Source organism: Heptranchias perlo, chromosome 28 (genome assembly GCF_035084215.1).
Source record: "Heptranchias perlo isolate sHepPer1 chromosome 28, sHepPer1.hap1, whole genome shotgun sequence".
NCBI classification, from domain to species: Eukaryota; Metazoa; Chordata; class Chondrichthyes; order Hexanchiformes; family Hexanchidae; genus Heptranchias; species Heptranchias perlo.
Window position 1 is genome coordinate 26,103,007 of NC_090352.1, and position 60,948 is coordinate 26,163,954.

Here is a 60,948-nt window from a genome sequence, read left to right on the forward strand (position 1 = left end):
GAGGCCCTGAGTGCAGTTGAGGCTTCTCCACAGATGCTCAGACTAAGCTGTGGAGATTAGAGTTGTCATATTGGAGCTAGATATCTCTTACGGCCTCCACAAGATTACTAATCAGTTAAAGAATTCTGAGAACGGGCTTCACTGACCGTATTGCAAATATTTGGTCTGCAGTCACGGATATCAGTATTTCACAGTCGATAGCCCTGAAACGCGGAGGAGCAGAATACACTGTTGACATAATGAAAGACCGAGTTTGCAGCTAATTTGTTTGAACGATAAAAAGTGCCTATAGAAGACAGACACGTGGATCTTAAAGTTTGCATTCTTCATGTTTTTATTAAGAGATTAAAAAATAAACACAATGAAATAAGTTACAAGGGTTACTGAGTGTATCTCCAGCAATTATAAAATGTTACTGAGGAAAGAATTTTAAAGCTGGAATACTAACGGAGCATTAAAATCCCTGAACAGCAAATAGGAGTACACAGAGTTCCAATCCAAAACTTTTCCCGTTACATTAAGAAAATTTTCTTCCCTCAGCAGCAGATACAAGGAAGACTTTTAAATTAAAAATCCCTATCTGACGGATCCAGGTCTTTGTCACAATAGAGCCCTTCTTCCTCTTTATTAAGATAAGTTCGAAGAATTCTTGAAACAACTCTGTTTTGTAGAAGTTAAATTATAAAAAGAATATTCTTTTTACTTTCAAAATAGTGTTTAAACAGGTCCCCAAATGGGAGAGGCACTGGGACTCTATTCTACTATTACGGGATTTAAAATAAATCTAACACGAAAGAAAGGAAAAATGCTAGAAATAGGAAATAAGAACAGAAAATGCTGGAAATATGCAGCAGGTCTGTCAACATCTGTAAAAACAAACACTCGAAATGTTAACCTTTCCCTATGCATGTACTGATAGTCCTGCTGCAAATTTCCAGCATTTTCTCTTTTTCTTCCCAACACTAAATAAATTTTGCATGTTTTTAAGTGATTTACCACTCTTATCTTCTAAAGAAACCCCCTTGGAGAAGGGGTGGATGGGGCAAAAAGAGCAGTGGGAAGCCACTGGAGAGCCTAATCGCTACACTGTTGATTCTGCGCAAATGCCTTCCCTCTCTTGCCAGCAGGATCTCATACTGAGACGAGTCAGTTGTTCACTTACTGTGGAAAATATGCCTCTGGCTCCGGAGTTTAAATCTGCAGGAAAAACTGTACAACTGTGAGGCATCACACTCAGTTACAAATGTTTTCTCTATGCTTTTTTAATATTTTAAGAACTTTGTAAATTGTTATTTTACTTTTGAAGAAATTACAATTATGTCTGTCGTTTAATCAATAACTATCATTTTACCAAGGTGACCTTTAGAAGGCACATGACTTTTACATTTAAATGAACATTTGCCAAAGTGAGAGGAAGATGGCTGCTCAAAGCTTGCACAACGACTTTGATTCAATAGTTATTGGAGCAGGGATCCAGGGATCTTATACAGCCTATCATCTCTCTAAAAATTACAAGACACTGTTAATAGATCAGGTATGTACATTCAAGTAAATCTATTTGCATAGGTATGAAATTTCATCCACATTAAACTCAGCAGTTTAAATGAGTGGCCTGTCAGCTGCAAGTCAATCTGACAGTGTTGTTGTTAAGTGGCAAGTAATTTAAGTATGGAGTGGAAAACAGTGCATTGTAACTTCAATATCATTTGCAAATCCAAATACACACATTTTTCAATAGCTGCTACAAAAAGAAAATTAAACTCTATTGCCCTCTCCTTCTTAGCATTGTCACACAGTAAAGCTGGTTATCTTAAAACAGATATGTAAGCTACATGCACTCAGTTAATTTGGGTAAATGTTAAGTAACGCAGCTGCAGTTTTGGCATCTCACTTACGAAAGATTTGCAATAAGTTGCACCATTGATTGAATAAGTTATATTATATTATTGGAATTCCAGTAAATTTATCAGTGCTTTGGGAATTATACTCTGTGATTCTTAGGGCTCGATGTTAGCAGGGCTGTGGGTTCGTGGCAGGGGGGCTATTGGGCGCGTGGGTAACGCGCCCGGTGAAATTAGTCAGCCACCCGCGCGATTGCAGTCTAATTGGATCCACTTACCTTCTCTTCCGGGTTCCCCGATGCTGATCTGCGCGTCGGGCTGACTGCGCATGCGCAGTAAGATCTGACAGCTGGAGGAGCTCTATTTAAAGGGGCAGTCCTCCACTGACAGATGCTGCAACAAATAGAAAAAATTACAGCATGGAGCAGCCCAGGGGGAAGGCTGCTCCCAGTTTAATGATCCCTCACTCCAGATATCAATATATAGGGTGAGGAGGAGGGGGAGGTCAGAGATCTTCCCCCCGGTGGGCGGGAGGAAGCGGCCTACCTCTGCCACCAGGAAGGCTTGGCTCGAGGTGGCAGAGGAGGTCACCTGCACCACCAACATATCACGCACCTGCATACAGTGCAGGAGGCACTCCAATGATCTCAGTAGGTCAACCAAAGTGAGTACACTTAATCATTCCCCTACACTCCATCTGCCACATCACCGCCCCCACCCCACATCTCCTTCTGCACTGCCAACACTACTCTGTCACATCACCCCTCATACCCACTCAAACCTCATCCTCATCTTACTTGCACTTACTCACCTCGCCAGTACTCATCCCGCCACTACCACTCAACCCAATCCTCATACAATCTCATGGCTCTATCTCATACTCACCCTCTCATGCATCTCTTTCACGGTCAGCCTCACTCAACCTGCCACTACCTGTGCTGCAGCCACAGGGCATGCATCACATATGTGCAGTAGGCAGCGTAAGACAAACGTGTCGTGAGTATGAAGGGGATGCACAAGGGTGTTTGAGGGTTTGTCATGGTTGTTACATATACTGAATTTCTGACCAACTCACATCACATATTATATTGGCACCACTACTGCCATGTCTTTGCGAATCTTGTCTAGTTTGTGCAATAATGCCCTTTCCTGAGGATCAGTATGAAGACCCACAACTGATGCCACCCATTGTGTCACTGCAGAGTGGGTGTAGGTGTATTTGCAGGGCGCTTTTGTGCAGACGGCTGAGAGACGTTGGCGATGTCCCCGGTGGCACCCTGGAAGGATGCGGAGGAGAAGTTGTTGAGGGCAGTGGTGACTTTGACACCGACAGGTAAGAAGATGGTGCTCGGGCCAGCCGAGAGCAGCTTGGCATGAAGGAGGCTGCAGATGTCCACGACTACATGTTGAGTGAATCTGAGCCTCCGTGTGCACTGCTGCTCAGAGAGGTCCAGGAAACTGAGCCTCGGTCTGTGGAACGTGTGGCGAGGGTAGTGTCCTCTGCGACGCATCTCTCTGTGCGGTAGCCCTCCCTCCTGCTGTACAGGTGGATGTGTCACAGCACTCTGTTGTGGAGCTCCACGTGTCAGAGGTGGACGGCGAGGCTGGTGAGGCTGGTGATGCTGTTCGCCCTCCGAGGAGGTCATGACTGCAGCTACGGCGGCCCCCATCCGCAAGATGTACATCTGAGGGAGTCCACAAGGTAGGTACATGTCTCTGGACCCCGGGGTAAGTGTGCAAGTTGGTGACTTTGATTGTCAGGAGGAGGGTGGTGGAGGTCAAACTTTGTCCCAAGTGACAGAGTGGCCTCCTGCAATGAGTGAGGGTCTCCCCCCCCCCCACCTGTCAAATGGACCTTTGCAGCTGCCACAGGCTGATGGCTGCAACACGTCCATTTGAACTGGGAGTGTTTCCCCCAGTATGGGAAACAGTCCCAGTTTTTTATAAAATCCCGCCCCTCCTCACATAATCCCTTAATCAGGTCAGTTAATGACCTGAACAAGCAAGATAAATATTGTCAAGTGGCATCCTGCTGGCTTTAATTGCCTGCGGGATTCCCACCAGCAGGGGCTGCACGTGTCAGTGGGGAACCCGGAAGTGGGCGGGTTGGAGCCGGGCTCCGGTCCCGTTCTGGGATTCTCCGATTTTCGGTGGCCCCCCGCCAGGAACGCACCCGATAGTGGGTGCTAAAATGATGCCCTTAGTGTTTATAATGGGGGCACTGGTTTACGATGATTGGGTCAAATTCAGTTTTTATTACACGGCAATCTAAGATTTTTACCACTGTTCTGCAGGTCGCATTCTGCAATTCCTACCACTTTTCTGTGAGAAATGTAAATCAGTTACTTCGGACCGTGACCCACTGGTCTTGTTTGTACTGTCGGTAATTTTTGTTCACTCATTTATGAAATCTCTTGGACAGAAGACTGTCAAGCTTTTATATGACTCCCTTGCCAGCTGTCTAAAAGAGCTATCTGCTTATCTCCATTCCCCATACCCCTTAAAATTTTTCTTTTTCAAATGTCAGCCTTGGCTCAGAAGTAGCACTCTCCCCTCTGTGTAAGAAGATTGCGGGTTTTAGGAGCAGGTCGAGCATGGAGTTCAGTGAGAGAGATGTGCCACAGTAAAGGGCTTTAAAGTCCCAGAAACTATGCTGCTCACAGCCACAAATACAACAAGAGTTCATGGGATAGATACCAGTGGCAGAGGACTGGAAAAAATGATATTTCAGATTTTCTGATTCTGTCCTAAGAGCAGAAAATGCTGGAAACACTCAGCAGGTCAGGCAGCATCTGTGGAAGGAGGAAGGTAGGGTTACCTTTTCAGGTCGATTTATCTTTCATTTGGTTCTGACGAAAGGTCCTCGCCCTGGAACATTAACTGTACCTTCCTCTGTCCACAGATGCTGCCCGATCTGATGAGTGTTTCCAACATTTTGTGTTTTAATATCAGATTTCCAGCACCTGCAGTATTTTGCTTTTTATTTCAGAACACTGAACACAATCTTCCAGCAGTGTTTTAGTCATCTCGGATCAGAGTACTTTCTAAATGGTGAAAAGCTCAAAACAGTGGAGGTCCAAAGAGACTTAGAGGGTCCATGTACATAGATCATTAAAATGTCATGGACAGGTACAGAAAATAATCAAAAAGACTGATGGGATGCTGGTCTTTATATCTAGAGGACTAGAATACAAGGGGGTAGAAGTTATGCTGCAGCTACACAAAGCCCTGGTTAGATCACACCTGGAGCACTGTGTTCAGCTCTGAGCACTGCACCTTAGGAAGGATTTATTGGCCTTGGAGAGAGTGCAGCATTGATTTACTGGAATGATACCTGGACTCCAAGGGTTAAATTACAAGGAGATATTACACAAACTAGGGTTGTATTCCCTGGAATTTAGAAGATTAAGGGGTGATATGATTGAAGTTTTCAAGATATTAAAGGGAACTAATAGGAGGGTCGATAGAGAGAAACTATTTCCGCTGGTTGGGGAGTCTAGGACGAGGGGATAGCCTAAAAATTAGAGCCAGGACTTTCAGAAGTGAAGTTAGGAAACACTTCTACATGCAAAGGCTGGTAGAAGTTTGGAACTCTTTTCCGCAAATGGCAGTTGATGCAATCTCAATTGTTAATTTTAAATCTGAGATTGATAGATTTTTGTTAACCAAAGGGTATATGGGGCTATGGTGGGTATATGGAGTTAGGTCACAGATCAGCCATGATCTCATTGAAGGGTGGAACAGGCTCGAGGGGCTAAATGGCCTCCTCCTATTCCTATAAAATGGTCTTATCCAAAACAGGTAAGAGCTTCATTTGAATGTTATACTGCATTTAAATTAAGCAGTATAATTTTCCATCCACATAGGCTGGGATTGCACTGGATGCTTCATTTGGTTTTCTGGAGGGGGCTTAAGGAAAACACATGTATGAATGAGCTGTGAATGGATGCAGAGGCTTCATATTCCTTCATTTTTATTTTCCACTTTTGCAGTACACTTTTAGTACTGGCTTTTGTTAGTTTTTTTGTCATTCCTCTGAAAACATTTAGCTATTGGAGGTTATTGTTTATATCAGTTTATGGAACCTAAAATAGACAAATTTGTCTGCTAATTCGCCAGAAATCTGACCGTCATTGAAACATTAAAAAGCTTTGGCAGAGCAGGAAAAGCTGAAAATAGAGGTGGGGGTGGGGGTGGGGGGGGGCATGATAAAGGAGCTTGCACAAAGAAACTTTCAAGGGAGCAACAAGGCATCTAAATGGAAGCTGAACAGTATTGCGGCTGTCAGCAACTCAAGTTAAAATTATTGATTGGTTGCTTTTATGCAGTATTTGCAATATTTCATGGTGTATGCAGTACAGCAGTCATCAGATCCAGATGGCCTGACAATGACTGAAGCCAAACCGCATTGTAGGCACTGGGTAAATAAGGACCCAGTTCCAAGGTAAGCAGTACCTGTGATACCTGCAGCCAGCCGGCACTATAGGGACGACATTGCTAGTGGTAGTCAAGGTCATTGTTTCAGTTTTTGCCACCTTCCAGCCTAGGAATCAACTGAAGTGTCAGCCTGTGTACTGCCCACACATTTATCAAGAGAGTTGTAGATTCCAGGTTTGCTGATGACTCTAAGGTAGAAGGCACAGTAAGTTCTCTACATGGGAAGTTACAAAGGGACATAGACAGACTAAGCGAGTGGGTACAACTATGGCAGATGGAGCTTAAGGTGGGAAGCGTGAGGTCTTTGGATCCGAAAGAGGTAAATCAGAATATTTTCTTAATGGTAAGAGACAGTGTGTAGCTGCGTTGGTACTTGCAAACCTTTTGTGAGAAGGATGTAGGGTGCTGTCTTCTTCTGCATTACTGGCAGTGTTGACAGACTTATCTTCCTGGCCTACAGTGACAAAAAAAAAACATATTTAGAATACTGGCTCCAAAATACACCTTCAAACAGAGTTTGCAATTGAAGGTGTTGTAGGGGTGATTTGTGTCACATTATTACCCTGTTTTTCAGGGGCGGTAGTGTGACGAAAATAGAGAACGCATGCTGATTTTCCATCTGATGCGATTTTCAAGCAGACCTCAATTTAGACGGCCATTGCTTTTACCAGAAACAGATGGCAGCCTAATGAATTTATTTAACTTAGGGTCCTAGGACACAATCAGGACCAGGATGCCATTTTGGTCTCCCACCCGCATTGCTATCTCCAGTTCCTCAACCCACCGACAAACCATGGATGGGACTCGGCGTGAAGCAATCATTTCCAGTGGCATTTAAAGGCATCCTCAAGCGCTCTCAGGTAAAATGCTGCAAGGTTTCAAGAGACATTTTGCTTCTATTACATTGTGGCTTTTAAATACCTAGACCATTTCAAAGTGCTTGTAGTGCCTGTTGAATGTTCTGAACTGGCTTCTGGCAACACACCTTTTGGCAATTCCACTCTGGCAAGAGGAAGAGGAGGAGGAGCCTCAGAAGGAAGGAGTATGCAGAGGGAAAGCAATAGAATGAAGCATGCTCACTGGAATCCTTACCCTCCGAACAGAACGTATAGGCCCAGGACAACATAACTGCAGTTCTCTCAGGAGCAGTGCATTAGGAGACCAGGCTCCTCTGGAGAGGCTGCCAGAATTGTGTCACCATCAGCAACAGGACCTACAATCAACTGCCACAGCTGTAACAGTTTGTTGCAGTCAAGGTCACTGCATCATTCAGCAGGCTCGAGGGGCCGATTGGCCTACTCCTGCTCCAATTTCTTATGTTCTTATGTTCTTATGTTCTTTGCCTTTGGCTCCTTCCAGCTGCCACAGGGAATATCAGTAACATCAGTCAGTCTGCAGTTCATATTAGCATTAAGCAGGTAACTGATGTCGTGTTTGCTAAAGCTTCTTTTACCATGGACACCCTGAAGCAGCAAGATAATGTACTGAGGTTGCATGGATTGCAGGGTTCCCCTAAGCCTGGGGCATCAATGACTGAACCCATGTCACCCTGCAGGCTCCTTCAGATGAGTAAGAAGTAAAGACAGGCATGGTGTGTGAAGGGAGGATGGATGCATAAGAGGCCAGGTTCCGAGGAATGGATTATTTGGAGGGAGGCTTGGAGGGCTAGAGGAGTTTAGAGAGATATAGGGAGGGGCGAGGCGATGAAGGGATTTAAACATGAGGAAGAGAATTTTAAATTTGGGGCATTAGGGGACTGTGAGTCAATGTAGGTCAGCGAGGACTGGGGTGATGGGTGAACAAGACTTGGTGTTCGATAGCTTCCAGGCATGGGAGTGTTCGATGTTCTCCGGTTTATGGATGGTGGTGGATGGGAGGCCAGCCAGGAGAGCATTGGTATTGTTGTTTTTTTGGAGATGACAGGCAAGGGTGCGGATTTCAGCAGGAGATAGGAGTGGAGGCAGAAATAGGCAGTCTTTGTGACGGAGAGGATACACAGTCAGAAACTCAGCTCAAGGTAGTTAATCGGATGTAAACAGTCTGGTTCAGCCTAAGACAGTGGCCAGGAAGGGAATGGAATCTGTAGCAAGGGCACTGAGTTTGTTGCAGGGGCTGAAGATGAAGGCTTCGGTCTTACCAATGTTTAAGTGGAGGAAATTATGGCTCATCCAAGACTGTCTTGGATGTTGGGCATGCAGTCTGACAACACAGACAGTGGAGGGGTCAAGATAGGTGTTGGAGACATAGATCTTGGGCATCGTCAGCGCAGAAGTGTAATCTGTCTTCTTGAATCGCAAGGACCACCACTCCATTATTCTGCAACTTGTGTGTGATGACCAGTAGCACATCATGCAGGCTTGTGGCCACTTTTCTGATAGTTGCCATGACACTTTTGTTTTGGGTCAATCCTGGATCCCTCTCTCTTTGCCCCTACATAGCAAGTGAGAGGCTGGCTGCTTAGGGACAAAGGTTATCCCCTGCACACTTGGCTCATAACACCCCTCAGAAATTAGCAGCTGAACTGCACTACAGTCAACTGGAACCCTCAATGAGCAATCCATTGGAGTCTTCAAGCAATGATTCCACTGTTTTGGCAGGTCTGGTAGCTTCCTGCAATACAGCTCACAGAGATTGTTCCATATGTTAATGGTCTGCTGTATGCTTTACAACTTTGCTGTGCAGCAAGGAGTGACCATTTGACAAGGACCTTCAGCACGATAAGGGAGACGACACTGATGGTAGAGGATGGTGAGGAAGCAAGAGGGCTCCAACAGTTGCCTGCAGACAATGTTCTTCAGCAGCAGCTCATTGAACCTCAACTGAACAATCCTGCTCCCCTACGTCAATAATCATGGCCAACATCTTTCCCAGTCCATTCACGTTCAAATAAACTGCATCTGCCCAAAGAACAGCATTACTATTCATGAGAACTAACATTGCAGAGCCATCAGCTACTCCAGTAACACTCTCTGCACACAAAGTTTCAAAAAGGATTATCATTTTACTGCCCGAGCCACGTGCTAATTGGCATAGGGATAGACAGATCAAGAAGGTGAATGCGTGGCTGAAAGACTCGTGTGGGAATGAGGGGTTCTATTTCACGTGACACTGGCACCAGTACTGGGACAGGAAGGAGCTGTACCGCAGGGACGGGCTCCACCTGAACCGGAATGGGACCAGTGTCCTAGCGGAAAGGAAAAAAAGGGCTGTGGATAGGGTTTTAAGTAAGATGGGGGAAGCAATCTAGTGAAAATAACATAAGTAGAAAATTCAGTCGATAAAAGAAATAGGAGACGAGAGTAAAGGTCAGACCAGGGTGAGGAATAAGGGTAACAAACAGTCAGGGAAAAATTACAGTTATAGAACATAAGTACAAAATGAGTTTAAAAATAAAGTGAGGGGAACAATTATTAAAAGCAAATTAAATTGCCTGCATGGCAATGGGCACAGCATCTGAAACAAAACGGGGAAACTGGAGTTAAATACTACATGATATAACGTATTTAGAAAGTTGTAAACAATTTTACAACACCAAGTTATAGTCCAACAAATTTATTTTAAATTCCACAAGCTTTCGGAGGCTTCCTCCTTCCTCAGGTGAACGGTGTGGAAACCTGAGGAAGGAGGAAGCCTCCGAAAGCTTGTGGAATTTAAAATAAATTTGTTGGACTATAACTTGGTGTTGTAAAATTGTTTACAATTGTAAACCCCAGTCCATCACCGGCATCTCCAAATCACGTATTTAGAAAGGATAAGGAAGGAAGAAGGGGGTGGGGTAGCTCTACTAATTAGAGTCAACATAATGGCAATAGAAAAAAAGTAATACAAGATAGAAACAGAATCCGTATGGATTGAGACAATGGATAAGAAGGGATCGATCAAGTTAATAGGTATATTCTACACACCACCTAATAGTGAAAGGGAAGTGGAGGCAAATCAATGAAATGAGTAAAAAAACATCGAATAATAATCATGGGAGATTTCATCTACCCGCAAAAAACCTGGCACGAGGAGGTAGGGAAAGGGGAATGGAGTTTTTAAAGTGTTCACAGGGACTCCATTCTTACCTGAACAAGACAGAAATCACTGCTGGATCCAGTAATGGGAAATGCACCAGAGCAGATAAGAGAAGTAAGCTTAGGGGAACATCTAGGCAATTGCGATCATAACGTTATAAGATTTAAAATAATGATTGAGAAAGACATATGTAAAACAAAGACCAAAGTTAAATGCTAATTTTGAGGGGATGAAAATGGAACTGGGGAAGGTAAACTTTAAAAAAAATTGACGAAGAGGTAGAACTGCAGTGGGTAATATTTAAAATGGTGATGAATAGAGTTCAGGAGAAATACATTCCTCCAAAAAACAAGAACAAACTAGCCAATAATGAAACACCATGGATGAATAAAGAGATAAGGGTAAAATTGAAACTAAAGAAAAAGGCATACACTAAGTACATGGACAATAAAGGAGAGGATGACAAAAGGGAATATGAAGATGTTACGAAAGAAGTCAAAAAACAATTAGGAAAGCAAAGAGGAAATACAAATTTAAATTATCAAGGAATATAAAAAGAAATAGCAAAGTACTCTACAGACACATAAATAACAAAAAAAGGATAGAGATTGGACCACTAACGGATGCACAAGATAAACTCACAGGTAATGACAGTGAAATGCCAGAAATATTGAATAGTTACTTTGGGCTCGATTTTACCACCCGCTATCGGGTGCGTTCTCGGCCGGGGGGCCCCGAAAATCGCAAAATCCAGGAGCGGGACTGGATCCCGCCTCAATCCCACCCACTTCCGGGTTCCCCGCTGACGCGCCGGCGTGCGCGCGCAGCCCCCGCTGGTGGGAACCCCGCAGGCAATTAAAGCCCGCGGGATGCCACTTGACAATATTTACTTTGGTATTTCAGGTCATTAACTGACCTGATTAAGGGACTGTGTGTGATTTTTGATCAACATGGGACTGTTTCCCACACTGGGGGAAACACTCCCAGCTCTAATGGACGTGTTGCAGCTGTCAGCCTGTGGCAGCTGCAAAGGTCCATTTGACAGGTGGGGGGGGGCGGGGCAGAGACCCTCACCCATTGCAGGAGGCCACTCTGTCACTTGGGACAAAGTTTGGCCTCCACCACCCTCCTCCTGACGGTCAAAGTCACCAACCTGCACACTTACCCCGGGGTCCGGAGACATGTACCTACCTTGCGGACCTCCTCAGATGTACATCTTGCGGATGGGGGCCGCCATAGCTGCAGTCATGACCTCCTCAGAGGGCGAACAGTATCACCAGCCTCACCAGCCTCGCCATCCACGCCGTCCGCCTCTGACACGTGGAGCTCCACAACAGAGTGCTGTGACACATCCACCTGTACAGCAGGAGGGAGGGCTACCGCAGAGAGAGATGCGTCGCAGAGGGCACTACCCTCGCCACAGGTTCCACAGTCCGAGGCTCAGCCTCCTGGACCTCTCTGAGCAGCAGTGCACACGGAGGCTCAGAGTCACTCGACATGTAGCCGTGGACATCTGCAGCCTCTTTCATGCTGAGCTGCTCCTGGCTGGCCCGAGCACCATCTTCTTACCTGTCGATGTCAAAGTCACCACTGCCCTCCCGCACTTCTCCTCCGCAGCCTTCCAGGGTGCAACCGGGGACATCGCCGATGTCTCTCAGTCGTCTGCGCAGAAGAGCCCTGCAAATACACCTACACCCACTCTGCAGTGACACAATGGATGGCATCAGTGGTGGGTCCTCATAGTGATACCCAGGAGCAGGCATTATTGCACAAACCGGACAGGATTTGCAAAGACATGGCAGTAGTGGTGACAATATAATGTGTGATGTGAGTTGTTCTGAAATTCAATATAAGTAACAACCATGACAAACCCTCAAACACCCTTGTGCATCCCCTTCATGCTCACGACACGTTTGCCTTACGCTGCCTACTGCACATATGTGATGCATGCCCTGTGGCTGCAGCACAGGTGGTGGCAGGTTGAGTGAGGCTGGCCGTGAGAGAGATGCACGAGAGGGTGAGTATGGGATAGAGCCTTGAGATTGTATGAGGATTGGGTTGCGTGGTAGTGGCGGGGTGAGTACTGGCGAGGTGAGTAAGTGCAGGTAAGATGAGGATGGGGTTTGAGTGGGTATGAGGGGTGATGTGACAGAGTAGTGTTGGCAGTGCCGAAGGAGATGTGGGGTGGGGGCAGTGATGTGGCAGACGGAGTGTAGGGGAAGGACTGCGTGTACTCACTGTGGCGGACCTACTGAGGTCATTGGACCGCCTCCTGCACTGTATGCAGGTGGGCGATATGTTGGTGGCGCTGGTGACCCCCTCTGCCACCTCGAGCCAGGCCTTCCTGGTGGCGGAGGCGGCCCGCTTCCTCCCGCCCGCCGGGTGGAAGATCTCTGTCCTCCCCCTCCTCCTCACCCCATGTATTGATACCTGGGGTGAGGCATCATTAAACTGGGAGCAGCCTTCCCCCTGGGTTGCTCCATGCAGTCATTTTTGCTATTTGTTGCAGCATCTGTCAGTGGAGGACTGCCCCTTTAAATAGAGCGCCTCCAGCTGACAGATCTTACTGCGCATGCGCAGCCCGCCCGACGCGCAGATCAGCAGCGGGGAACCCGGAGGAGCAGGTAAGTGGATCCAATTAGTGGATTGGATGCTACGATCGCGCGGGAAACCCACTAATTTCACCGGGCGCGTTACCCACGCGCCCGCTAGCCCATCCGCCGAGAACCCGCAGCCCTGCTAAAATCGTGCCCTTTGTCTCAATATTTACCAGGGAGATTAACAAGGTGGGCAATGCATTAGATGATCAAGAAAGATATAAAGACATTTAAGATAGAAAGCGGGGAGATAATTGATAAACTAATCAAGCTTACAGAGGATAAGACCCCTGGTCCAGATGGATTGCTTTAACGCATATTAAAAGAAGTTAGGAAAGAGATAGCAGAGGCACTATTACATATATAAATTAATTAGAAAAGGGAATAGTGCCAGAGGACTGGCGGACAGCTAATGTTATTCCTACATTTAAAAAAGGAGCTAGAACAAATTCAGCGAACTTTAGACCAGTGAACAACGCCGGGGTAGGAAAGATAATGGAATCTTTACTCAATGTAATAGAAAAACATCTAGGAAATGAAAATATAATAAAGAATAGTAAGCACGGATTTCAGAAGGGAAAATCATGCTTGACCGACCTTACTGAATTCTTTGAAGAAGTAACAGAAAGAGCAGACAAGGGTAATGCAATGGATATTTGAATTTTCAAAAGACCTTCAATAAGGTACCACATTATACACACATGACTAATATCAGAGCATGTTGAGTCAGGGGACAGGTAGCAGAATTGCTAGCAAGCTGGCTACAAAACAGAAAGTAGGGGTTAAGGGTAGCTACTCAGACTGTCAAAAGGTGGGAAGTAATGTTCCATAGAGATCGGTGCTGGGACCACTGTTGTTCACAATTTACATTAACGATTTGGACTTGGGAATCGGAAGTACAATTTCAAAATTTGCGGACGACACCAAATTGGGGGTATAGTTTCTACGAAGGAAGAATGCGTAACGCAAGAAGACATTAATAAACTTTCCGAATGGGCATGTAATTGGCAAATGAATTTCAGTGTAGGTAAGTTTGAGATGGTTCATTTTGGTAGGAAGCAAGGAGCCAACATACTGCTTGGATAATCATTCTAAATGGGATAGAGGAGCAAAGGGATCTCGGGGGTACAGATGCACAAATCATTAAAAGTAGGGTCAGGTTAATAAGGCCATAAAAAAGGCAAACCAAACTTGTTGGGGGAGTCCAAAACTTGAGGTCATAAATATAAGATAGTCACTAATAAATCCAATAGGGAATCCATTCTGCTACTTGCCCCTGACACCACATGCTCTGACCTTTGTCATGAGTTTACTCTGTGGTACCTCATCGAAGGCCTTTTGAAAATCCAAATATATTACACCTACTGTATTAGCCAATAGCAGCACTTTAAGATTTCACCCAATACCACTTTTAATGTTAAATTTGTTTGAATGAAGTGTCTGTAGGGTTTTTCTTTTTAATTATTTTTTTCTTACACCGTGAAACGTTACCAACCAAAATCTGTGCTAGCAGGTAGTTTACCTGTTTTCTCACATCTGCCAATGCCAATCTATCACCAGTTATCAGAGTCTGCCTCAAGGTGACTCATTATCCCTCTCAGCAGATGTCTCACAACAGCACGGCTAAAACGCGAACCCACGATTTGCAAAATCACTGGCACTAACCCATGTCCTCACACTGCACAGTAAACTCTGACTACATCAGCATGTAGGTTTTGTGACTTTATTATAACCATGTGATTAACTAAAAAAGCAGTCATCAAAAATATTTTTTAAAATTCCTTTCTTCTCACGTTATATATTCTTCCTGATTAAAATAATACTTAAATATTTGATTATATGAATAGATGTAACAATATAATGTCTCCCCATCACAATTGTTAATGTTTTCAATGCTAAGCATTCTAAATAGTGGTAATTAATTGGCTAATTTTACATGAAGACAGCAGCACCTGTAACAAGTCTAATCTGGTCTGCATTAGCACCCAATATTGTATTGTTATAATTTAAATTCATTTGCACAATGCGGTTAAATAGGCTGTGCTACAATTGCTGCTATAGAAATCGGAATCTAAACACTATTCCAGAACCCGAGTTCTGTATTTATCAGGATGATACTCTATAATTTTAGGATGTTGAATCACATAAAACAGTTGTTAAATCAACTTGATTTATGTCTTTAATTTTAGAACTATGACTTCACGGAACATTATTTCCAATGTTTCAATCAAATCATGTATCTAGAAATCTGTTTTATTTAAAAATAATTCTTAGCTGTATTTCAGTGAATTTTCATAAGCCATGATATCCTTCAGCGGGTCTCTATCAAAAAGCACAAGACAATATCAGTGTTTAATCTCTGCTATATATAAATCATGGGTGCTAAGCCTAAATCATTTAATGTCTCTGGATCATTTTGATCCAGTCATATGGGAACCAGCAGCTGTCTGAGTACGAACTACAAACAGATCCTCCACGTTTGAAGAATCTGAGAGAGAACAGCAGTCTGTAAGTTTGTCAATGCTGGCCACTCATTATTTTCAGTGCGAAGATTTGTGCAAAAGTGGGACTTTATTTTCTAAATGAAGTTGCACTTATCTTCAACCTGCTTAAGAGGAGTTATTAAGTGTTATGTTCTTGACTTGCCGCATTTAACAGCCCTAGTTTGCACAGGTTGAAGATGATGTAATGTAGCTTCTCTGAAAATTTAAAAACTGCATAGGCAAAATACACAAGATGAGAGAACACATATATTACTGATTGAAAAGCAGTTAACTTTTGCAAGATAACGTGCAGCAGATGTAAGTTAGTATTTAAAGGGGTGCAATAGATTTATTGAGGTTTGACAGTATTCTATATGGAAGTTAGCTAACTTCTATTTTTTTTAAACATACACTGGTTACCATTTCTATCCCTATTGGAATGAATGGAAATGCCCCTACCACACGATAGCCACATATCTTGTAATACTGCAGCATTTGTCAATTTAACATACGGACAAAAAAGTTCCATAGAGAATAACCATGTAACATAGGCAGTTTTGTTCTACTCTGCCATACTTTAAAAAAAGTTACTAAGTCAACACCAGTTCCATGCCTGACTAGGCAAAGTACAGCTGTTATCCAATTCTCTATAGCCTGTGTGTTGTGACAGTATCCTATGAGGAATAGAGTAAGACATCAACTGATTCAACTTGTGACCTGCAGTCACTGCCAAATGTAGTAAGAGGTGTCTTTTTCCCCATTTGCCCTGATAAATCTTTTTTTTTAAGCTAATCTTCATTCTTGTGAATGTTGTACAGACAATTTTGCATTTGTCTCTCTGCTTACAGTTTACCCTGCCTCACTCCCGTGGAAGTTCCCATGGAAAAACTCGAATTATTCGGAAAGCCTATTACAAAGCTTACTACACACAGATGATGACTGAATGCTACCAGCTCTGGAACCAACTGGAAGCTGAAGCCAATGTTGAACTATTCAGGTAAATTAGCACCCAAGCATTTCAAATTAGGGACATCCCAGCAATAAAAAGAAATACTTGCATTTATATAGTACCTTATTACTTTGTGAAATGTCTCAAATCGCAGAACACAAAAAATGACCTTTGGAGTGACTATTGTTATGTAGGCAAACAGTATCAATACCTTGCTGCATTTGCTTTTGGAATGTGGCCAATTGAAATGACTTGGAATGAACGTATGGATTAGATGAACAGTCATGGATGCTCTCTTCACAAACCAATGCAGATGGGTTCACCTCAGACTAAAATACATGTGATATTTGAAACACTTGAATTTTCAAGAGACCAACCAACCTAAAAGTTACCTCATCAGTCACTCTCCCACATTCAACTGCCCCTCCCCCATTCACAAAGGCACTCCTCCTCCTCCAGTCCCAGCCCACAGAGACACTGCACCACATCCAACTCCACACCTATTCAGAGAAACACTCTTTTCTCCAAGCTTCCCAGTTCATACTTGCACTTTTTACCTCCAATTTAGTTAAGCTGGTACTTTTTCCTACTCTCCCCTGTTTAAATTAGTATTATTCCTTCCCCTGCAGTACATACTGGCACTGTCCTTCCTCACCTACCCCAAAGAAATGTTCCTCATTTCTTCCCCCTCCCTAAAGGTTGGGTTTTTCTTTTAGATTTCCAGCATCTGCAGTATTTTGCTTTTGATTCTATAAAAGGACTAGTTTCTCTTCAATTTTATTTAAACCCAATTCCACATAGATAATATCTGCCATGCTACAGAACTGCTGTGCATCAACTGACCAAATCTATCGTAAACGGGAGCAGGTTGGGAATTTGGGCAACTTTTCAAGATTTGACAAGTTGAATATTTACACTAAGTATTGTTAAACGTGTGCAGACTGTCAGACCTCGAAAGGCCCAGTCACCAAATAGATTGTCCCACACTAGTGTTTGGTCAGCTAGGTGCATGGTAAGTTCTAGCAGATTGAGGAACGTTTTCACTCAATTGAAGGAGCATCTAACAGAGCAATTTCACGGGGGGAGGAACAGAGGAGAAGTAGAGAAAAGTTGGCATTATCCTTCTCACACTGCAACAATGCACTTCAACATTGGAGGCTATAGCTGTGTAAAGGTTTGTGGCTTAGACTGCCAGATCCACTTGCTTATCTGGTTGAGGGTTGACTCCTTGCAGAAAAATTATTTGTAATTTTTTTTTAAATCAAGTTTTATTTGTTAAAATAAGTCTTGTGCTCAAAGCGTATCACAGTGCTTGTTCTTGGCAAAGAGATCCTCTGCAATGGAGGTACAGTCCTGTGATTTGTGTTCACTCGATACAGTACTTTGAGTACATTCAACAGCAGCCCCCATCACTTCTCCTGTGTTTTGTGCCTGCAGCCTGATCGGTCAGAACTTTGAGCAATTTTAAAGATAGTGTTGTTTCCCCTGAGGAATGCGGATGTCATTAGTTTTGAGTAGGTTCCAGTGAATCCAGTATAGAGCATTGTTCAGTCACATACTACTGTTCAGTGGACTTCCCAATTAGTTCTAGCTATTCTATTTATATCCGTTTTATTTACCTCTCTCTTTTTATACTGCACCACATTATACAGTGCAGTCAATTTAAATAACTGATGAGTGAATATTTCTGTAAAATAAGCGAAAACCCCAAACTACCTTCTGTCTACACCCCATATCGATTTTTGTTAAGTGATTAATGTTAGCTGTAATTTCAGTTTAAGTGAATATTTTTTTTTTAATAAGTTATATTGTGCTGTAAATATCAAATTCAGTCACTTTCAACCTGATGTATTACTTGACTCATTATTCTTCAAACTCTAGAAAGTAGGAAAGGTATAAAACAGTTCACATACTAACAAATCTTCAATTGAAAGTATCAATCATGTACCAGACTGTGAACTCCTGATGAGAATACATTTTTATCATAAACTAACATAGTCACCAGGCTAATATTTCATTGGGTGAAAATCCATTGGATGCTCACTTGAAAACAATTATATTTTGAGAGCACATTTGCTGAGTTTGTAAAAAGTAGCTTTTTAAAAAAAAACTTTCAAAAGGCTCAGTACTTGGGTTACATCCCTACCAACAGTCACAGGTAAAAGTCCCAAGACTGCCTCACATACAACACACCAGTGATGAATTTTCAGTGGTCGGCTATACCATCTCACAACTACAGATAGCCTCAATTTGATGCCAGAAGAAAGACTCCTTGTAACAACTGCTGGTATTGCAAGGAACCTAAAAAATAAACTCAATGTTCTCTAATTATGCAACTGCACCACTGGTATCGTTCAATTCTCCTAGTTAATTAGGTTTGCCTGCTATCTTACTGTTCAGTACTTATCTTCAGTAATTGTGATTGCCGATTTTCTATGGTTGGAGCAGGCTGGGTTAGTCCATGTACATCACAGAAAAGTAAGGACCTTGACACAATTCATAATTACTTTTAATTTCATTCATTACCATTACCAGATTCTAAAACCCAATGTTCAGTGCTAGGTTCTGAATACTCATTCAGACTTCTGATTCTGATTGTACAGCAAGAGTTCTCCTTCTGGCTCCACAAAGATGCTTTGGGCCTCCCCTTCCCTGTGCTTTCCCCCCACCCCTCCGATTGCGGAATTGCCCCCGCCCCCGCCCCCCCACCCAATCTGTACTTGGTTGTCCGGGCACTGTTTCCATGAATCCCCAACACTCCAATTTTGACCTGCCCGCCGATAGTGACGTTATGCCCGCCAGTTTAGGCAGGAGTCAGTCTAGGCATGAAAGTGAGGCCTGGGAGTTAAAGTGTCCTGGGCCTCGCACTCTAGACAGCTCACTGTCCACTTCAACTCCCACATCCCAGATTCCCGCCTTTTGACTTCACTGGATAGCAAAATTGGGCAGGGTGTGCAATGGGCACCTGACCTGCTAACCCCAGTTTTACACCCAGTACTGAAAGTTAAAATCTACCCCTATGTCTGATAACTTTGTCATTGACTTCCGGCCCACACCACCTGTTGAACCCTACTTTAGTGAACCCTAAGTTCCTGCTCCCACCTCCTCTTAAAAAGGTCCAAGTCTTCTCACCTTCAGGACATCCTGTCAATTTCCAGCCATATCATTCAGTCTTTTACTACATTTGCTGGGAAGAAGAAATCTGCATTTGTAGTTCAGCATCAGGCCCTGACTTGATACTAGCAATATCAATTTATAACAAGACATGTTTAACGTGCCTTCCTACTTCCTTCTGATTGCAAGAAACTATTTCATCAATTGGGCCCACATTGGATCCCATGCTAATTATCATCACTTGTTACCAACCTCTTGAACCAGTGCTTGTTTTCAACCCCGGACCAGAGGCTTCACGGGGTGGAGGGGTAACCGCAAATCAAACTGTAGGTAGTTACTGTGAGACGGGAAAAGAAACCTATTCCATTTTAATATGTAGTAGGAGGCAAAGTGTCCATAATCCCTGCAGGACCATGTAGGGACATTTGAATTCATTTTCAATGAGGGTGTGTCTCATTAGGTTGCAATCATGTTGCTCTTGTTTATTGAACAGAGCAGCACCAATGCTGAAGTTAGATGGATTTTAAATGGCAGAAGGTGATGTGGAGGCACGAGCATTTTCTTAAGGGGGGAGAAATATAATTTTATTCCATTTAATAATCAAGTTCCAATAGAGACGGTTTGTGAATACAATTAATGAAGCACGCTGAGTAAAGACGTCCCCCTCTCAACAACATAGATTTAAGCTATTGTTTTCTGCCCTGTCATAATGCACATTTTGATGGATTTCTTCCAGAAGGCTCAAATATTTTGTTATAATTCATTATATAATGTAAATTCTAAATTCCAGACTATTTCCTATTCAGCCTGCTTTAGATCATAATATATTATGTTATATGTTCTGTTTCTATGTTGTAGCATGTTAGTAAGCCTGAGATGCAACTTAAATAATGTTCCCCCTGAGCTTAGATGTAAATTTTCTGACCAATCATTCTATGACCTTTGATCAGCTCACACAACATTCATGAATTGTTATTTGTTCGTTGACAACTTCCCTGCTTTTTTAACCTTTCTCAATTCTTTTTTTCAGTCAGGGCCAAGGATCATTTTACTAAATAGCTGGCTGGATGGTATTTATATTAAACCTTATTACCTTGCTGCTCCTGTGCTGCCCTCTCTGCACTGGGAGAGGTCGACGCTGTGCCGAAGAAATGTTCATAGTCACCATCTATATAGATCTGCTTTAAAGGGCTTGGGTAGGTCTCCCTATAAATTTTTCTTCTCACTGCGATCGAGCATTCCAATACCATAAGCCATTCATCCAAGAACCAGAAAAAAAATTTCCGGTAAGGAATGTTTGTAGTTTGAACAAACCCTAACTCTAACCTCAATGCAGATTCAAACCTGTCACTTCTGCTTGGAGGATATATCTGAGCTTCCCCAGAAAGGATACTAAGCCAGAGTTATTCTCCAGGCAGCCTGGACACATCTGAGTGACCGAATAAAAAACAGAATGGAAAGCAAAATGAATCAGAAAGAACATGCAAATCAATAGGCTTCCCTGATGTCTCAACTGGTTAAAGCAGTGAGTGGCTGAACCATACAGACCAGGAAGTACTCAGGTTCAATCCCTAGTCTGTGCTGTTAGCTGATCTCAGGTGGGTCATTGACAGGAGTGCAGCAATTCGCCTCAGTGGCAGGTGAAATTTAACGCTGAGAAGTGTGAGGTGAGACATTTTGGTGGGAAGAATGAGGAGAGGCTGTATAAACTAAAGGGTACAACTCTAAAGGGGGTGCAGGAACAGAGAGACCTGGGGGGGGTGGGGGGGGGTATATATACACAGGTCATTGAAGGTGGGAGGACAGGTTGAGAAAGCGGTTAAGAAAGCATACGGGATCCTGGGCTTTATAAATAGAGGCATTGAGTACAAAAGCGAGGATGTTATGTTGAACGTTTATAAAACACTGGTTGGGCCACAATTGGAGTATTGTGTCCAATTCTGGGCACCGCTCTTTAGGAGGGATGTGAAAGCCTTAGAGAGGGTGGAAAATAGATTTACTAGAATGGTTCCAGGGATGAGAGACCTCAGTTACGTGGATAGACTGGAAAAGCTCCTTAGAGCAGAGAAGGTTGAGAAGGGATTTGATGGAGGTGTTCAAATTTATGAAGGGTCTGGACAAAGTAAATAAAGAGAAACTGTTCCCACTGGTTGAAGGGTCGTGAACCAGAGAACACAGGTTTAAGGCGATTGGCAAAAGAACCAAAGGCAACACGAGGAAAAACATTTTTAAGCAGCGAGTGGTTAGGATCTGGAACGCACTGCCTGAAAGGGCGGTGGAAGCAGGGTCAATTGTGGCTTTCCAAAAGGAATTAGATAGGTACCTGAAGGAGAAAAATTTGCAGGGCTACGGGGAAAGAGCAGGGGAGTGGGACTAGCTGGATTGCTCTTGCAGAGAGCTGGCGCAGGCTTGATGGGCCGAATGGCCTCCTTCTGTGCCATAACCATTCCATGATTCTATGATTCTGTTCTATCAGCACTCCTGGATTGGGATGGGAAATTCTACCAGGGTTTCACCTCCTGATCACTAGAGAGTGCCCTCGGTTGGAAGTGCAATTGTGGACACTGGGCATGGATAGGATTGGGCTCAGAGCTGTAATGCTCATCCATAGTCAAACAGCCTGCCGGCACTAACTGTAGATGAGCAGATATGAAGATTTGCCATAGGGTTAGATACCAGAGGACAACTATGGCCCTTACAACCATACCCCAGCGAGCATCAGCACCCTCTGGAAAGGAGAGGGGGAAAAGGAATTTTTAAAAATCAATGAGCAGTTCTATAGTAATGGGATTAATCTTGTGTTTATCTGCAGGCAAACAGGGTTATTAGTTCTAGGCACAGAAGAAAATTCAGAATTTCAAACTATGAAGTCGACATTAATTCAGAACAAAGTCCCCACGGAGAGTTTGACATCTGAAGAATTTTCAAGGAAGTTTCCAGCTGTAAACCTTCCAAAAGAAGTATCTGCCATTCTTGACAAAACAGCTGGAATCTTGTATGCTGACCGAGCTTTAAAGACTGTTCAGGTAATGTGCTGTGCTCTGCATCCATTCTTTCACTGATGATAATAAACCAGCTAAAATCCATCCAAATGTTTGAAAATAATAGAAGCTATTTTTTCTTTAAAAATGATACATTTTCAGCAACATTATTCATCATTACCTCTGTCAAGTGTCTTAAACCGTGTGTTTTATTACAGAAAAATGTAGTTACATTCCCTCCTTTTAGTGCATTCTAAGTAAGAAGCAGAGTGCTAAAGTCCTGCCATGGTGCACTGAATGGCCATCGGGACCAGAAGGGTGCCAGGTTTAATCCCTTGTCTGTGCTGAGTTACTTGATTTCAGCTTTGTCAATATTAAGGATTCTTCAGTTGGTCTCAGCTTGCTTGGCCTTGGGGAGGAGAAAAATCAGCCAAGGTTATCACTTCTGGTTACCATTCAGTGAGCTCTGCATGTTTTGAATATTGGGTGAGGACTGCATAAGGATCAGCTGTCATGACCACCACAATTGATTAATCTGCTATCACTGTCTAGGCTCATAGATAAAGAATAGTCATTTTGGTAAGGCCAGTAACATCTATGGAACAATTGCTTCAAGGAAGGAAGAAAGAAAGGTTAAAAAGGACAGAGAAAAGTCAGAGTACTAAAACAGTCAATGGCATGGTGTAAGCACAATTTTCCAATCAGACATTCTCAGCTGACCTTTAGTGTGAGGAGCCTGTGTGTAGTGTAATCTATAGCCTCTTTCAAGCTTCCTGCCACTCTAAAAATGCAATGCCCGCCCATGCTGCTAGTGGTTGTCTGTAAGCAAGGAGATGAAATTGCTTGCTCAAGCAAACAAGGCATTGTTGACTTATTTAATATTTTGATGATATTATGTTGTGCTCAATCTGCTCAGTCACACCCTCACCTGCACTTTTGATGCCCTTGTCCCCATTAAAACCATTACTCTCTCTCACCCTGGTCGTTCCCCCGGTACGGCCCTGCACTTGCATCTTTCTCCAGTTTCTCTCCTACATCTCCTCATGCCTTCTCCGAGCTCATCTTGACCATGAGATCCACCTCCTGCTCCCTCGACCCTATTCCCACCAAACTGCTGACCACCCAACTTCCCTTTCTTGCCCTCCCATGATAGCTGATATTGTTAAGTCTAAGGGACGCAGACTTGGAACGTTTATGGCGGACAACTGGTTTAGCCATTCATCGCCAGATTTCGCTGGACCACATAAAGCACTATCGGGTCCTGTCTCCTCTGCCAAAACTGTTCACAATTCCAGGATCATCCTGGAATGTAAAGATAATCCCTGGCTTCTCTTCTTCACTGCAGACCAACTTCTTAAACCCCTCTCCTCTGCCTCTTCCACCCTCACCTCCAACAAGTGCGAGGAGCTCATGGACTACTTTGTCACTAAGATTGAGACCGTCCGTTCAGCTGCCTCTGCCGCTTCCCTCTCTTCCCCCAGTCCACCAAGCTAAACTGCCCCTATGGTTCCCCCTGCCCTAGCCCTGCACTTGCATCTTTCTCAAGTTTCTCTCCTATATCTCCTCATGCCTTCTCCGAGCTCATCATGACCATGAGACCCTCCTCCTGCTCCCTCGACCCTATTCCCACCAAACTGCTGACCACCCAACTTCCCTTCTGGCCCCCATGTTAGCTGATATTGTTAATGGTTCCCTCTCCTCAGGTACTGTTCCCCTCTCGTTTAAATCTGCCATTATCCCCCCTCCTCAAAAAGCCCACCCTTGATCCCTCTGTCCTTGCGAACTACTGCCCCATCTCCAACCGCCTTTCCTCTCCAAAGTCCTTGAACATGTTGTTGCCTCCTAAATCCGCACTCATCTTTCCCGCAACACCATATTTGATCCCTTCAATCAGGTTTCTGCTCCTGCCATAGTACTGAAGTGGCCCTTATCAAAGTCACAAATGACATTCTATGTGACTGTGACTGTGGTAAACTATCCTGGTAAACTATCCCTCCTCATCCTTCTCGACCTGCCTGCAGCTTTTGACCACACCATCCTCCTCCAACACCTCTCCTTTGTCGTCCAGCTGAGTGGGACTGCGCTCGCCTGGTTCTGTTCTTATCTACCCAGTCGTAGCGAATCACCTGCAATGGCTTCTCTTCCTGCTCCTGCAACATTACCTCTGAAGTCCCTCAAGGCTCTATCCTTGGTCCCCTCCTATTTCTCATCTACATGCTGCCCCCTCGGTGACATCATCCAAATACACAACATCAGGTTCCACACGTACGCTGACGACACCCAACTCTACCTCACCACCACCTCCCTTGACCCCTCTGATTTGTCACACTGCTTGTCCGACATCCAGTACCGGATGAGGAAAGATTTCCTCCAACTAAATGTTGGGAAGACCGAAGCCATTGTCTTCAGTCCTCGCTACAAACTCCGTTCCCTAGCCACCGACTCCATCCCTCTTCCTGGCTACTGTCTGAGGCTGAACCAGACCACTCGCAGCCTTGGCATCCTTTTTGACCGAGATGAGCTTCCAACCACATATCCGCTCCATCACCAAGACCACCTACTTCCACCTCCATAACATCGCCCGTCTTCAGCCCTGCCTCAGATCATCTGCTGATGAAACCCTCATCCATGCCTTTGTTAACTCTAGACTTCACAATTCCAATGCTCTCCTGGCAAGCCTCCCATCTTCCACCCTCCATAAACTTGAGCTCATCCAAAACTCTGATGCCCCTATCCTAACTTGCACCAAGTCCCGTTCACACATCACCGTCCCTGTGCTCACTGACTTACGTTGGCTCCTGGTCCGAGAACGCCTCGATTTTTAAATTCTCATCCTTGTTTTCGAATCCCTCCATAGCCTCGCCCCTCCCTATCTCTGTAATCTCCTCCAGCCTTAGAACCCTCAGAGATCTCTGCGCTCCTCCAATTCTTGCCTCTTGCGCAGCCCCGATTTTAATCGTTCCACCATTGGCGGCTATGCTTTCAGCTGCCTAGGCCCCAAGCTCTGGAATTCCCGCTTCTCTACCTCTCCTCCTTTTAGGACACTCCTTAAAACCTACCTCTTTGACCAAGCTTTTGGTCACCTGTCCTAATATCTCCTGTGTGGTTCTGTGTCAAATTTTGTTTGATAATCGCTCCTGTGAAGCGCCTTGGGACGTTTTACCAAGTTAATGGTGCTATATAAATGTAAATTGTTGGTGTTGTTTTTGTTGTTGATGTCGGTGGCAGCTTGCATTGGTCCCATAGCACGAAAGTTAAGGTCATTTGTGACCTTGACAGTTACTGGCAGTACGGTGCCAGTGGAGGAGTTTGGCTGCAGGTCATATGTGGCAGGGATTGTCATGAATCACAAGCTCCGTAAGCATGTCTTCTCTGTGGTACGTGCGCTTCTGTTTATAGATGAATCTACAAGGGTATTTGTTGGTGGGCGCAGATCGTCGTTGGTGCAGCCTGATCTGCTAGTATCCACCTCTGGTCCTCCTATTCCTCCAAGAAGCAAAAGTACAAGGGATTCTTAATAGATAGAGCTAAAACTTGCATTTATATAGATTTTATCACACTCTCAGGACGTCCCAAAGAGCTTTACGACCAATAGATTATTTCTAAATTGCAGTCGCTGTTGTTAAGTAGCTAAACACAGCTGCCAAGCACATGAATGAAAGACAAAAAGTCTGGTGTTGGTTCGGGGGGAATATTAACCAGGACACTGTTCTTTTTCAAAGGGCAGCAGAAACATCAGGCATTAGTTTAACATCTCATCTGAAAGATGGCGCCGATGATAATAAAGCACTTCAATCCAGCATTGAAGTGTTCGCCTAGATTACATGCTCAATTTATAGTGAACTTTGAACCCACAATCTTCTGACTTAGGCGAATGTGCTACTGACTTAGGCAAATGTGCTACTAACTCAGGCAACCTGACTCTTTTGTTGATAGTTGAAAAATGGCCCAAAGACGACTGACTGACTGAGTGACGAGCAGAAAAACAAAAAGGAAGCAAAATGTTGCAGAATTAGCCTTAAAATGCTCCCATCAGTCTTCTCGTTAAGATTGTAATCAATCTATTTCCATAAACAGCACAGTCCCCTGCATTCCTGGTTGGACATTTTGTTTGGGTGGGTATATGCAGTGACGTGATTTAGCTCTATTTGTATGGATTAAATGACAGAACTCAAGTGCTTCCAGCTCCCTTCAAAATTGCTAATGGGAACTTGGGCACAGTGTAAAATGGCAGAGGTCTGGTATTGCGGATTTCTGCCTTTTTTTTCCCCCTACCTAGTTACACCCACGTGACACCCATTCATTCGTTGTAATCAATCAGAAAATCAACGCTAGTATATGAATGGCTTGAAGTTCACTGTTGGTATTAGATACTGTGCAGATTATTTTTTAGTTTAATTAAAATCAAGCAACAGTCTCAATACTCTAAGATTACAAAATTGGCATAATAGGTGGTGTGAATTTCACGGACTCCAAACAGTGCCATTGCAGTTGCTGAAATACTTACAGCAGCTGAAATGTGAAGAAGTCAAGGCAAACTTGCTGTGCAAGTATTAAATGTTAGAAACCCAGAAAGTCCACAAACATTATCTCTGGCTGACCACTTTGGGTATGCTGGATAAAATGAGGAAACTGAATTATAGCATCTGACCTTCAAGCTATACATTCTTTTTGTTCTCAAAACAGTCTTTCTCAAGCTTAAGAAATTGAATATCCCATTAGTGAGGCAATAGATCCAAACTCTGTTTCTGACAGGTTATCTCCACCTGGATCCTTTTTACTGGTACATTTGTACACCCACGGAAGAGAAAAGCTTTCCTTGCAACATTGGCCATTTCAGAAAAGGGAAGGAGAAAACAGTAGCAAATGGAACCATCTGCTAAAAACCTTGAATTAGACACAGAGAAAAAATAAAATAAAAAGCTCTTGACAAAATGGAGTATTTAGAGTCTTGAAGATAGAAGAAAGCTCAGGAAAAAATTATTTTACATTAAAAAATTCAACGAACTTTCTAGTATGGAAAAACAATTCATTCCTCTCCCTTGTTTTTTTGGTTTAGTTTCTTTGTTCATATTGATTTGTGTTTCACACCAATATTTCCAACTCTGATCAGAGCTCAGCTGTGCTGGGACAGAGACCAGAATAGGGAAGAGAGATGAAGAATATAATAGGAAGATAGAAATGCACAGGTCCAGAAAAGACCATTGTAGTCCATCTGGGTGATCTTAGTGTGTCCAGGAAATATCATATCCCACTATACTTCTCATATCTCTTGATCAATTATTTCGGCAGGTACTTATCCAACTCTCTTGAATTTGCTGATACAACTAGCCCTCACTGCCTCCCCTGACAGTTCGTTCCATACAATCACCCCCTCTGCGTAAAGTAATTAAATCCAAGTCTAACTTACTACGGCGGTAAATACAGCTGAAAAAAATTGAATAGCACTTGTCTTTGAGATTTACCTTTGTTATCGGACTGCTTCCTCGTCCCATTACCATGCATTCATTAGCTAATCCTATTAGTAGTCTCCAAAGCAAAATTCATATGCTTTATCTAAACAGGCATATTCTGGGCAGCAACTGATGGAGATTAATCTATCGTAAACTTACTCGGGTGGTGGTTGAATATTAGAACAGCAGTGTGGAAATAACTACTTTCCACACAAGTGTATGCTCATGAATTAATTTAGATACTTATGAGTTAGTTATTAATGTGGGTATCTTAGCATGAAAGCGTGCAAAGACCGTATTTGTATTCACTGAGATCTGCCTGCGGAACCCTGCAAGTTAAAATCTGAAATGGGCCGAAGGGATCGAGTTCCGACCATATAGTAATTTTTTAACTGCAAATGATAACCTTTTGACCAATAACATGGTGAATGTCGTGTACTATCAATATTAGTTATAATATGTGTTCAGTGATCTGATGCAGTTTCAATACCCATAAGCCACAGGAATTTTATAGAATCCATGAATACAAATGAAAACTGTCCTCCTGGTATTATAAAATTGAATATATAAATAGGTTGAAGAGGGTTGAGCAATAATAAAACAGCCTCAAAGTTTAGATAACGTACTCTGTCACTAAACAAGGGGTGGGGGGAAACACTTATGTCAGGTTTGGCATGAGTTCTGTAATATTATTTTGGTCTAAAGTGGAAACAGAAAAGCTGGAATGGAGATCTGGGTGATCGAGGGTGAGGCACTTGCCTTCCGCCTCTGGGGTCTGGGTTCAAATCTATTCCAGATTGTTGGAATGAAAGCTTCATCGATCTACTGGTTGTAAGGGTCCCAGGTGAAATGAGTTTGGGAATTGTAAACCCAGTTCCTAGTGGACATGGGACTACAGCACAAACCTGTTCTTAAATTGGCAATATCATTCAGAGAGGAATGGAAAAAATTGTCACAAAGCATCTGGCTGTGCTATATCTGACCTGGAAGTGCTTGATGCTGAGACTGGGGGAATTTTAACCCCCAAGAACGAATGGGTTGGGGGCGGGTGGGAAGTTAAAATAGAAATTTGCAGCCCAATTGCAACCCGGGTTTAACGGAAGCAGGTCAGGGAGCAGGCGTTCAACCCGTTCTCAGGAGGCGGGTCGGTCAGTAAAACCTTTTAGGGCGGCAGTGTGCCTCCATTTTACCGAAATTTTGATTTTTGACGGATGGAGGCCGGGTTTCCCAGGCCACAGGATTCCCGGCAGGTAAAAGAAGGCGAGAAGGCCAGATCACTGCTTGTGGGCGAGGAGGAGCAGGAGTGCTCCCCCCAAGCTAAACTCTTTACAGTCCCCGCAATCGGACCCCGCGACCTCCGACTTCCTCCGACTTCCCCCACGACCTCCGACTTCCCCCGCGACCTCCGACTTCCCCCGCGACCTCCGACTTCCCCCGCGACCTCCGACTTCCCCCAACCCCCCCGCGACCTCCGACTTCCCCCAACCCCCCCGCGACCTCCGACTTCCCCCAACCCCCCCGCGACCTCCGACTTCCCCCAACCCCCCCGCGACCTCAGACTTCCCCCAACCCCCCCGCGACCTCAGACTTCCCCCAACCCCCCCGCGACCTCCGACTTCCCCAACCCCCCCGCGACCTCCGACTTCCCCCAACCCCCCGTGACCTCCGACTTCCCCCAACCCCCCCGCGACCTCCGACTTCCCCCAACCCCCCCGCGACCTCAGACTTCCCCCAACCCCCCCCGCGACCTCAGACTTCCCCCAACCCCCCCGCGACCTCCGACTTCCCCAACCCCCCCCGCGACCTCCGACTTCCCCCAACCCCCCCGCGACCTCCGACTTCCCCCAACCCCCCCGCGACCTCCGACTTCCCCCAACCCCCCCGCGACCTCCGACTTCCCCCAACCCCCCGACTCCCACCCCCCCCCCACAACCTCCGACTTAACTTCCATCCACTCCCCGGCTGATTTCCCGCCCGCCCACTAGGCAGCCAGCCTGTCAATCAAGCTGGCTATCGGGTGGGAAACCTTCTGAAACATTTTAAAACAGGTTCTACCATTAAATTTGGTCAGATCTGCGGGAAACCCTTGCTTCCGGGTTTCCCGTTCGCAACCACCCACCCCAGTTCTCTTCCGGCTCCAAGTTAATATCGGGATCTGGGTATCCTCCCGAAATCAATATCCCTTCCCTGATGAGCATTTGGAAATAATGCTGGAAAACAATTGATCAGCATGTGAAAGAGAAAGATAAGATTATCTCAGGTATTTATATCCTTTCTTCTGAAAGAAGCCTTTGGTTGATCATTCCTTAAGACATTCCTCGACATTTTGCTTTAAAGTGCATGGAGGCATACACATAATTTTAGTGGGTCTTTGAGGAGGAGGCAGTGAGGTGAGGGGCAGTGAGGTGAGGGAGGGAAGCAGCGTCCCATAAGAAAAGGAGGTTGGAAACCAATGTTGCAAACTTCCCAGCATCCAGTTAGAGTAGAATGGGCAGATTCCTGGGAGTCGAGGAATGAAAGAATGGCCAGCAAAGAGGAATCTACAAACAAGTGAAAAGATAAAAACAGATGGTGCTAAAGAGAGCTCATGATTTTTGGAAGCGACATTGTGAAATTCAGGCCTGTGTTCATTTAAAATAGTGTCCAGGTACAAAAAGTGTAGAATGGAAAGATTTATATAATAGTTTATTGGAGGTTAATGTTTTTCCATTGCACTTTAATTTGTCCATAACTATATTTTAATTAATGATTCACTGGTGCTGAAAAGCCAAAATGTCATTTCTATCAACCTTACAAAACAGAACATATATTTCCACATAGGGTTCCACAACTGATGAAATTAGAATGTTTTTTAAATTGGTCAAGTAGAATTGCAGGACTGTTTTATTGTGTATATATATCTCTTGTCTTCTGCCCTCTGGAGTTCCTGCTGACCAGCACCTGAAGCCAAGGAGAGAGATTGACGACCTGCATTCAAGCCTCTGCCAATGCAGCCCTTCAGTCGCTAGGAGTTACATAATGACACTCTTTCAGATTTGCCTGTTCCCCAAGAGGGACTTGGGCTCTGTTTGGTACCTTCCCTCAGCAGCACAGTTAAGATGAAGAATTAGTTGGGGAGAAGGAGATTGGAGTGGGGAGGGGGAGTGGGGGGGAGTGGAGGGCAGTGGAAGAGAATTGAACCTGCCTTCCTGCACTTCATGGCACTGCACAACTGTTATATAAACACTTTTGTATTCTAAACAATCAGTAAATGCTAACTCATGAAAAACATTACACTCAAATAATAAAATTTACTAGTCTGCAGAATCTATACAGCAAGTAATCGATGTTAATGCTGCTGATTTCAACGTGGAATAAAGAAGAACACAGAACCATTGCAGCAATGTCAATCATAGTTTAAGTGGCTTCATTAAGCTGCCTCGGTGTGGCTTATGCTTAATGTCAGGGCTGGATTTAAAAACTGCTAGCTCTTGTAATATGATGGAGGCGGAGTGGTTGCTACAAGGAATGAATCTTACGTAGTTAAAAGAGAACTAGGCGAACTCCTGTGGCATTGCACACGGAGTCAAAACAAATGCAGCCTTCAGATCAAGTCGGGTTAGAGGTCAGGGGGGGATAAATGGCTTACGGCAGAGGAGGATATTGGGGGCAACCAAGAAAACTACCTTATTGGGAGAAGGGGAAGCAAGGGCAGGGGGTGGGGAGTGACAGGAAGAATACCTCAGTAGGGAAAGGAATATCTCAGCGGGGTGGGGTAGGGAGTGTGAGCATCTACAGAAATGAGGGGAGCAAGAAAACCAACTCAGTGGTCTCAGGGTGAGGACCAACCACAGTGGGGGAGGGGGGGGGGAGGGAAGGAGAGAGGAGGTGGTTTTAGTGGCCCCATGTGTTTAAAACGTTCAGAGGTCACGATTTTGAGGAGTCCCTGTTTGTTGCAATTAGGAGGAGGCCCAATTTTTATCTTTCTTTGCAGGCCTTGTGAAATGTAGACGGCAGAAACACTTCATTGTTGTACAGGCACCATAATGTAAAGTTGCAGTTATATATGTTAACAGTTAAGGCGTTATTAACATTAGCTAACACTCAGCATTGAAAAACTCTATCACAGCGCCACCTCCAGGCAAAATAGGTATTATAAGCAATTTGAAATGGAATGGGATGACCTGCCTACTAATTTTAATATAAAGTAGATGAACATGCATTGGGTGGACAGTTTGACATGTTAGCGCTGAGATTTTTTATAAATTTATAATTTTTTTTTCAAAAGTGCTTTTTTCCCTTACAAACTTTTGTGAGGTGAAAGCGATATAAAGTGTATTGATATATAGGATGTCTTCAACTAATTCTGTTCCACTGGGATAATGAGATGAAGAGATAAAAGACAGAGAAACCAGTTAACAGGTAACTGGAATTTGAGATAAGATTTAATAATTTAAATAGGAAAGGGAGATAGTCACTGTGAGGGTAAAAAATAGATCTCTTCAGTTCATTTGATATGTATAAATATATTTTCTGGATCACAGAGAAATAATTATTCGAAATAATGACGTGTTCTACATGGTTTCACAAGACAAAATTGAATCTTTTGCAGGATTTGTTTCGGAGGTTTGGAGGAACAATTCGTGATGGTGAAAAAGTTGTTGATGTACAACCTGGGTCTCTAGTTACCGTGACAACCACCACAGGAACTTACAGAGCAAAAAATCTGGTGATTACTGCTGGACCTTGGACAAATAAACTATTGAACCTTGTGGGACTACAGCTTCCTCTGAAGGTAGAGGGTATTTAATGGATCTTATTCATATTCGAGTTGCAGTATCATCCTGTCATGGTGCTCAGTCTAAAGTGACCTCCAAATACATCAATGTAATCAAAGCTACATTACAGTAAAGCGTTCCAGGAATTTTATTTGGACATAATATACACTGACAGTGTTATACTCCTGGTAATCAACAGGGAATTATCACTCCATAAATTTTGCAGTGATTGCTTTGTAACCATTAATCCTTACTGTAGATGTCCTCCCACATCAGCCACTAGCAGAGGCCTGGCTGGTTCCTGTTCTTCCCTTCCACCATTGCACTAATTCCACATAAAATTATAAAATCTACATTTTTTGGCTCAGCCTGAGACGCATGAAAACCCATCACCATGCTTAAGAGTTTCCAAAGCAGTTTCTATTTGCACTCTGGCCAGAGAGACTCACTCCATTTACCCAAGTCCAGAGAACTTGGTTGAAAAGAACCAAGGAGTAGATTTTATAAATTAGCATTCCTGATTTTAAAAAAAAGCTTCATGACACAGCAATGCAGTTCAGGAATTTGGATGTAGAAGTCAGCATATGCTGCACAATTTACCATCCATAAAAATGAACAGACAGTAAATTGTTCAGGGTGAGCGGACCTCTGTGCCCAGATTCTCTTATGCGCTGCTAGCACATGAAACTCTGCATTGGGAGCGCTATTGTCTAAAATCTAACCTCAAAGCTTAGGGACTCCCATCAAGCATGCAAAGAGGTACTGCTGGAGTTTAATCAGCAAAAATCATACAGCTTATAAGCACAGAGCATTGATAATCCTCCTGCTGCTTGTGTAGCTAGGAACACCCGACCCTATAGGAAATGTGCTTATCTGGAGGATAGTTATTAGTTGGTCATAAGGCATTTGAAAAGTGCAGGTATCAGGCATCACTAGGCGAACATCAAATACGAGGAGCACAACTCATCATAAAATGTGTGCGTGCATTGCCATCATTCTCCTGACCACAGCATAGGCACGTATCCTACCCCATCGTTCCTCCAGCTGGGGATGCAGAACCTCAGCAGTCACTGTTTGCCTCTGTGAAATCCACTCATGGTAGGCATAAACCCTGGATATATGAGCATGTGTTCTCATATCCAGCCTCCAGGTAATGCTTTTCAGCAGCTGCTATCTCAAGCCTCAGTCTTTCCTCATCAGCTGTACAACAGACATCTGCCTTCAGCATGGTGGAAGCACCTATGCAGGGCTGTTTGCAACTTGCCAGCCTTCTTGATGTTCTAGATGTCCAAGTCAAATTCAATATGATACATTTAATCCAGGTCCTCATGCGAGGGGTTTTGGCAAAGAGATCTTCCCACTGTGAGGCTGACTTACCCCTATGGAACAACAGGTTGGTGTTGTCCTGAGCCCTTGCTCCCTGCAGCCATTTCTCCTTTGCCAGGGATCCACCTCCTGAATCTCAGACCTGAGCTGAAGGAATCTTTTCTGTTAGGTACTCAAGAATTCCAAATCATGAAGGAGAACTATTTGGATACATGTCTCATATGCCACAAAATTAACTTACATTGGGACTTTGAAGAAAGACCTAATCATTTTTCACCTCTTTTCAGGGCAATCTATAAGAACTGATTCAAAGCACCAATTAGAATCCCCGGGTACTTGTATCAATCAACAATTAGGTCCAATCAATATTTTAGGGGTCCCTCTTGAGCTCTACAAAGCCATATCTCCGCTTTTGGAGACACGTGCCAACATATCTCAATGATTAGCCCACTGTTCAATTTGGTGAGTGCAGCACACTAGAGGGGAAATTTCTGCTCACGGTATGGAGCCTCACAGAATTGAGCACAGATTGGAAATAGGGCAGTAATGTTATAGAGGTGATTCTGTGACCTATACTCCCGTCCAGCAAGGTTCAGTGCCTAATCCTGACACTGAGCATCAAAATATTTACTGTTAGATCCTCAGGCAAGTCAACCAACACCACAATATCATAGGCAAAAAGATGCATTAAAATTCTTATGATGTTATCCAACAGATCATTGATCAAGACATGGAGTAGGATGGTTTGAGAGTGGGCAGCCTTTGGCTCACTCCTCTAATGACAGTAATAAGCCAAATATCCCTTAACTTAAAATTTGGTCATGTAGTCATGAGATACTAGCTCTAAAACTGTACAAAAAATGGATGAAAGCCATGTAAATGGGAGTCCTCTGATCCATACAATGTTCTGCAATCTCATGTAAATCCAAAACCTGATCCAGATAGTTTGCACAAGCAAAATCCAAGCTGTTTTTTTCCAATTACTTAGCAGATCTCCAAAGGATCTCATGCATTGACCTAAACAACCTCTTGAAGAGCCATTAAAATCAGAAAGATTGTTTGGTATGTTGATCTCACTAGGATTCATCTTCTCTATATAAAAAAAAGTGTGAACGAGAAAGTGATTGCAAGACCATTGTCTCATCTTGGGGTTTAGGTGACAACTACTACCCAAGTTTCATACTTGTTTATGATATCCGAACCTCTTAGTAAGATTACTGCCTTGTAAATAATCTCAAGTGTCCAGTTATCCTCTTATAATGTTAGCTAAAACCATCTCTACATGATTAAATTTCCTTACTATCTATTTGCTGGTAGGTCTATGTAATCAACTTTTATTGACATTTTTTTCATTATGCAAAACTATATCCTTCCCATGACAACAAATATACTGGCACAATATAGTAGTAGGGGGTTGAAGAATAGGAAGGCAATAGTAAGTTTTTTTGTCACCAATTTTTACCCTTCACCTCCTGAAGAAGTTGAGTCCTTACAGTGGTTCCACAGATAATAAGTGCCGTCCGGTACCTTGCCAAAGTGGTCCTGATATAGGTGTGAGCTTTGGCAGTGAGGGCTGACACACTTTTCAATTGCTGGCAGCTGTGCCTGATCCTATTCTCCCTTGACATCTCCACACATGCACTTCCAGAGGAAGCCACTAGATAGCGATCATAATCGTGAACCCTGGCTAGTTTTCTACTGCTTAATCCAGGACATAAGGCCAATTGTGGTGCACCTAATACCATCAACAAAATCATCACTGGTATTGAACCTGGGACCTTTTTGGTCTATATGGCTAAGACATTAGCTAAACTCATTGTAGGATTGAGATAGTCATGTTATTTGTTTCATATCTTCATATTTCTGGGTTTTAAAGGAAGTAGGTGAGAACACTGCAGATGCCCTTAACTATAATCTTCCAAAGTTCTCTCGATTCAGGAACTATTCCTTTAGATTGGAAAATTGCACGTCACTCTGCTATTTAAGAAAGGTGAGACTGTGAAACCAATGAATTATAGACCAGTTAGCCTAATTCCCGTTGTCGGGAAATTACTAGAGTTTATAATTAAGGATAGAGTGACTGAACACCTTGAAAATTTTCAGCTGATCAGAGAGAGCCAGCATGGATTTGTAAAGGATAGGTCATGCCTGACGAACCCGACTGCATTTTTTGAAGAGGTGACTAAAGTTGTGGACAGGGGAATGTCTATGGATGTTGTTTTTATGGACGTCCAGAAGGCATTCGATAAGGTCCCTCATAAAAGACTGTTAGCTAAAGTGGAAGCTCATGGAATTGAGGGCAAATTATTGGCCTGGTTATGAAATTGGCTGAGTGGCAGGAGACAGAGAGTAGGTATATTGGGTAGGTACTCAAATTGACAGGATGTAACTAGTGGTGTCCCACAGGAATCTGTGTTGGGGCCTCAACTATTCATTGTATTTATTAATGACATGGATGATGGGATAGAGAGCCACATATCCAAGTTTGCCGATGACACAAAGATAGGCAGCATTGTAAGCAGTGTAAATGGATGCATAAAATTACAGAGAGATTTCAATGCAGACGAGTGTGAGGTCATCCACTTTGGACCTAAAAAGAATAGATCAGAGTACTTTCTAAATGGTGAAAAGCTCAAAACAGTGGGGATCCAAAGAGACTTAGGGGGTCCATGTACATAGATCATTAAAATATCATGGACAGGTTCAGAAAATAATCAAAAAGGCTAATGGAATGCTGGCATTTATATCTAGAGGACTAGAATACAAGGGGGTAAATGGTATGCTATATCTATACAAAGCCCTGGTTAGACCACACCTGGAGTACTGTGTTCAGTTCTGGGCACCGCACCTTAGGAAGGATATATTGGCCTTGGAGGGAGTGGAGCGTAGATTCACTAGAATGATACTGGACTCCAAGGGTTAAATTACAAGGAGAGATTACACAAACTAGGGTTGTATTCCCTGGAATTTAGAAGATTAAAGGGTGATATGATCGAAGTTTTCAAGATATTAAGGGGATTGATAGGGTAGATAGAGACAAACTATTTGCACTGGTTGGGGAGTCTAGGACTAGGAGACATAAAAATTAGAGCTAGGACTTTCAGGAGTGAAGTTAGGAAACACTTCTACACACAAAGGGTGGTAGAAGTTTGGAATTCTCTTCTGCAAACAGCAGTTGATGCTAGCTCAATTGTTAATTTTAAATGAGATTGATAGGTTTTTGTTCGCTAAAGGTATTAAGGGATTTGGTGCTAAAGTGGGTTTATGGAGTTAGGTCACAGATCAGCCATGATCTCAATGAATGGTGGAACAAGCTCGAGGGGCTAAATGGCCTGCTCCTGTTCCTATGTTCCTTTGAGTGTTAAATAAAGGCAGCCATCTGGCTATATATGTTAATACAGTGATGTGCTGTGCCATAGAGTAATGAAGCATGGGAACATCCATTTGATTCCTTAATATGATAAAGTATTGATTTGAGCTGCATCATTAGGTGAGATACAGTGCAGAAAACAGGTGCTTTTCCAGATGGAGAAAGAGGGAATTTAGCCATACCTAATTCCCTAGTTGCCACTTCAAAACAGTGTTGGGAGAGGCTGGGCATCAGTTTGTGGAATAGTCTATGGTTTAAGCGAAATCATAGGATTTGGAGAGGGTCCACCTCTGCACAGGAAGGACATAAATTCAACTGCACATTTAGGATGACCGCCATCAATTCTCAGTGAAGCTACAAAAATCCTGACATAACTCACCTGATCCTCCTCCCCAGAAAGATATTGATACTGGAAACTCACCTGCCCCCCCCCCACCACCACCCTCAAAAATAATGCAGCATTGCTAAATAAAAACTGATATATGCTTTCAGCCTCTTCCCTTCCATCCTTTGTGGTTGGCAGAGTTTGGAATAGTATCACACCATAAATCACAAATGGATTTATGACCCTTTCCCTCTTAATCTCAGCTGAAAGCTCTGCATGGAGGTGGGAGGCCTTTCAGAGAGAGAGTTTTAGAATGTGTTCACAAATATTTAATTAAAAATGACAAATACTGCCTACATTTGTTGTATGCGCAAAAACCTATGGCAAGTCTACAAATGTGCACATTTGCTTCAAAAGAAAATTGATGAATACAATAAACATCACAATATTAAGTCTGATCCCCATAAATATATAAAATTGATAACACCATTTAACAGGTCAACCTTATGCAGTGAGATTGGTCACTGGACTTATTAATGGGTGAATGTGTATGTGTGTGGGAGGGAGAAGGGGGAAGAAGAGAGCTGATACATCAGCCATTTAATGTCTCAGCCATGATCTGGGTAAAAAGCATCATTGGAATTGATTCTCCAATTATTCAAGAGGTTCAGGAACTCTGGATGATGCATGAAGTTTTGATTCAAAACTCAGTAGGCCAACAATCATACAAGTAAAATATTAGAACCCTATTTGCCTACTTAATTTTATCTCGGAATAGAGATAGCACTAAGCAGGGATTCACCAGAGGTGCTCTCTGCCCAGAAGTCATGAGTGTTGCGTCCTGAACGTACAGGAATCCAACCATGTGACAGAAACTCATGGCTCTTTCTTATTGTTCCTGGGCATTGATGTTCAAAATAATAAACCTTTGAGTCCTTAATAATGCATCCATGACCTGGGTATTCCAGCAATGCACAGCTGTCACCTGTTACCTGCTGAAAACGTCCTACGACAAAGAAGTTCAAAGCAGTTGTTACCTTGACAACAAAAGGTAGAGTGCTGCCAGTGATGTTCCAAGTCCTCCTTCAGGAGGCCATAGATCTCCCTTACCACCTCGGTCACCAGATGCACTGTTCCTCATAGAGGTCTAAAAATGACCATTGGGCCAGTATATTTTGTTTTGGTCATAATTACAAACACAGCAAATTCCTCTTTGATGCTGTCTCATCTCCTTGTCAGCCACCATGGCTTCCCTTTCATCCTTTTCTTCAAAGTAGCACAGTTATATTGGCGCCCTGAATGGCACATCCAATATGTAGCTTTTGGTTGCCGTGTTAAAAGGTGAAAACATTTTGCATCTCTTATATAACCTTATCACCAACATTTACACAAGCAATTGCATCAATGCTCCGTCCAAACTAAAAAGCACCAACCTGCTTTCCTGTATATTCGCAACTAAAATGCTAACTTACCCGGATCATATCTGGGTGCAAGTAGCCTGTGAACTGTAACCAACATTAGTATAGGAAGAAAGGTCACAGTATGACATTAATGGGACCTCATTACCACAGAATTTTAATAGCAACATCCCCTGAGGCACAACTAACAAAGTGCAGGCCATTTTTTTTAATTAGGGAGCTAAATTAGCATAGTGAGATAGTGCCTAATTTTCTGATCTTAAATGGATGCTTATTGGACATTAAACCCAGGAAAATCTACCCTTCTACCTCTGGATGGTGCCCGGGGTGGTGGGGAGGGGGGGGGGGAATGGGGATGAAAAAAGCCTGGGAAGACATGACGAGGCCATAAGAAGCATGTCTCCCATCAGCCAGTCAGAGCTTCAATGGCTATGACTGTAAAAAGGAAAAGCACAGAGTGTCTCACCCTCTTGGCTGATGAAGGAGTTGCAGCCCCACCCGTGGGGAGCTCATACCACTGACTTTTACAAGAGGTTTGCACTAGCAAAGGAATGAAAAGATCATCTAATTATAACCATTCTTATCAGTTCCATTTCAGTGTAAAATATCTGACATCTAGTAGTGTTTGAGTTTACTCATAAAACAGTAATTTTCAGAGGCACTCTTTTCAGTTCGGCCATTCTAACCAGCTAAGTAACAGTATTTTATACATTACTTTAGGAAGTGCTTCCCTATCCAGAGATACCTGTAATTGAGGTTGTGTAATAAATCTGGCAATCCTGTTATATCACAGAGTGTATTTTACTTGTGTAAGAGACCTACATTACTCCCTGGCTTCTTTGTCACTTCTGAGTTATTGGGCGTTCACTCATGTGAAATATTGCCCAAGAACACATTGCTGCAATATCATGTGTTTCACAGAAGAGTTTTCTATCATTAAATTACCCTTTTTCCTGTTGATTTAATAATCTTGTTAGACACTGAGGATCGTTGTTTGTTACTGGAAAGAGAAAGTCCCTGGAACCTATGGAATTTCCAAGGGGTTTCCTTGCTTTCTAAGGATAAGCAGAAACTCAAATCAACATCATTTCTATGGACTTCCTTCTAATGAATATCCAGGACTTATGAAGGTATGTACATGGAGATTATGTTCTTTATGCTGCTATAAATGGCGATTTAAATTATAACCAACACTTTAGATCATAATTCTGAGATTGATTGATTGGGCTGAGCGATCCTCTGCAAATATGTGTTAATAAAATTTGTACAGCTGCATGGAGTAGCAGTACAAATGTATAGCTTTTATTACATTTAAATCTAAATAGATTTGTGAATATATGTGTTTATAGCATATATAATCCAATTTATTTTGTGTGTTGCCTGTATATGTAACAGAGAATAGATAATAGATACTTGATCTGGACACTTGTTATACTGTGTTTATCACAAGACTTCAGCCATCATATTAGTCACCCTCATGGATCTTAGAATCACAGTGTCATGCCTGTTGCTATCATATATTCTGTTTATGCAACTGGTTTAGTGATTTTTTTTTTTTTAGAGACTTTATTTTTGTGTTTTAATATAATTTTATACGATTATTTTGCACTGGAGTGCAGAGGATTATTCCTGGTCAGTAGCCTGCACAGTGAGGGGATTTGAATGAGTATTTTTGAAAGGCTGTGTGTGTGTTTCTATGGTACACCAGGATTAATTAAACATATTTTCATGTGGGTGGTCTTCCTGGAATGTCACTAAAGAAATTGTGCCATCATTAAACAGTAGTGAAACTCTAAACTCAGCAGCAGTAATATCCACACACACTATCAACACAAGCAACTTTAACCTGCAAAATGAGACAGTACTAACAAGGACATTTATTTTTGTCAACAAATATAATTTAAGACAAAAATTCCAGTTTTAAATTCTTAACCCTGAATATTTTTTTTATAATAATGATTTGGCTTTGAATACTGTTCTTTCACTTCTGGGACTAATGTTTGAATCCAGACTAGATGTGATAAGATGGAAGTTTCTCAGACTGCCAGCTATAAGGATCCTCAATGAAAATGAGTTAGGAAGCCTCAACCCATTTCATAGCCAGTGTGAGTCCACAGTACAGATTGTTTCCAGACTGTGACATTAAATCGACTGCTTCACTGAGAAAGGCAATAAAGGTAATTGGTGTCGGATACAAAAATGTCATTGTGTACTAGACTTTTCTCTGAGGGAGGTTGGAATTAGGGCCCAATGGAGAAGATTTGCTGCATGTACTATGTGTGAGGAAACATGCATTAAAATACCACCTTTACCTCAGGAAACATGCCAAGGCACTTGTTCTTTATAAACCATTTTATTATACATAGCTCAGAGAAAATATTTCCACATTGTTGGGACAGCTTTACTCTTAGGTTTAGGCTGTACATGGGTAGAGACGGCTTGATAACAGGGTACCCAAAGTGGAAAGATGTTCAAATCCCTAATCTTGAGAAGCATAAAAATGTATTGTCTTAAAATAAGTATTGGGAATGCCTGAAGTCTCTTGTCTGTGAAGGATTAATGTCCTGACCTCTGAAGGTAGCTTTAGGCTTGATTATTCTTACATTACAATGGTGACTACATTTCAAAAGTCCTTCATTGACTGTAAAGCGCTTTGGAACGTCCTGAGGTCATATAAATGCAAGTCTTTCTTCCTTTTGATTAGATCACATTACTGATTGCCAGAGCAAAAGGTTGTACCAATCTAAAATTGACTTGATGAGCATTTGGCCTTGATGTTGGGATTAAGTGCAATAACCATTTCTGTCCAGCAGAAGAGCTTTAAATGTTTTATGTCATTATGAAACTGTCATCTTCTATTGGGGATGGGTAATCTATTTCCAGTATGTTTCCTGTTAAAAAGAAATGCCATACCCAGCATAAAAAGTTGAAACTATTTCAATTTGAGCAGTCTGCAGATGGAATACTTTGTTGGTTTTATACCACTGTGGTAATGAGCTGGAGTCTCCGCGGTAGCAGTGATTGAAGAGCGAATACTTTTGCAGCCTGATAAGCTGGGCGAGATGCCTCACCTAGGTGAAAACTGACAGCTGGGTTGGTTCAATGTGCAGCTGTCTGTCAAAAGGACCACAGTGTGATATTAGTTTTACAAATTAAGAGCCCAATATGGATTGTTACTCCCATCAGTTTTTATGTGGATATAGGTAAAATAATTAGATCTTATTTCTTTTCTTAACCACAATTGCATAAATGCATGTGATTCTTTTGATATATAACTGTGCTCTTGGAGTCTATTATGAGGTGTAGTCCCTAAACTGGGTGGCACAGAGAATAAGAACACTGCACTTTCATTCTGGGCCCAGTGTTTGAACGTAGCTCACACCCACAGGATAAAAGTCATCTCCTTCTGCCAGCTTTAAGGGCCCAAAGGGAAATGAGTTTGAGCAGTTACGACCTAATTTATGGTACATGTGATGGCACAGCAGAAATCAATACCTAATGTGCTTTGATTTGAAAGAGGAAATGAAGACATTTTTGGGTATACATGCATGTAGAATATATTCTATTAAAAGTTGAGAAAATATCGCATATAATCGTGTACAAAAAATCTCCCCTTTAGGTCTGCTACCACAGTGGCAGCGATGCTGACCCAGATGAACGTGATATCATATTTCAACAGCCTTCCCAGGACGTAAACTTCCTGAGCGACTTTTTGTCTAAAGAGTTTCCTGGTTTGGACCCCAAGCCTGCTATTGTTGAATACTGCATGTATACAGTAAAGTATTATTCTCCTTACCTTCAAGCAACTAGAAAGGCTTTAAAAACTATACTAGAAATCTGTTCCTCTTTGATTTTGAGGATTTAATGTCTTTGGATTGTAAGAGAAAGAATAATCCCTTATAAATATTAATGTCTCTTCAGAATTACCCTCTATAAAACCAGCTTCCCATGTTTAAGGCAGTGCTGAAGCTTTCATCAAAGGAGTTTGAATTCTACCTTTGAATAAACTTAGCACATGAAATGTTTGGACATTTGGAGGACTGCAGGCTTCAAGATCTCAATGTACCTCCTATCTTATTACTTCTGCAAAAATAATATTCTCTTTAATTTTAATATTTTAATAAGAATTATTATTTATTAGCCCAAAGCATATTTTCTATTTACAATAGCCTCTAAATATGCTAAAAGAATTGTGAATTAGTATTGTTTCATTCTTCAGTAACTTAAGTACCTGCCGTGTTATTAAAAGGAGAGTATCATATATGCTAGGCTATTAATTCCCTTGAATAAATTTCCTACAGTACTGTAAAAATATTCCTTATACATTTCCTGTGATTCACCTGCAACATTCTTCTGAAATGGTTGTCCCAATAGTTTCTTACAGCCTTTAATCAATATAATTTTAGCATTACTACTGTTAATTGACCTTATTATTCTCATTGTATATATTATAAGAAATATCAGATGGTAGGAGGTGAGTAAAGAGCTAATAATTTAATTTGGGGGTTCAGAAGATATTTAAAATCCACTCACACTTCATTCTCATGGTTTCTGACACTACTTCCACTTATTTGATTAAATAATAGTATTATTAATTACTCCTAAATATCCATGATGCTATATCATAGTCATCACATAGCTAGCAGAATTGAGTGATGTTTTCTAGAGCTGATTCAATGGCCCACCTTCACTTTTACCATCACCACATCAACTGTTAGAAGCAAGATATTATAAATCACTAAGATATTGATTCAACTTCAGCAACTTGAAAAGCATTAGAAAGAGCCCATGTGAATAACAACATTGCACACTGATACTATATTACTGATTTAATTTATGGTTGTGAGAGGGAACTGTAACCCACATGTACTCTCAATGTTTCGAGGGTTCATGTTTTGCTTCATGGGGCTATAATTTTGTACCAAATAGACACATTTTCAAGGCAAACAGTAATGGTATTTTAGTCAGAGGAAACACTTAAGACATTACTGTCTTTTCAATTGTGTGAAGGGTCCACTTTTCATGTTTATTAACTTTCCTGATTTCTGTGAGCTCATTTGGTTTGGAAACTCAAGGTGCTGACACTTTTTTTTAAAAAAGGCTTTGTGGTCCATATTTTTCAGTCAGCCCCTGTTCATTTCATTTCATAAAACTAAGAAATATCCTGATTTGCTATGCTTCTCGTGAATAAATTAATCCAACTATGTCATGAAACCCTCAAACAATAGAACTGTAACTTTGATGTAAAACATTTTTTAAAATTGTTTAGAAATTTCTGCTTTATTTGGAAGGCTGAGAAATGTGAATCTTGGAATGAATGAAACTTGGGGGAGGGGGGAGACCTGGTAGAAACTGGGCGACCGATTAAAATACCCCGGATTTACCCCCTCTGGTCCTGTTGACTCCCAGTGGGTCCAGATATTAACCTGCTCTTTTCAGCAGGCGAGCAGGACCCCCACCAGAAGGCAGTGAGGTCCTGCTTTAAATATGCAGGTCAGGCCCCAATGATGTCACTGGGGCTCCGCTGCAATTTTAACCTGAGGCCTGTGCAGGGAAGCCATTGTTGCTTCCCCACCAGGCCAAACCTGTTGGGGAGAGTCATCGGGATCATTTAGTTTAATGCTATTTTTAGTTTCCTTGTAGGCCAGGAAAAACAGGAGCGCTCCTCCGGATCCCACAAGAAATTCTTGGCCATCCCCGGCCCACTCCTCCTCCAAACCACTTACCTTACTGGCGGAGACTGTTCCATCCGGTCCCGTGTAACAACCTCAAGCTGCCCAAAATCCCACTCCCGCACGTCTGTCGGCCAGCTGATGCTTACTGCCGGGTTCGGAGGGGTGACTGACGGCAAGCATGCAGATGAGGCCTAGGAGTTAAAATCTCCCGGGCTGGGGAAGGCCAGATGGTTTCCTGTCCGGCTTGGCCCTCAGCTGTACCAATCCCACTCTTCGTTAAAATCACCTCCTTTAAATCTCTTCATCAGCAAGCATGTTATAAGGTTGGGCCTACTGGAGAAATGGCACCAAAAGCCTTGCTTCTCACACGGTGATCCCCATTTCTTTATTCAATAGACTACCCCAGATCAGGATTTCATTCTGGATCATCATCCAGAGCACAGCAACATCATCATTGGAGCTGGATTCTCAGGTTGGTGTGGTTGCAATATTGTACTGGGTGCATCTTTTCCAAAATATGTTCTCTTCAGTAACACTTTCAATTTACTAAATTGAAAAGATCAACATCATCAACATTTAGATAATCCATACTTACAAAAGCAGAATGACTTACCTTTTAATATTTTGACAAAAGTAAACTTTTAGAGCGTAGATATTCTGGTTCCAGTGCGCATTTTTACAAAGGATAATTTTGCAGATATTGTACGGTCTCTTCATTTAAAGAAAAATTCAGAGCTCTGTGAGAGGATCATGGCTTCCATAGGGAACTCACGTAATGGGGAAGGAATAAAAGGGATGCGGCAACTTAAAAGTCAGTGGCTGCCCACAGGAGCAAGAATATTATTATACTTCATAAAGGTTAAAAATGTGTATGAAATAGCTAGCAGCCTGTGGAAAGGCTGTATAGAGCAGGGGTGGTGGGGTTGAAGAGAAGGCAGCCAATATTTCCACTTTTGTGCCCACGATTTTTCATCCATTCTGGATCATAGTGTCTCGCAAAACAAAGTGAAGGCAAACACAATACCCACAGTAAATTCTGGGATCTTAAAGAGACTCTCATATGAGATGCGTGTCAGCACTTGAGCACAAAATCCTAGAGGCCAGAAATTCATGGGATGTAAGAATCAGGCAAAAGTAGGCCCAAGACCCACTCGCCCGATATCCCAACCCCAATTTCTAATGTTCTTACCGGTGAGAACCACTGGAAAATTGACCCGACGGTGCTCAGGCTTTCCTGATCTGTCAGAAACTCTCCCCAGTTGATGTATGTGGATTTTTTTGTGACAGATCACCCTGGTTTCTAGCACTCCCAACGTTCTGTTTGGAAGCCACGTGTTCATGCATTAAATATGTAGTTCAGAGTGGTGATTATTTATTGAAGGTAACCAGGATTTGACCAGACTTTGGTTCATAGTTTTGTTTCCTTCCTTAATGTTACACAAACTGTCCCTTTTATCAGCAAACCAGCTTTAAGTAATTGATTACAGCTGTGTAATTTATTGGTTGTTCCTGTATTTCAGTTCTAATTTACTAACATCCATGTAGTTGTGACAGGCCAAATACTGAATAAGCCCCCAAGCTACAAATCCAATCTGCAGCCAATTTATAATTTAAATAAAGGTAAAAGCATTGTGAATGTAAAATCTACTTTACACTCAAGATTTCCCTTCCAGGCTATTTTCTTACACAAATCAAGACTTCACCAGTTGAGTCCAGCACAGCAACTATATATAACGATATATTTTCCTCCTTTGCTGACCAGCTAACTGTCTAATGGATTTATAAATTACATCCATTGGGAAATAACAAATGACTGTTAAAGAAATAGTGACCATCACTTTGACAAATTTTATAGGCATTTAAGGAGCGGCTGTAAATTGTATTCCAATGAGACATTACTAGTATAATTTGGAACAGTATGACCTGTACGTGGCCATTTCAATCAGTACTACTGCAGTTATCTTAACTTTTTCAACTGATTTCCAGGCATCAGAGCAGAGCAAATTTTTGTTTTGAAACTAAGTTTACATTATTTCAAACTCCTGTCATCAGGCATTACTGCACAGTGTTTAGAGATTGAGGATTTACATTTTAAATAGAGTGTGAGGTTCATATGGACTTTGGGTATTAATTCAGCTCTGGAAATGTTTCAAATTGGTTGCTCTCAAACCTGAAAATCAAAATGGCAGTGGTTCTAATTGATGTTTGGAAGGTAAGTAAAACTGCTCTGTAAAATTGTAAAGCAGTTGAGGGGCACGTGGAATAACCAGTACAATTTTGGTTTGCAAAATGCAGCTTGGACAGTCATCACCCAATAAGAGCACTTACCTCCCCGGACTACAAAGTGGTCAGAGATACATTTACCCATCAGAAAACCTCAGTACAATAATTATGATTGAATAGAAACATCATAACCACCACATAGCAGGAAATGCAAGTGCAGAGTGATATTGTGGACCTTTATACATGATTGCTGGTATTTTATTTTTCCGGCAACAGGCCAATCCAACCCGAGATGTGTGTGTCACATTTCAAGATTTCTGACTAGGAGGAATTTTGAATTATTTATATTAAGGTGTTGCTTTTCAGTTAAACTCACAAGGGGTCAAATCCATAGAACACACAAATTATGGGAATGCAAATTTGATCTAGTTGAAGTGTCTATCCAGGATCGTGTTTCTTGCTTACCACATCAGTTTGAGATAGAGGTGTTTGTTAACACATTCTAGAGAGGAACTTGGGTATAATATTAGAATAACCTATCTTCACAGAGCACAGCAGGGGTAGGGAATGGGGCTGCAGTCAGGAGTGCAGAACCGGGGCAAAAAATGGTGCTGTCTCCCAAGCTCCAAGGGTGCCTGAAATACATCCAATACCATATTGGGTCGAGCGATATTCAGGCATCCCTGGCGACTGCTTTAAATAGGCGTCAAGCGCCTTGCATAGTTTAATTAGGGGCTTAACGTCTGTTTCAGGACTTCTCCTGGAAATTTGTTAAACTGATCTGAGCGTGCGGCAGACATACTCCACCCAAGTTTTTTGATTCTTCAGCGTCCTAACCAACATTCCTTAAAGGGACTGCTGGATATTCTTTTCTTTTAAACTTACCTTGTTGTGGAGCTGAGGGGAGCAGGAGTGCTTCTCCCTTCTCCAGAGCACTAGCCCCCCTCCTGTTCTCCTCCCCCATCCTCCCAGACTCATCCAAGGGTAGCTACCCAAGGAAATTGGCCCAAATAGTCCTCTTCAAACTATCAAGTGGTCTCTGCATGCCCAATGGCGTCCACAGATCACCAGAAATATGCCTATGAAGCTCAAAGCCCAAGTTCTGTCGAGCCTCGGGCCTCTGGTGTGCGCTCCCAGTGCTGACCATTCTGCGTCCGAAAATGGGCCGAAACGAATTTCACCAATTAATTGCACCGACCGAAAAAATACAGAAGTCTGTTCTTAACTGCTGCATTTGATCCAAAAATCATAGAAATTACAGCAGAGGAGGAGCCCTTTCAGACCACTGCGACTTTGCTGATGATGGCTCTTCAATTGGAGCTAAAAATCCCCTTTCCCAGCACACCCTTTAAATGCTCTTTGGACAGGTGAATATTTCGTTAGAAATTAGTAATCTGCAAAACCCCATCAGTGCTTAAGTACTTCTCCTGCACTGTGTTTTTTAAAAAAATTTGTTGTTCATGTTAAAATATTTATTTAAACATTTAAGGATTCCGGGACTGGAAGCAGTTCAGTGCCACTGAATGGATAGACTGTGGATATAATGAGGCGGCTACAGTATTTATCTTTTAGACTTTGTACCAATCATTTGCATACAGATAATATCAACTGTAACAAAAACAAAAAAAACATGTTTGATCAGGTGACTATATAGTCCAATTGTTCTTTCAAACATGAACAAAACAAAGATTTTTATAACTCAGCCCTCTAATGCTCGGAACACAGGAAATAACTTACACACACCTCTAGCACTTCAGAAATGGAGAAAGACCTTCATTATCCACTGTTAGTGCCTGCGAGTTATGGGCTTTTCACAGAAGTGATAGTCACCAGTATAATATCCCTTTGTAATACTTGGTGTATTGTTTATTTCTCGATACTGTACTGATGATAAAAGCTTGGAATAGAAAAGTACTGGTAATAGGGACAAGGGAGGACATTCAGCCCCTCGAGCCTGCAAATAGATCATGGCTGATCTGCGTCTTAACTCCATTTTCCCGCCTTTGCTCCATATCCCTTGATATCCTTACATAATAAAAAATCTATCGATCTCAGTCTTGAAAGCTCCAATTGTCTTAGCATCCACAGCCTTTTGGGTGAGCATTTTCCAGATTTTTATCACCCTTGGTGAGAAAAAGTGCTTCCTGATTTAGCTCCTGAATGGCCTAGGTCTAATTTTAAGATTCTGTCCCCCTGTTCTTGATTCCCCACCAGAGGAAATAATTTCTCTGTATCTACTCTATCAAACCCATTTAACATTTTAAACACCTCCATCAGATCACCCCTGAATCTTCTATACTCAAGGGAATATAAGCCAGGTTTATGCAACCTGTCCTCTTAATTTAACCCTCTAAGCCCTGGTAGCATTCTGATGAATCTGTGCTGCACTCGCTCCAAGGCCAAAAATTCCTTCCTGAGGTGCGGTGCCCAAAACTGAATGCAGTACCCTTGGTGAGGTCTGACCAAGTCTCTATAAAACTGAAGGATAATTTCCTCCCCTTTGTATTCCAGACCCTTGGGATAAAGGCCAACAATCCCATTAGCCTTTTTGATTGCTTGAGGTCTTCAATCCTCCATTATTACCCTCCTTCTTACATTACATTGCCTCAACTACACTCAGTGCAAAATTAAGAAATTAAAAAATTACAGTTTTTTTAAAAAAGAGCATTTGAATTGTTATATTTTTGTGGAACCCTAACAATTTTCATTGGTCTTTGCTATTCATGCTATATTAGTAGCTTTGTCTAGATATCACTATGTTGAATTATATACTTGATCTTTTTGTATTTTTGACAGTTTAACAGGTTTTCAACTTTGTCTCAAAACTTATAATATCTTTTAAACTGGAAAATCCATCATGATGTTACTCACAGCAAGTCAGAGGTTTTATAATGGTAAGGGTGTTATGTCAAGTAGTATTATCAGGGACACTGATTTATCACCATTGGGCGTAGCCCTAGGTCTGCCAGTAATGGAATGGGGTCTCATAGACTAGCATTACTTTGAAAGGATCCCAAGGTCTGGAAACACTAGGAGAGAGTTCTTGGGATACTATAGCGAAGGGCTCTAGGAATATTCCAACATGTCCTGTGATCTGGAATCACTGGGAAAAGAATCCTGTGGGAGGACAGAAAAGAGTCACAGGGTCGTGGAGCAATGGGGCCATCCTGTGATCAGGAACCACGTGGAATGTGATCTTGGGGTTTGTAAGTACCGAGAGGTGAGTCATGGGATCTGGGACGGGGAGCTTGGAAAAGTCCTGCGGGGGAGGGGGAGGTGGTCCCGTGATTCAACTGGATTGGAAAAGGGATTGGGAGATTTGGAGGAGAAAAGTCTGGGAGAATTTGGTGCTGCTGGAATCTAGCATCCTTGTGAGGGTACAAGAATGAGACCCAAACTAACCCTGGCCCCTTTCAAATCATCTAGCCCCAACTTCCCATCACAATCTCACTGGTTAGCATTGTCCCAGCCCCTTTTGCACCAGCAGACGCCCCACCACCACTGCATTCCACGTCATTAGCTGATTCCTGTTTTTATATTCTGCCTTAAAGCAATCAGTGCATTGTTACTGTGCTTGCTGGCTTATAGCGTCTTTAATAATCAAATTTCAATAAAGAAAAATGACCTCATAACACACTCAAATGTTCACTGTTTATTTTTGTGCAATTTCCCAGTTTTTAATTTTAAAAACTCCATTAATCCCCAAAAAAGATTCAGGAGAGAACGTTTTTAACTGAATTGTCAACCTTTCAACTGAGGAAGAAAGAAATTCATTCTTGATAAACAATCGTTATTGATAGAAAGGAAAATAAATTAACCACCACTGCTGGTAATTACAAGTATGTTAAACCAGAGATCTCAACTAACTGAATATTTCTAGTTGTTAATATTTTAAATAAAACCTACCTGACATAAAACTCTGATAATTCAATCTCCAGTATCTTTGAAAGTCTTCTGGAGAAAGCAAAAAAACTCTTGAGTCATGAGGGGACTCCCTTCTGCTTCAACTCAGAAGCCTACTGTTGCATGCTGGGACATTCTCCACCCTGCACATGCTCAGCTGTGGATGGGAGCTCTGTGCAACTTTTCCAAGATAAAAATTTCGAGTTGAAGCTTAGGTTTTTGAGTCGGGCCCGAGGCCTTGAAGTAAAAACTTTAAGGAAGACATTAGAAAGTATTAAAAATTCAACAGGCAAATGTAATCATGTTAATGTGAAGCAAGTGATTTGTTTGAATTTTATATTTTGTTTAAAACCTTATCCTGGACGTTATAAACTTCAATTACACAGAAAAAAAATCCCCATTATTGGGGACATTTTTTTGAAAAAGCAGTGTAAGTGATTTGGTTAGTTTATCAATCAATGTTTGCATTGGATATGCACATCAGAAATGTTTATTTTTTTTGTTCATTCTTGGGATATGGGTGTCGCTGGCAAGGTTGGCATTTGATTGCCCCTCCTTCGTTGTCTTTACATAGGCAGCTTCAATGTTAAATATTGACATAAAAGCATAACCAAAAATCATGACAACAGCAAGTGTAAGGTTTGTGGACCAGAAGCACAGACAGCAAGATTTCAGCAGTGCTGAAGGCCAGGCAGAGTGGTTTCAAGGCACAATGTGCACGACGTGGTGGGACTCAGACCGGCCTTCCAGCTGAAGGGGTTGTCCATGACTGAGTGTTGCCGACTGGTACACTCCAAGGAGCAGGGGTACGTGCTGCAGGATGCACTGAAGCGAGGTGCAACCTATGCAAAGGCTCTTTAGGGAAAGGCCACCATGTATTGTACAGCATGTATTATAAGATATGTACTGTGTTTTAAATTGTAAATATGTGTATGATCCTCGTATTGTATTGCCTTGGAATTGTGGTATTTCTAAATTTTATGAAATAAAGTATATTTTGAAATATAAAGAAGGTGGGACTCAGATCTGGCAGGACTTTGCCTGTTTCCAGCCCCATTGGAAATTGCAGTAATTTTTTTGTGATGGGCCTATAATAGTGTTCTCTTCATTTACAACATTAACAATTGTTGCTGCCAGGGATACCCGAAAATCCTTGGCATACTTGAGTTAATTGGACTGTGTGGGGCAGGAGAGGAAAATTTCTGCTTTTAAAGCCCAGTTTCTGGAGTGGAGTCAATCGCACAGCAGTCAACAGTATTAACAAAACCAAAAGATAATACTAGGGAAGCTTTTAAATTTTGGAGGCACCTACCAACAACAACAACTAACATTTATATAGTGTCTTTAACATAGTAAAACGTCCATAGTCACTTCACTGGAGCATTAGCAAACAAAATTTGACACCGAGCCACATAAGGAGATATTAGGACAAGTGCCCAAAATCTTGGTCAAAGAGGTAGGTTTTAAGGAGCGCCTTAAAGGAGGTGAGAGATGTGGAGAGGTTTAGGGAGGGAGTTCCAGAGCTTGGGACTGAGACAGCTAAAGACACGGCCACCAATGGAGGAGTGAAGGAAATCGACGATACACAAGAGGCCAGAATTGGAGGAATGCAGAGTTCTCGGAGGGTTGTAGGGCTCAAAGTGGTTACAGAGTTAGGGAGGGGCGAGGCCCTGGAGGGATTTGAGCAGAAGGATGTGAATTTTAAATTTACCATGTCCCCGTGGGCAGACTGACGATACAAGAAGATGCAAATTTACTCCCCCGTCCCTGCCCTGGTCAGGTTTAATCCCGTCTAAAGCCACGCACTTTCCCTGGATAGTGATCAAGTGTAGAAACTCGAGCTGAATTTATCCTCCACAGCCATCATTACCTCCTAGCTGAGATCAGCTAAGAATAATTTTTAAAAATACATTATTATGAATATAATAAATTATATCAATTAGCTTTTGGTGAGTTGAAATGCTGCTGTTAGAAGTCCACTTCTTATCTACACACGGTGGTTTGAGATCCAGTTGGGGTTCGCTCCGACTGTCTGCCTCTCTTCCGTGATGTTCTCCGCCCCTGGGTGGCCCTGGAGAGGGAGCACGCGGTGTCTGCTGGTACGCTTAAGGCTTTCCACGACTGGTTGCCATCACAGGGACTGGAGTGCATAGTCGATTAGGATAATGGCATTTTGGTTTAATTGGTATGATTGGGTATTTCAAAAAAAGTGTTTTCTTTTTTGGTGGCACCTTAGTGGGTTTTGGGGTTCTTGACAGTGGGGCAACCCGGTGTCAATTTTCACAGGTTTTACTCAAAGAGTGAGATCCAGTTGGGAAGACAGTCTCACACCACATAACCTGTGTGGTATTTCAGTGGGTTTAACAAAATGTTCTGTGTTGGCGCTTCTAGGCACTTTTATAAACTGCAGCAGTCTTTTGTATAAATGTTCTTGGAAAGCGGCTACCCTTGCCTATGCTGTTGAAACTTAAAACATTTACTGGCAAGAAGCACAGCTTTGTGCGTGTGAGTACGCAAGTGCAGAGCTCTCTCCTGGCAGCCAGAGTGCGATTTGTAATGAGAATAGAATGGGGGTCGTGCCGGCTGCAAATTGTACTGTCTGCGTAATGGTCTCACATCTGTTCTGCAGTAAGTGCAGCCTAAGATAATAATCTAATTTGAGGCTTCTACTGATGCTCAAACCTCACTCTTACAGTCTATGACTTACTGTCTGCCAAATATTACCTTTATAAAACCAATTACACAGCAGTTTTGTGTCATTTTACAGCATCATAAAGTATATCTTTATTGCAAATTGTTACCGTTGGATAATTCAATACTTTTTTATGCATTTGGTGTTGGCAGTATATTTTAGAGAGTAAAGAACAGAGTTGAGTCCTGAAGCGGCTTCTCAACCTGAATTAAAGAAATTCAAATTTTCCCAAGTATGTCCAAGTTTAGGCCAAATCATATGGGGGCAATTTTAACCCTACCCGTCTGGCAGAAACCAGGCAGGTGGTCAGTTAAAATGGGGCATCATGGGTGTCAGCCATGGCTCAGGGGTAGCAATCTTGCCTCTGAGTCAGAAGTTAGTGAGTTCAAGTCTCACTCCAGAGTCTTGAGCACATAATCTAAGCTAACATCTTAGTGCAGTACTGAGGGAGTGCTGCACCGTATGGAGGTGCCATCTTTCAGATGAGATATTAAACTGAGGCCCTTCTGCTCTCTCATGTGGACATAAAAGACTCCATGGCATTATTTGAAGAAGAGCAGGGGAATTCTCCCAATGTCCTGGCCAATATTTATCCCTCAACCAACACCTAAAACAGATTATCTGGTCATTTATTTCATTGCTGAATGTGGGAGTTTGCAAGGTGCAAATTGGCTACCACATTTCCTACATTATAACAGTGACTAAACTTCAAAAGTACTTTATTGGCTGTAAAGTGCTTTTGGACATCCTAAGGTTGTGAAAGTCATTCTTTCTTTAAAATAGCCAGGGTTGCTTACTTGGGCCACCCTGATCTGGCCTGCCCAAAGCCAGTGGGTCCTACTTTCGATATGCAGATCACGGTCTGATGATATACTCGGGCTTCATCTACAATTGTAATTCTGGCTTGAGCGCGGAAGCCTCTGTGGCTTTCCTGCCAGGCTGAAGAGTCGGGATCTACTGAGAAGATGAAAAGGTCCAAACAAGTAAGGTTTTTGTTTTCCTTTGTCGGGCCAGGAGGAACAGGAGTCCCGGATGGGTGTTAACAGGACTTCTGCTGCATTTCCTCGGGGAGCAGCCCCGAGGAAATTCCCACCAATTACACAGTCTAGAATGGCAGCTTCATTGGGTTTAATAGTTTAGTGTTTTAAATGAATTGAATAAGAGCATCATGGAACACTGATTATGTATTTACTCCATGTAGTAGGAGTAGTTCTTGTGTGATAGTCACTTGACAAACTATTGGAATATATTCATTACCTATACTTTGAATGAGAGAGTGAATTATAATTAGGAGCTTTCTATCCCTTTATTACAGATCATTTTTATTTTCTAGGTCATGGTTTCAAGCTTGCCCCAGTGGTTGGGAAAGTCCTCTGTGAGCTCAGCATGGGAAAGAAACCCTCCTACGATCTTTCTCCTTTCAAAATTCATCGTTTCCGGTTAAACTTAAAATCTTCGCTGTAGGACAACAGTAACAAGGAATGAAGATTTGAGCAATACTTTACATTAAGAGAATATGACATCTAAATTATTTTGTCACTGAAAATAATAGTGCAAAGAATAGATTTTGATTCGGAGATGGAGGGAATATTGAATTTTATTTCAACATCTTGAAAACACAGGAAAAACTGCAACTGGTTATCTTAAAAAGATTGCATTAAAATGGTTGGAATTTACCCAGTAAAGAGAGCTGATCATGTCAGAATCGTTTAAGGGCATTTTATTGTTTGTAGGAAAAGGACATGAGAGCTTTGCACAGCGTAAAAAGGCTTTCATCTGCAGTGTCCTGATAAAAATCAGCAATAGTGTACAGAATGACCTGATAGTGAACAGGTTACTGTGTATCAAAGATAATTAACTCCAGCAGCTGAAATTGAGCTCTGATCTGTTAATTCTTTTAAATTCTGAAGCTTCAGTTTAGCAATAGTCAATGTAGTCAGAAGAAAATAGCCTCAATTCACAGCAGCAGACATATATGTAGTTTACAGATGAAGTTAACGAGGTGACATTTTTCTTTTGTACTCATTTAAAACAAGCTCAAGTTAAGCAAACGTTCACCGAGTGAATGTTCTTTACAATTTAAAGCTTATTTTCTACTTACTTTGAGTGAGCTGAAAAGTTACTTATCATTGGGATATTTTTTGTTATACATTTTGTTATTTTCTCTCCTCTTTTTGTGATTTGCCTATTCTTTATGCCATTCCCAGCTGACTCTGTTATGCTGCTCAATAATTGGTTGCTGGGAGTGACCCAGGATGACTGCCCTTCCAAAATCAGTGGCATTCCTCCCTCTCTGTGAATAAAATGGTCAAAATTAATGTCTCACCATGTAGAGAATTACAGACACAGACCCTCTGTAATACAGCATGTTGGACATTCAGAGCACACCACTGTGATGAGGATTCTCTTTTTCTTGCTTTCATGCAAGAAGTCAGAGTTGCAGAACACTGATAATGAACTCCTGGTCAGTTGCTGATGTAACTATAGTCTATCAAGCTCCCTAAATTGGCTGGGGTTGGACTTCTGGCTGTGCACCCACCTTATCCGTAGTGTGGATAACAAACAAACTTTAGATGTTGGGTCCTGATTCCCTAAACCAGTAAGTGACACAAAGGGATTTCCTGAACACAGCTCCAAAGAAAGGTAGAGTAAAGAAAGGTAGGTGAACTACCTGCAGAGTACCTTTGCTCCAGTGACCATAACTAAAACACAAACAATGTTAAAGAACCTTGCAATTTATCCAAAATGCTGATTCTGATGAATTTGTTCTTTCGCCAAGAGGAAAAGCTATGACAACTGCCTTATTTATAACAACTTATAAACAAAAAATTATAAATTTTTTCACTGCACGTAGAGAAGTCCACCATTTTGAGAACAGCAGAGGAGGTGGTGGTCAGCATCCGTGATGTCAATATGCCTGACAATGACCGAGTACACACTGACAATCATGTATAATAAATACTTTAATACACTGTTAACTTTGGTTTATATTTCAGTTCAGAGGACTCGTAAAATGGCTGATTAGAGATGTGCAATGATAGTGGGTTTTTTTAAGCCAGTAGATTTCCCGTGATGCTGCTCAGTAAGTTGGAGGATGCAGTGTTTTAAAAGGACAGAATTATATCACATATTATACAATGAATTATTGAAGTCAATTAGAAGCTAATTGTTCTTAGGCAGATCATCAGGTCAATTAGAGCTCAGACTGGTGTAAACGTATGACTCCTTAAGTTAATTAGAATCTCACATTGGTGGGAAATTATCTCTGTAGATTGGAAAATGATTGGCTTTTTATAAAATTGTGATGCAGAAATGTGCACGTGTAGCACTGTGATGGATGCACAGATTTTCATTCAGGGTTCAACATATAGCTTAGTAAGACAAGGAATAGAAGATTTTTGTTTTGTTGTGCATGACTAAGGACTTAAACAGTACTCCTTTTTTCATTTGGATACATAGTAAATTATGCACTATGCCCCCTTCATAATGGAACTGGAGAGCTCATTCTACACAAAAGCTTGCTTTTTGGCTGCCTCTGACTGGGAACTATAAAATTCATCCGCAAGAGAGAAATGAAAGCTGCTGTTAAGTAGCTGCCTTTGTAACTTAGGCTTATGTAATAGGTCCACTAGAATACCCTTCTCCTTTAATCTAAAAGTCTGCCCAAGGCCCACTTTTTCTATGGCAAAAAAAACTAATTTGTAGGGTCTTCTGTATCATTCTTATTTACTAATATATATTTAAATCACATTTAACAAGAAGTTTCTACTTTAGATATAAATTCTCTACAAACTACAAGAGTGCATTAGTTTATTAGTTTTGACAACTTGGGACACTATAAATTAACCTATTTAAATATGATGTTTATTAGACTGGCCAAACATTTATTCCTATACAAATCATTAGTTAGCCTGCAGTTAGAATATTTTGTCCAGTTTTAGATATCTTACTTTAGAAAGGATATGAAGGCCATAGAGAGCAGAAAAGATTCACCAAGACGATGCCAAGGATGAGAGGTGTCAGTTACGAAGAGAGACTAGAGAAACTCAGATTCTTTTCATTAAAACAGAGAAGGTTAAGTGGATAATCTAATAGAAATGTTCAAAATTGTGAAGGGTTTTGATAAGTAAATAGGGAATAACTACCAGTTAGCAAGTAACTAGAGGAAATATATTTAAAATCATGAAAGAAGTGATTACCCCCTAATAGAGGGTTGTTAGGATATGGAATCTGAAGTAATCAAAAATATCCTTTTCATCACCATTCTTCACCTTCATGAGCAAAAAAAAATTCTACTTTTAAAAAAACTGTACCAGCTTTTCAATGTACCTATAGATCCTAATGATTAAATTGCTCACTTTACTTATGGTTCAGGACTCAGATTTGCTTAGTCATACAGAAATGTAGTGAAATTAGTGAGTTATTGGATTTACTAGATGAAACATTGTCACTGTAGGATTTGTTTTCCTTTTTGTCTCCATCAGTGCTCAACTGAACAGCTTATTACAAAACTGAAGCACCTCAGGCCAGTTTACAGTTTTATTCAATTCTTACAGTTCTATGGTGAAATTTAAAAACACCTTAAAGCACTGTTGCGCTGGAGTGTACAGTATAGTGCTTCTGCTTTCAAACTGACACGAATTTCTGGGATAGAACTGAATCAAAAATAGAAGTGCCTGGAGTTCAGCTGAAAAAAAAATCTACAAGTGAAAAAGTGAAACCCAACATACTAGAATAATGGTCCATACAAACAATATTGTTTTGCTTCTGTCCAGCCTTGACGTAAACTACATATAATGAAAAGGGTTGCAGAATAAAATTGCTAAACCTTAGAGAGATGGTTGCTAAAAGCAATTCTACATTGTAATTTTCTTTGTTCAAAATTGTCCAAATGTGCACGTTTCGGTGTTTATAATTTAACAATAGACTGTGAAACTGGTGTCAAAGAGAGGTCAACTCACTGCAGCAAAGTGGCCACTTAATGTCAACCCCAGCAAAAAGTTGTTTGAATTGTTTTTTAAAACTAACTTTTCTCATTAAATCACAGGTTTTTTTTTAGTCCAGCATACCTAGGCTACAAGCTGATTGTAGCCAACTGGGAAAGAAATCCGGAATTGGGGATTGCAATGATACTGAATTTCCCTCCTTCCAAGGGGCTCTTGATCTTTGCTCAGTGTTTCCTGACAGCAACAGATCGGAGAGTTGCAACTTAGTGGTGATGGGGTAAATTGGATCCCACCATTCCATAATGTGGAGATGCCGGTGATGGACTGGGGTTGACAATTGTAAACAATTTCACAACACCAAGTTATAGTCCAGCAATTTTATTTTAATTTCACAAGCTTTCGGAGGCTTCCTCCTTCCTCAGGTGAATTTTCCACAAAATTCACCTGAGGAAGGAGGAAGCCTCCAAAAGCTTGTGAAATTAAAATAAAATTGCTGGACTATAACTTGGTGTTGTGAAATTGTTTACAACCATTCCATAACTCAGCATGTTGCTGTTCCAAAACGCTGCGCTATGCTACATAAACTCAGTGATAATTTGAAAGAAAATTATACATTTAAGCAGAACACCACATTTTGTTGGAATCCTGCCACAAGAACGTCACCCATCTATGCCAGATCTGACAAGTCATCTTGAGTTTAAATATTTTGCAGCTTTTTTATTTGGCTATATTCACCATTCCAGTGAAGATATTAGAAATCTTCAACATCTAAATGAGGCACCAGGTCTTTTTGCGTAGAGGTGCAGCTTTGTGTTATAATTGCATTTTTCTTACCTCCAGCACCCCCTCCCCCCAAAGAAAGTGCCCTGAGGTTCCAGCAGACTGTGATTAGCAAGAATTCAAGCACAAACTCATGAAAAACAACAGGAATTTTAATACCTTCAGAAAGGATAAACTACTAAGATTTTTTTTTAAAGATAGGTTTCATTAGCCACCATCTAAATGGCACCAATTATGGAGGGGGATGCAACCATAAGAACTCCTAATAGAGTAGTTGTTCAATGTTTATAATTGCAACCCAATATTTATTTTCCAGAACAAATGATTTGAGAATTCATTAATATTCAAGTTTTCCTACGACAAGCATTAAACTAACCTCTGTATAATATATGCATGATAAAGTGTAGTGCAGTGTGTTTCATTAGATATTTGGGGCTCAATTTTGAAATGGTGGCAGGTTGGCAGCGAGGAGGTGAAGGTGCGCGTGGCAAACCAGAATAAAAAAAAAACTTACCTTTTCTGACACGATCATTATGTAATTAATGGTGATTAAAGTTCTTTCCGGCTGGCTGCCGACAGGAGCTGCAACGCTGGGGGCGGGGACGGAAGAGAGAGAGAGGAGAGACGTCCTCCGGCGCTGGAACAGATCGGCGGGGTGGGGGGGGGGGGGGGGGGGAAGAGAGAGAGAGAGAGAGGAAGATCAGGGGGAGAAATCAGGGGGGAGAGGGGAAGATCAAGGGGGAAGAGGGGGGAGATCGGAGAGGGGCATCCGGAGCTGAGAGGGACATCAGAGAGGGACATCGGGGGAAGGGGTAAGATCGGAGAGGGAGACATCGGGGGTCAAGAGGGACATCGGAGAGGAAGACATCGGAGAAGGGTGGAAAGGTAGGTTGATTTTGCGTTTTAACTTTGTGCAATGGTTTTTTAATTTAATTTATTACATTTATTTTTGCCTGATCTGGCCCTTCACACCTGATTTCACCAGGTGTGAATTGGAAGCAGTGGGAAAGTCGCCCAGGTAAGTTAAAAAATTGTTCTAACTATCTAATATGTCACAAGTAACTTAAGTACCTCAATGAGGTACATTTGGTTCTTCAACTATCATCCCACCGGCTTTAATTGATTCGGAAAGTGCACGCGCACACACACAGGTGCGTCTGTGGGGAACTCGGAAGTTGGCGGGTTGGAGCCGGCTTACGAATCTGCTCTGCATTTTTGCAATTTTTGCACACACCCCCCACCCCGCAATTTAAGTTTAAAATTGAGCCCTTGATCATTTCCTGTGGTAGTACCCATCAACTAACATTAAAAATGTTTCCTGGAACAATTTGCAGATTATGATAAGCAAACTGATCGACACAGAGGTATACTTTTTTTTATTGGTTATAGTATCCTAACTTGCACCAAGTCCCGTTCACCCATCACCCTTATGCTCACTGACCTACATCGGCACCCGGTCCGGCAATGCTTTGAACTTAAATTTTTCATCCTTGTGTCCAAATCCCTCTATGGCCTCGCCCCCTCCCTATCCCTATCCCTGTAACCTCCTCCAGCCCTACAACCTAACAAGATCTCTGTACTCCTCCAATTCTGGCCTCTTGGCATCCCTAATTTCCATCGCCCACCATTGGCAGCCGTGCCTTCAGCTGCCTTGGCCCTAA

The 60,948-nt window shown here is 42.1% G+C and overlaps 1 protein-coding gene across 1 annotated transcript; it reads left to right on the plus strand.

Annotated features, from left to right (window-relative positions):
• Nucleotides 1–1,130: 1,130 nt before the first annotated feature.
• Nucleotides 1,131–56,539, plus strand: pipox (pipecolic acid oxidase). Its single transcript, XM_068008241.1, has 9 exons — nt 1,131–1,219; nt 1,356–1,534; nt 16,224–16,372; nt 22,251–22,464; nt 32,464–32,646; nt 40,046–40,198; nt 42,688–42,843; nt 45,140–45,215; nt 54,895–56,539. Exons 2-9 carry the CDS (start codon nt 1,391–1,393, stop codon nt 55,023–55,025), a joined length of 1,206 nt encoding a protein of 401 aa, XP_067864342.1. The 5' UTR covers nt 1,131–1,219; nt 1,356–1,390; the 3' UTR covers nt 55,026–56,539.
• Nucleotides 56,540–60,948: the final 4,409 nt, after the last annotated feature.

Excerpts from the sequence above, each read along its gene's own strand:
- pipox (XM_068008241.1), top strand. The coding sequence starts at position 1,391 with ATGAACATTTGCCAAAGTGAGAGGAAGATGGCTGCTCAAAGCTTGCAC. Across the intron at positions 16,373-22,250 it reads GCCAATGTTGAACTATTCAG|GCAAACAGGGTTATTAGTTC; the intron begins GTAAATTAGCAC and ends GTTTATCTGCAG. Across the intron at positions 22,465-32,463 it reads GAGCTTTAAAGACTGTTCAG|GATTTGTTTCGGAGGTTTGG; the intron begins GTAATGTGCTGT and ends AATCTTTTGCAG.